Source organism: Phyllobates terribilis, unplaced genomic scaffold (assembly GCF_046119375.1).
Source record: "Phyllobates terribilis strain yellow unplaced genomic scaffold, ASM4611937v1 Scaffold_2__4_contigs__length_985480577, whole genome shotgun sequence".
NCBI classification, from domain to species: domain Eukaryota; kingdom Metazoa; phylum Chordata; class Amphibia; order Anura; family Dendrobatidae; genus Phyllobates; species Phyllobates terribilis.
In genome coordinates this window covers 735,306,365-735,378,453 of record NW_027362762.1, presented here as the reverse complement: position 1 = coordinate 735,378,453, position 72,089 = coordinate 735,306,365, and the positions used below count along the sequence as shown (strand labels likewise).

Genomic DNA, 72,089 nt, shown 5'->3' with positions numbered 1-72,089 from the left:
TCTTGTGCATCCGCGGCCTCTTCATCCTCTGTGACTGGGGGGACAGCAGTCACACCTGTTTTGGGGCGCAGACCTGCCACCTCTTTACCCGCAACAGCCAGCGTGATTGGCAGGTCATCATTTTCTTTGGAGGTGGTAACACCAGCTGGTGTTGAGCGCTGTCCGACATCGATAGCACCACCTTTGGATCAAGGCAACCTAACATGTCCGCCTGCATCTTCCTCACAGACCGGCAGTTTGCCGGGGACACCCTTATCAACCCCGTCTAAGCACAATAGCCAGCCCTCGGTCCCTCAGATGTGGACAAGTAAAAGACCATTTCCTCCTAGCCATGAGAAAGCTAAGAGGTTGAATTTCACCATCTGCAAGCTCTTGGCTACAGAAATGCTGCCTTTCCGCCTGGTGGACACAGAGGATTTTCGAGACCTTATGTCCGTCGCAGTGCCCCAGTACCAGATGCCCAGTCGGCACTACTTCTCAAAGAAAGGTGTGCCTGCGCTCCACCAGCATGTCGCACACAACATCACCGCTTCTTTGAGAAACTCTGTGTGTGACAGGGTGCATTTCACCACAGACACTTGGACGAGTAGGCATGGACAGGGGCGTTACATGTCGCTGACTGGGCACTGGGTAACTATGGTGACAGCAGGAAAAGGGGCTGCTGTCCAAGTCTTGCCGTCCCCACGAGTTGTGCGTCAATCCTCTTTATGTCAAAGTTCCTGCACTGCTTCTGCCTCCTCAACCTCCTCTCGGTCTTCCACCTGCACCCAAAGCCTGTCTGGTCATGCCACAAGCTTTCTAACTGCGCAGAAGGGATCCTGCACACCTCCTTACTATGCTGGCAGTAGGGCTCAACGTCATCAGGCGGTTTTTACTTTGAAATGTCTGGGAAATGTGAGTCACACAGCTGAGGAGTTGTGGTCAGCTCTGGAGAACCAATTTCATGAATGGTTGTCTCCACTGGACCTGAAACCAGGGAAGGCCGTGTGCGACAATGCTGCAAACCTGGGTGCGGCCCTTCGCCGGGGCAATGTCACACACGTGCCTTGTATGGCTCACGTGTTGAACCTGGTTGTCCAGCAATTTTTAGCCCACTATCCCAGACTAGATGGCCTTCTGCAGAGGGCACGGTCGCTGTGTGCTCACTTCCGCCATTCGCATCCCGCAGCTCAGCGACTTACATCTCTACAGAAGTCGTTGGGCCTGCCACTTCACCGGCTAAAGTGCGATGTGCCTACCCGGTGGAATTCAACTCTGCACATGTTGCAGCGACTGTGGCAGCACCGACAAGCCCTGGTGCAATACGTTCTGACGTATAGCCTGGGCCAACGAGATCCGGAGGTGGGGCAAATCACGCTGGAGGAGTGGTCTCAGATCAGGGACCTATGCACCCTTCTGCACAGTTTTGAAATGGCGACGAAGATGTTTAGTGCTGACGATGCCATTATCAGCATGACTATTCCAGTGATTTACATGCTGGAGCACATGTTAAACAGAATTCGGAGTCAGGTGGTGGCACAAGAGGAGGTGGAGGAAGTAGAGGAGGAGGAGTTGTATGCGGAAGGGCTAACATCTGCAAGGTCCAGACGGTCGGCAGCACCAAGGCGGCAGGCATGTGAGGGTGGGGGAGATGGTTTTACCAGGGCGCATGGTAGCAGCCAAACTAGTGAGGAAGGTGCAGGAGCCCAGGAAGAATTGGAGGATGAACTGATGGAAGACTCATCAGATGAGGGAGACCTTGATCACATTTCTGTTGTGCGAGGTTGGGGGGAGAGGACAGAGGAAGGAAGCATGATTGTTACCTCGCCACCAACACAACAGGGACTTGGTGCTCCTGGATGCGCAACACACATGAGTGCCTTCTTGCTGCACTACCTGCAACATGACCCTCGAATTGTGAGAATTAGAAATAATCCTGACTACTGGGTTGCCACACTGTTAGATCCCCGGTACAAAAGTAAATTTGCAGAAATTATTCCTGCCATAGAAAGGGATGCACGCATGCAGGAGTATCAGCAGTGACTGTTGCAGAATCTTACATGTGCTTTTCCACAAAACACCAGTGGTGCACGTAGTGAATCTCACAGTTCCAACTTGCCAACCGTGGGACCGTCAAGTGTTCAGCACTCAAACCGTAACAGAACCACAGTATCTGCTGGTAACATCAATTTTGCGGAATCATTTCACCACTTTTTTAGCCCATCCTTTGCAAGGCCACAGGAGACAAGAAGTCTGACACATAGTCAACGCCTAGAGACGATGGTACAGGAGTATCTCCAAGTAAACATTGAAGCCATGACTGTGTCACTGGACCCTTGCTCTTTTTGGGCTTCCAATCTGGATAAATGGCCGGAGCTAGCCACTTACGCCTTGGAGATCTTGTCATGCCCCGCAGCCAGCGTTCTGTCTGAACGTGTGTTCAGCGCTGCTGGTGGTGTGCTGACAGATAAGCGCACGCGGCTCTCCACTGATAATGTAGACAGACTCACGTTCATAAAGATGAACAAATCATGGCTCCGAAACGACTTTTCTACCCCTGTGTCATCCTGGGGAGAGTAAAAGCTTGATGATTGGTTAAAATCACCCTACCAACCGTTTTAAGCTTTCAAATTACTAATCATGTTTATCTGTATCTTGACTGGAAAATAATTTGGGCTTTGTAGCAGTGTGCAGCACTGATCCTATTAGCCCATCTATACTAAGCTCCACCAGATTTAAAATTAATAATAATTTGTAGCTGCATCTAGCCCGGAAAATAATTTTGGGGCTCCGAGATGCGCAAGACACATAAGTGCCTTCTTGCTGCACTACCTGCAACATGACCCTCATATTGTCAGAATTCGAAGTAATCATGACTACTGGGTTGCCACACTCTTAGATCCCCCAAACTTTTCGATCAACCTTTTCATTTTAATAAAGACCAAAAAAATGGTCATTTTTGAAATTATAAGCATTAGCAGGTTATTAGAAACTGAAATCGAACAGTTTTCAACTCAAAACTTTATTCTAGGTGATGTTACATTTTCACATAGGACCCCTTGTTCGAAAGGAGCTTCTGAACTCTCTCGTCCATTGAATTTGTCAGGTTTTGGATGGTTTCTGCTTCAATTGTTTTGCATGAGGACAGAATACCCTCCCAGAGCTGTTGCTTAGATGTGAACTGCCTCCCGCCATCATAGACACTCCTTTTGATGATGCTCCAGAGGTTCTGAATGGGGTAGAGGTCAGGGGAGCATGGGGGTCACACCATAAGTTTGTCCCCTTTTATGCCCATATCAGCCAGAGATGCAGATGTTTTATGTGCAGCATGAGATGGTGCATTATCATGCAAAAAAATTATCTTGCTGTGAAATACATGGTTCTCCTTCTTGAACCATGGCAGGAAGTGCTGTTTGAGAAAATCCACATACATTATGGAGTTCATCTTTAGCGCCTTCAGGGATCCTAAAGGGGCCGACAATCTCTCTCCCCATGATTCCAGCCCAAAACATTACTCCACCTCCTCCTTGTTGGCGCTGTAGCCGTGTTTGCGTGGGGTGTCCATCAACCAGCCATCCTCCACTCCATCCATCTGGACCATCGAGCGCTGCACGGCACTCATCCGTGAACAAAACAGTTTTGAAATTAGTCTTCATGTAATGTTTGGCCCACTGGAGCCGTTTCTGCTTGTGTGAAGTGGATAGAGGAGGTCGACAGGATGGCATATGCACAGCTGCAAACCTCTGAAGGACCCTGCATCTTGTTGTTCGGGGGACGTTGGAGGCACCAGCAGCTTCAAAAACTTGTCTGCTGCTATGACAAGGCTTTTTTGCCGCTGCTCTTTTAACCTGACGTAATTGCCTGTAGGAAAGAGTCCTCAATTTGCCCTTATCAGCACGCACACGTGTGTACTGTGAATCAGCTACATACTTCTTGATTGCCAAGACACTTCATCCTGATCATCGCACAATGTTGATTGTAGTCATGCCTTGACCTAAACACTCCACAATTTGTTGCTTCTCAGCAGCCGACACATCCTTTTTCTTTCCCATTTTGGCAGAAAATGTAGGCTGCTTAATAATGTGAGACAGCCTTCTTAAGTAGTCTTGCCTTTCATTGGACACACCTGCCAAACTAATTAGCACAGGTGTCTGCAATTGCTTACAGTGATATAAAGAGCCCTGACACACATCACCATCAATGAGTTTAACTGACAAACAAACAAATTCTTCCCTTATCACTCCTAAACACTTTTTGCAGAATAATTTGGAACACAGTGTACATGTGCTTTTCCACAAAACACCAGTGGTTCACGTAGTGAATCTTACAGTTCTAACTTGCCAACCGTGGTCTGTATGGAGTTGTTCAATAAAGGGCCCAAAATTAAGATAACATAGATGGGAGAGGTCTCTATGAATAGGAATTCCTAAGTATTTGATACCCTGTGAGGGCCAGGCAAAGGGAAAGTTGGACTGGATGGAATCCTATATGGATTTGGGGAGGGAGACATCGAGGGCCTCAGACTTCGCTGCATTGATTTTAAAATTTGACCATGTAACAAAGTGATCTATTTCAGCCATAACAGCATGGATGGATATATGTGATTGAGTGATATATACTAGTACATCATCAGCAAATAGAGAGCACTTGTACTCGGTGCCTCCCACCTCAATCCACCTAATATTGGGGTTATGGCGAATCGATGAGAGCATGTGCTCCGTCACTAGGATGTATAAGAGAGGGGACAGAGGACATCCCTGCCTTGTCCCATTGGTGATTGTGAAAGGTGATGAAAATGTTCTGATGCACCCCCTGGGCCTTGGGACACCCGGAGCCGGACCCTTTTTGGTGGATGCTGGTGGTTGTAGTCTTCGTGGCAGCGACCCGGTTCCGTGGCTCAGGGTGGTCAAACCAGTGGCGGAACTATTTATGTGGTTTTGATGTTTAAATGTCTGACTACGCCACCCGTGGATTGCGGTCAGAGTGAACCGCCGCTGCAGGGCAGACCGCTGAGGCTGGTGTTGTGGGTGCAGCAGAGCGTAGTATAACTCCCCACGGGAGGAGTATAGCCTCAGGGCAGTGTATGCGGAGGATGGGGGTGATGGTGCAGGGCAGCAGCAGTAACGACACGGAGTCAGTGATGCAGTCCTGGGCCTTTACTCACAGTTCTTATTATCCAGACCACGTCTGCAGGTAACGTCTGCCCACGTCGTACTGTGCTCACCAGGTGAGGGGCTCAGACAACTCCCAGATAACTTTGGAGCGCTTCACAGGACCCCCTTTGTGTGTCCTTTGTCTGGCCTTTCTTACCAACCCTTCTGTCCAGCTGCCTCGGGCCTCCTCTTGGTAAACTTGGCGCCAGTTTCCCTGACCCTATGTGCTGCCCTCCTAGCGGGTGTAGCGAGGGGCTGCGCCACATAAAATGTCACAGCCTCCGGTTTCTAGCTGAGGGTCGTTTCCTGCCTCCACTAGTTTCGGGGACCGGTCTCCCCCTTTGGCCTGACCCCTCCATGCAGGTGGATTCGGGCGTGCGGTGGAGACTCGCCCGTCCGCACCCCTGGGATCCCTTCGTTCCTCGTTCCTGGAGCCTTCTCCGCTCCTCTTCCTTCCTTCTCCCTCTTCCAGGCCTGGGCCTCTGTTACTAGGCCCGCCTCCGGAGCAGAGCTCATGCAGAGCCCCTGCTCCCTGCCACTTCTGCTCAGACTTCTCTGCACTGAACTAAGATGGTGCCCACCTTTTATACTCCCTTCTCAATGCACCCAGGAACTGCTTCCTCCCTGCTCCTGCACTACAGGGTTCCCCTTCCTCAGTGTTCCCTCCCCCCACTCCAGCCAGGGACAGGGACTGTCGTGCCCATCTCAGGGGCATATTGGTCGCCCTGCCCCACGGCAATGTGGTGTAATGCATGCAGGTGTCGGGTCCTGATCCACACTCCATCCTTACCTGAGAGTGAGATATCACACCTCTGGGTGAGGTGCAATACCTCTGTAGCAACCGAGCCCTCAGGGTGCTACAGTTCCATTTATCTTCAGCCTAGGTGACGTATTGCGATACAGGGCCATGATTTTGGCTATAAAAGGGTCCCCTAGACCCCTACCCCAAGCTTTTTAAGAGAATCATACAGTGCCTACAAGTAGTATTCAACCCCCTGCAGATTTAGCTGGTTTGATAAGATGCAAATAAGTTAGAGCCTTCAAACTGCAAACGAGAGTAGGTTTTATGAACAGAAGCATAAATCTTACAAACCAAAAAGTTATGTTGCTCAGTTGAATTTTATTAAATTTTAAACATAAAAGTGTGGGTCAATTATTATACAACCCCTATGTTTAATATTTTGTGGAATAATCCTTGTTTGCAATTACAGCTAATAATCTTCTTTTATAAGACCTGATCAGGCCGGCTCAGGTCTGTGGAGTTATCTTGGCCCACTCCTCCATGCAGATCTTCTCCAAGTTATCTAGGTTCTTTGGGTGTCTCATGTGGACTTTATTCTTGAGCTCCTTCCACAAGTTTTCAATTGGGTTAAGGTCAGGAGACTGACTAGGCCACTCCAACACCTTGACTTTTTCCCTCTTGAACCAGGCCTTGGTTTTCTTGGCTGTGTGCTTTGGGTCATTGTCTTGTTGGAAGATGAAATTACGACCCATCTTAAGATCCTTGATGGAGGAGCGGAGGTTCTTGGCCAAAATCTCCAGGTAGGCCGTGCTATCCATCTTCCCATGGATGCGGACGAGATGGCCAGGCCCCTTGGCAGAGAAACAGCCCCACAGCATGATGCTGCCACCACCATGCTTGACTGTAGGGATGGTATTCTTGGGGTCGTATGCAGTGCCATCCAGTCTCCAAACGTCATGTGTGTGGTTGGCACCAAAGATCTCAATCTTGGTCTCATCAGACCATAGAACCTTGAATCAGTCTGTCTCAGAGTCCTCCAAGTGATCATGAGCAAACTGTAGACGAGCCTTGACATGACGCTTTGAAAGTAAAGGTACCTTACGGGCTCGTCTGGAACGGAGACCATTGCGGTGGAGTACGTTACTTATGGTATTGACTGAAACCAATGTCCCCACTGCCATGAGATCTTCCCGGAGCTCCTTCCTTGTTAGCCTTGACTCTTCGGACAAGCCTGGCCTCGGCACGGGAGGACACTTTCAAAGGCTGTCCTGGCCGTGGAAGGCTAACAGTAGTTCCATAAGCCTTCCACTTACGGATGATGCTCCCAACAGTGGAGACAGGTAGGCCCAACTCCTTGGAAAGGGTTTTGTACCCCTTGCCAGCCTTGTGACCCTCCACGATCTTGTCTCTGATGGCCTTGGAATGCTCCTTTGTCTTTCCCATGTTGACCATGTCTGAGTGCTGTTCACAAGTTTGGGGAGGGTCTTAAATAGTCAGAAAAGGCTGGCAAAAGAGATATTTAATCCACACATGTGAAGCTCATTATTCTTGGTGCCTGAATTACTTCTTAATACTTTAGGGGGACCAAACAGAATTCTTGTGGTTTGAGGGGTTGAATAATAAATGACACTCTGAATTAACTTTTAACGTTTTAAAAAAAAAAACAAAAAAAAAAACAAAACAAAATTTGCTGCAGTGCATTTCCCACTTCCAGGCTGATCTACAGTAGAAATGTCACAATGCCAAGTTAATTCCGCATGTGTCAACCAGCTAAATCTGCAGGGGGTTGAATACTACTTGTAGGCACTGTATATGGCGTGCCAGGAGACTCTATGGAATGCTTTCTCAGCATCCAACGAGAGTATCTAATTACAAATTTTTAACTGCATCTAGCCCAGGAAATACTTTGTGCCTAGTAGCAGTGTCTGCTAGTCAGCGGATTATCCCAGCTGTTAAGCAAGCTACACCACCTTTAGTTTGGACACTTAATTTTTTCAAAGGAAATGCTTCGGGACCACGGGATACTCAGTGAAGAGCATCAGGAGGCACCCCAAGGCATAGGGGCTGGGACTGGCAGTAGGATGCCTTGCGGTGGACAGCCGAGCTCGATCCTTATAAAAGCTTTTTAACTGCAGCAACTTTAGTGGACGCTACTGGAGCTGGAATTACGCAGCTGCTGGCATGAGACTTGCCCTCCAATAGATCCTTGTAAATGGATTTAAAGTGTATTCATTCAAATTAGAGAGACAATTTAAATTAAAAAGCTTAGAGCTGCCTCCACCACAGGGGGGCTCGCTCGACCCACCAGCGGACAGGCACCAGTATTGGGAGAGGGGGGCTGGCCGTCAGGGTTCACCGCGGCTCTGGCACAAACCCGGCGACACGGAGGTGGCACGGGCAGGAGCGGACTGAACGTGTCGGCTTCTCACTTTTTGGATTTTAGAAGGGCATGACATGCCTATATCTGTGTCTCCCCCTCCTTTTACTCCTCCACCTCTTTTCTTTTCTCATGACTATATGTACTTGTCACTTTTCCATGTGTTAGTTGTGTCTTCTGAGCAGTTTGTCAGCTTTTGGACACCTTTGAAGGTGTTTTCTATGTGTTTCTATGTGTTTTTGTTTGCCTGCCATTGGTTTTAACGGTGTTCGAAGGTGTTCGACGAACAGTTCGACGAACAGTTCGGCGAACACACGGGTGTTCGACAAACCGAACCGAACTCGAACACTACGGGGGTGGCTCAACACTAGGAACTACCGAGGACCAGCTGACGGTACTGGAACCCGGATGGGTAGCAGAAGGTACAAGAGCCAATGGAACTACCGAGGACCAGCTGACGGTACTGGAACTCGGTTACTAAGCAGGAGGTACCTGTGTCAGAAAGCACTACCAAGGACCAGCAGATGTTGGTGGAACTTGGATACCGAGAAGGAGGCACCCAATCCAAAGGCACTGCCGAGAACCAGCTGACGGTACTGGAACCCGGATGGGTAGCAGAAGGTACAAGAGCCAATGGAACTATCGAGGACCAGCTGACGGTACTGGAGCTCGGTTACTAAGCAGGAGGTACCTGTGTCAGAAAGCACTACCAAGGACCAGCAGACGTTGGTGGAACTTGGATACCGAGAAGGAGGCACCTAAGCCAAAGGCACTGCCGAGAACCAGCTGACGGTACTGGAACCCGGATGGGTAGTAGAAGGTACAAGAGCAAATGGAACTACCGAGGACCAGCTGACGGTACTGGAACCAGGATGGGTAGCAGAAGGTACAAGAGCAAATGGAACTACCGAAGACCAGCTGACAGGACTGGAACTCGGTTACTAAGCAGGAGGTACCTGTGCCAGAAAGCACTACCAAGGACCAGCAGACGTTGGTGGAACTTGGATACCGAGAAGGAGGCACCTAAGCCAAAGGCACTGCCGAGAACCAGCTGACGGTACTGGAACCCGGATGGGTAGGAGAAGGTACCCATGTAAAAAAAAGTTTCAAGGCCACGAGCCGGCCGCAGTTACCAAAACCCACAGTCCTACAGGGGGTGCTTGTCCTATTGGCACAATGGAACCAGCCTTCATTGCCAGATCCCGCAGCCCACATAGGAGTCACCTAAACTGCAGGCACCATAGAGTCGGCTAACCCGACCGCAACACGACAGGACAACACATTGGAGGCAAAGTGACGTTGACACTACCCGGAAACAGCTGGCGTGCTGGAACCAGGCTGGGCAGGAGGGAGTACCCGTGCCAAAGACACTGCCGAGAACCAGCTGACGATACTGGAACCCGGATGGGTAGTAGAAGGTACAAGAGCAAATGGAACTACCGAGGACCAGCTGACGGTACTGGAACTCGGTTACTAAGCAGGAGGCACCTGTGCCAGAAAGCACTACCAAGGACCAGCAGACTTGGTAGAACTTGGATACCGAGAAGGAGGCACCTAATCCAAAGGCACTGCTGAGAACCAGCTGACGGTACTGGAACCCGAATGGGTAGCAGAAGGTACCCATGTAAAAAAAAGTTTCAAGGCCGCGAGCCGGCCGCAGTTACCAAAACCCACAGTCCTACAGGGGGTGCTTGTCCTATTGGCACTATGGAACCAGCCTTCATTGCCAGATCCCGCTGCCCACATAGGAGTCACCTAAACTGCAGGCACCATATAGTCGGCTAACCCGACTACAACACGACAGGACAACGCATTGGAGGCAAAGTGACGTTGACACTACCCGGAAACAGCTGGCGTGCTGGAACCAGGCTGGGCAGGAGGGAGTACCCGTGCCAAAGACACTGCTGAGAACCAGCTGACGATACTGGAACCCGGATGGGTAGTAGAAGGTACAAGAGCAAATGGAACTACCGAGGACCAGCTGACGGTACTGGAACTCGGTTACTAAGCAGGAGGTACCTGTGCCAGAAAGCACAACCAAGGACCAGCAGACGTTGGTGGAACTTGGATACCGAGAAGGAGGCACCTAAGTCAAAGGCACTGCCGAGAACCAGCTGACGGTACTGGAACCCAGATGGGTAGTAGAAGGTACAAGAGCAAATGGAACTACCGAGGACCAGTTGACGGTACTGGAACCCGGATGGGTAGCAGAAGGTACAAGAGCCAATGGAACTACCGAAGACCAGCTGACGGTACTGGAACTCGGTTACTAAGCAGGAGGTACCTGTGCCAGAAAGCACTACCAAGGACCAGCAGACGTTGGTGGAACTTGGATACCGAGAAGGAGGCACCTAAGCCAAAGGCACTGCCGAGAACCAGCTGACGGTACTGGAACCCGGATGGGTAGCAGAAGGTACCCCTGTAAAAAAAGTTTCAAGGCCGCGAGCCGGCCGCAGTTACCAAAACCCACAGTCCTACAGGGGGTGCTTGTCCTATTGGCACTATGGAACCAGCCTTCATTGCCAGATCCCGCAGCCTACATAGGAGTCACCTAAACTGTAGGCACCATAGAGTCGGCTAACCCGACCGCAACACGACAGGACAACGCATTGGAGGCAATGTGACGTTGACACTACCCGGAAACAGCTGGCATGCTGGAACCAGGCTGGGCAGGAGGGAGTACCCGTGCCAAAGACACTGCCGAGAACCAGCTGACGGTACTGGAACCCGGATGGGTAGTAGAAGGTACAAGAGCAAATGGAACTACCAAGGACCAGCTGACGGTACTGGAACCCGGATGGGTAGCAGAAGGTACAAGAGCCAATGGAACTACCGAAGACCAGCTGACGGTACTGGAACTCGGTTACTAAGCAGGAGATACCTGTGCCAGAAAGCACTACCAAGGACCAGCAGACGTTGGTGGAACTTGGATACCGAGAAGGAGGCACCTAAGCCAAAGGCACTGCCGAGAACCAGCAGATGGTACTGGAACCCAGATGGGTAGTAGAAGATACAAGAGCAAATGGAACTCTAGGAGGTAACCTACAATGTAGGAAGGTAACCTACAATGCAATAGATGAGGCTACAAAAAATAGGCTAATACTAATCTGGCTGGGGCTGCAGGGCACAATGCTGCAGAAAGGCTCCTCTATCTACTCCTATATAGTGTGTTGGAACCAATGTAGCTGAATACGGATGGAACCACCACACTAATAGGAGATATCAGGAAAAATTATGAATTGGCAAAAAAGGACAATGTATGAGGCAGTGACACACACTGAGTGCACTACAACCAGACGTGGCTGAAGCACACACTACAGGGTGAGCTGCACTCACACACACAGACCTTGCAGACAGCGGTGAACAGCACAGAGAACTGTGCAATAGCGCTGCAAGGCACAGCAATTTATAAAGTAGCTTGGGTAAAGCAGAATAGACCAAATAGGTAGCTAAAACTGTCCCTCAGAACAACAGCGTCCTATCCCTAACTGAATTCACAGCAGAGTGAGCTCAAAATGGCGGCGGCGGCTTTTATAGTGCATCATGACATCATTTCAGCAGCCAATCACAGCCATGCCATTAGTTAAGATGCCTACATGCCTAACAGGATGTGCCCACACTTCTTAGGATCCTCATTGGCTGAATAAAATGAAACTGGCTCATTGCATTATGGGAACTTCCGATTCCGGTATACGATATTGCAAAAGTATCGGAATTAAGTATCGGAATTCCGATACCGCGAATATCGGCCGATACCTGATATTTCAGTATTGGAATGCTCAACACTAGTGATGAGTGAACATGCTCGGTTAAGGGGTTAACCAAGCACGCTCGGATGCTTACTGAGTATCTTCGGCATGCTCAAAAACTATGTTCAAGTCACCAGGGCTGCATGTATTGCGGCTTTTAGACAGCCGCGACACATGCAGGGATTGCTTGCTTGTTAAACAGCTGCGACACATGCAGGGATTACCTAACAGCCGCAAGACATGCAGCTGTGGCAACTCAAACATAGTTTTCGAGCACATCGAAGATACTCGGTAAGCACCTGTTAACACCTTAACCGAGCACGTTAGCTCATCACTACTAAAAATACCAGCCCTCAACTGCCCCAGAAATGGCACTTCATATTTGAAGAGCCAGTTCTGGCACCTAACCCAGACTCTTTCTGATGACCTGGTGCAGTTGCATAGGGGTAATGGGATTAGGTGTCGCTGACACCAAGCCCTAGGTTTAGTAATGAAGAGGTGTCAGCCAGACACCCTCATTACTAAACCTATAAGTAAAGAGTTAAATAAACACACACACCGAGAACAAAACACTTTATTTGAAATAAAACAGACACATTCTTTTCAATTAACCCAATATACTCACCCCAGGTCCGACGATAATCCAAGGGTTTAAGAGATGTCCCACGTTTCTTTCTTCAAATATCTTTATTAGCAAGCATTCATTTCTGTACAAAAACGCATAAAAAATGCATGCAAAAACACTGCAAAAACATGCGTTTTTTTGGCAGCGTTTTTGCTGCCAAGAGATGCAGAAACCTTGCAGAAATTTCTCAATTAAATACTCAACATGCGCACGTACCCTTAAAGTGGCTTAACCCCTTTCTGGCCCAGGGCGTATTAATACGTATCTGTGCCCTGGGCCTTATGGGCCTGATACGTATTAATACGCCCTGGCGATTTCGCCCGCACACAAACGGTGCGGGCGAGATCGCCGCCGGGTGTCAGCTGATTGTAACAGCTGACACCCGGTACCTTGCGGGGATTGCCTGCCATGCACGAGCAATCCCCGCATGGTTTTTGTGGGGTGTTTAGTAACCGTGAAACATGCGGGCAGGGACTCCAGCATGCCACTCGAGCACCCGCGATACTTGGTGCATACCTGAGCACCCGATGCAAACTCAAACAAATAGCGAGCACTTGCACTCAAGACTAATGACAACTTATTCAATATGATGACCTAATGTTATCAAATTCTGTGTCGTACCTCTGGGTTCAAAATGTTCACTATACTCCTTGATAAAATCCTTGAGGGGTGTAGTTTCCAAAATTGGGTCACTTGTGGGGGGTTTCCACTATTTAGGCACATCAGGGGCTCTCCAAAGGTGACATGGCATCCGCTCTTGATTCCAGCCAATTTTGCATTCAAAAAGTCACACAGTGCTCCTTCCCTTCTGAACTCTGCCGTGGGCCCAAACACTGTATTTTCCCCACATATGGGGTATTGGCGTACTCAGGAAAAATTGCTCAACAGTTTTTGGGGTCCATTTTCTCCTCTTACCCTTGTGAAAATAAAAAAATTGGGGCTAAAAGATAATTTTTGTGGAAAAAGTTTGATTTTTTTATTTTCACGGCTCCATGTTATAAACTTCTGTAAAACACTTGGGGGTTCAGGGTGCTCACCACACATCTAGATAAGTTCCCTGAGGGGTCTAGTTTCCAAAATGGTGACACTTGTGGGGGGTTTCTACTGTTTAGGCACATCAGGGGCACATCCACTAATTATTCAAGCAAATTTTACATTCAAAAAGTCTAATGGTGCTCCTTCCCTTCCGAACCCTGCCGTATGCCCAAGCAGTAGTTTTCCCCCACATATAGGGTATCTGCCTACTCAGGAGAAATTGCACAACAAACTGCATGGTGCAATTTCTCCTGTTACCCTTATGAAAATGCAAAATTGGGGGCTGAAAAACATTTTTGTGGGAAAAATTTAAAAATTTTATTTTTATGGCTCAATGTTATAAACTTCTGTGAAGCACCTGGGGGTTCAGGGTGCTCACCACACATCTAGATAAGTTCCCTAAGGGGTCTAGTTTCCAAAATGGGGTCACTTGTGGGGGTTTTCCACTGTTTAGGCACATCAGGGGCTCTCCAAATGCAACATGGCGTCCGCTAATTATTCAAGCAAATTTTACATTCAAAAAGTCAAATAGCACTCCTTCCCTTCCGAACCCTGCCGTGCGCCCAAACAGTGGTTTTCCCACACATATGGGGTATCGGCTTACTCAGGAGAAATTGCACAACAAGCTCCATGGTGCAATTTCTCCTGTTACCCTTATGAAAATGCAAAATTGGGGGCTGAAAAACATTTTTGTGGGAAAAATGTGAAAATTTTATTTTTACGGCTCAATGTTATAAACTTCTGTGAAGCACCTGGGGGTTCAGAGTGCTCACCACACATCTAGATAAGTTCCCTAAGGGGTCTAGTTTCCAAAATGGGGTCACTTGTGGGGGGTTTCCACTGTTTAGGCACATCAGGGGCTCCCCAAACGCAACATGGGGTCCGCTAATTATTCAAGAAAATTTTACATTCAAAAAGTCAAATGGCGCTCCTTCCCTTCCGAACCCTGCTGTGCGCCCAGTGTTTTTTCCTCACAACAAATTTTGGGGTCCATTTTTTCCTGTTACCCCTGCGAAAATAAAAAAAATTGGGTCTAAAGTAACATTTTTGCGAAAAAAGTTAAATGTTAATTTTTTTCTTCCACATTCCAAAAATTCTTGTGAAGAACCTGAAGGGTTAATAAACTTCTTGAATGTGGTTTTGAGCACCTTGAGGGGTGCAGTTTTTAGAATGGTGTCACTTTTGGGTATTTTCTGTCATAAAGGCCCTTCAAAGTCACTTCAAATGTGATGTGGTCACTAAAAAAAATGGTTTTGTAAATTTTGTTGTAAAAATTAGAAATCGCTGGTCAACTTTTAACCCTTATAGCTCCCTACTAAAAAAAAATGTTGGTTCCAAAATTGTGCTGATGTAAAGTAGACATGTGGGAAATGTTATTTATTAACTATTTTGTGTGACATATCTCTCTGATTTAAGGGCATAAAAATTAAAACTTTGAAAATTGCGAAATTTTCAAAATTTTTGCCAAATTTCCAATTTTTTCACAAATAAACGCAAGTGATATCGAAGAAATTTTACCACAATCATGAAGTACAGTATGTCACGAAAAAACAGTCTCAGAATCAGGGGGATCCGTTGAAGCGTTCCAGAGTAATTACCTCATAAAGTGAAGGTGGTCAGAATTGTAAAAATTGGCCTGGTCATTAACGTGCAAACCACCCTCGGGGGTAAAGGGGTTAAAAGAAGGACACACAGAGAACAGCTAGAAAAAGATTCAAGTTCCTTTTGAAGAATAGAAGAGTTTTACTGTAGATGGTTTCTTCTTCGGGTCTTCATGAATCACCTAATCCATGGACAATCTAACAGCTTCCAATCTAAAAAGGCACCAGGAGCTGCTACTTGGACCTTTACAATACTGGTCTTTAAATCCCTTTTCCAAGCCTGCTGAAAGTAATGAACTAGGGTATTTGTGAAGAGGGAGACTACCCATCTTACTCATGTTCAATGTGACATACCTTATACCAGGAATCTTACGCCAGTCCCTGACAAAGCATATGGAGGTGCATGGCACTTGTAAAATGTGCCTGATTCATGAAGTTGTGTTTGCCTCTTAATGAATCAGGTGCCTCTTACTTCACCATGTCCCTTCTTGAGATTGGCACAGTCATGTATCTGATGAGCTGTGGTGCCCTGAACCAGTTTTGCCCACTTTGGCGGAGCAGGGAGAAACTGATGTGAAATGCCATAAGTTCAAAATGATGGTGCATGTAACGGGTCTGGTAGGCGGAACCTCTGAGCTACTATACAAGGGGGCGGTCCTTGTAAGGGAGCGGGTGGCGACCAGGGAAGACGGACAGGCAGTCACAGCAGGTGACCGGGACAGTCTCTGGGTGAACGGGCAGGAGGTCACGGCAAGTGACCGGGGCAGTCTCTGGGTAAAGAGTAGGTACGACCTGTGATGGCTGAACCTCCAGGTAGGCTAGCAGGCAGATGGAAGATGTGTGCTCCCAGGTGAGCAAGTGAGAGTCTCTGGAATATCAGGTGGTCACAGCACGTGACGGCAGAGCCTCCAGGTAGGCAAGCAGGCAGGTAGCGGAGGAGCGCTCCCAGGTGAGCGGGCAAGAGTCTCTGGAATAGCAGGTGGTCACAGCACGTTACGGCGGAGCCTCCAGGTAGGCAAGCAGGCAGGTAGCGGAGGCGCGCTCCTAGGTGAGCGGGCAAGAGTCTCTGGAATAGCAGGTGGTCACAGCACGTGACGGCGGAGCCTCCAGGTAGGCTAGCAGGCAGGTAGCAGAGGAGTGCTCCCAGGTGAGCGGGCAAGCTGGTCCATAGACAGACTGACAGGAGTAGGAAGGCAGACCGTCGGACCTCAGGCTAGCAAGCAGGTAGCAGGAATATCAGGCAGGAAACAGACAGCAAACTGGCAGGACTCTGGCAGGAATCAGGCAGGTAACTGGCAGGTAACTGGCAACGGGACCTGAGGGCTGAAGCAGAGTAGTGAACAGTGCAACAACATTGCTCGGGCACCTCCATTTTGGAGGAGGTGCCTTATATATGGTGAAGTCCTCCTTAGGACGGCGCGCGCGGCCCCTTTAAGAGGGAGGGAGCGCGCGCCCTAAGCACAGTGGCCGGGAAGGAGCGCGCGCTGCCAGCAGAGCGGGAGGAGGACGCCGGGCTCGGAGCAGAGAGGTGAGGGGAACAGCGTCCCTGCCTAGCAGAGGGCAGGGACGCCGACGCTACAGTACCCCCCCCCCATTTAGGCCCCCCCTTTTTTAGGCCAGACAGAAATTTAGCAAGGATGAGAGGGCCATGGATGTTCTCCCGGGGCTCCCACGTTCTCTCTTCAGGACCAAACCCCTTCCAATCTACTAGAAAAAAGGTCTTCCCTCTTACCCTTTTGGTGGCCAGAATGTTCTCTACCTCAAATTCGTTTTCAGCGGAAACCGGAGCAGGAGGCGTACCTGTAGACTTGGAAAAAGAGTTAAGTACCACGGGTTTGAGGAGAGATACATGGAAGGAGTTAGGGATCCGCAAGTTGGCCGGGAGTTTCAATTTATAGGCCACCGGGTTGATCTGACTGATGACCTCCAGAGGACCGATGAACCGAGGCCCTAACTTATAGGAAGGAATCTTGAGCCGGACATACTTGGACGAGAGCCAGACCTTATCCCCTGGACGGAATTGAGGAGGATCCAGACGTTTTTTGTCAGCATGTCTTTTCATACGCTCGGATGACAGAAGGAGTGCGGACCGGGTACTCTCCCATATGGAGGAAAATTTGTTAACAAGAGATTCCGCAGCCGGATTGTCCACCGAGGTGGAGACGGGAAACGGGATCCGAGGATGCTGACCGAAGACTACAAAAAACGGGGATTTGGAGGAGGATTCGCTCTCGTGATTGTTGTACGAGAATTCGGCCCATGGCAGGAGATCCACCCAGTCAGAATGGTGGGCATTAACGAAGTGCCGGAGGTAACTGGTCAGGATCTGATTGATCCGCTCCACTTGACCATTAGACTGTGGGTGGTAAGCGGAGGAGAAGTCCAGGGTGACGTCTAGCAATTTACAAGTGGCTCTCCAGAAACGAGAAGTGAACTGTACCCCACGATCCGACACGATGTGACGGGGCAGGCCATGAAGACGGAAGATGTGGCGGATAAAGTCTTTAGCCAGCTCGGGTGCAGACGGGAGGCCTGACAGGGGAATGAAGTGAGCCATCTTGGAAAAGCGGTCAGCTACCACCCAAATGACCGTACAACCGGCAGAGACGGGAAGATCAGTTATGAAGTCCATCGCTATATGCTGCCAGGGGGCAGCAGGTACTGGCAGAGGAAGGAGGCGACCGGCTGGCAGGTGTCTCGGAACTTTGTTGCGGGCGCAGGACACACAGGCAGAAACAAAGTCTATTACATCCTTGTGCAGGTTAGGCCACCAGTAGTGCCGGGTAATAAGCTGGAGGGTCTTTTTCTGACTGGCGTGGCCAGCTAGATTAGATGAATGACCCCAGTGTAAGATCTTCTCCCGATCAGGTACCGATACGAACGTCTTACCGGGAGGGAGACGATTTAGACTCACGGGAGCCACCTGCATTACTCTGGCGGGATCGATGATATGTTTAGGTTCCTCCTCGAGGTCAGATACCAGAAAGGATCGGGACAAGGCGTCCGCTTTGATGTTCTTGTCAGCCGGGCGAAAATGTAGAACAAAATCAAAGCGAGCAAAAAACAAGGACCACCGGGCTTGGCGCAGGTTAAGTCTCTGGGCATGCTGGAGATAAGCCAAGTTCTTGTGGTCAGTGTAAATTATTACCGGATGAAGAGCCCCCTCGAGTAGGTAACGCCACTCCTCCAATGCCAGCTTGATGGCCAATAACTCTCGGTCTCCTATGGAATAATTGCGCTCAGAAGAGGAGAAGAGTTTGGAGAAAAAGCCGCAAGTTACCATCCTCCCGGAAGATGATTTTTGAGTAAGTACAGCTCCGGCTCCAGAGGAGGAGGCGTCAACCTCCAGGAAGAACTGCTTGTTACCGTCCGGACGATGCAGCACCGGGGCGGAAGAGAAGGCCTGTTTTAAGGAAAGAAAGGCCTCCTCTGCTTCGGACGGCCACTCCTTGGGATTAGTACCCTTACGGGTGAGCGCGGAAATTGGGGCAGTCCGGGAAGAGAAGTGTGGTATGAAGAGGCGGTAGTAGTTGGCGAAGCCCAGGAACCGCTGAATGGCCTTCAACCCCTCCGGTCGGGGCCATTTCTCGATGGCAGACAGTTTCTCTGGATCCATTCGTAGGCCGGTCTGAGAAATAATGTAGCCCAAAAACGGAAGCGAGGTCTGCTCAAAGAGGCACTTCTCATATTTAGCGAAGAGGTGATTCTGCCTGAGCCTGAGCAGGACCTGACGAACGTCCCTCCGGTGAGTCTGGAGATCCGGAGAGAAGACCAAAATGTCGTCCAGGTACACCACAACGCAGGAGTAGAGAAGGTCCCGGAAGATGTCATTGACCAACTCTTGAAAGACGGCAGGAGCGTTACAGAGACCAAAGGGCATTACCAGATATTCATAGTGGCCGTCCCGGGTGTTGAATGCAGTCTTCCATTCATCCCCTTGACGGATACGGACCAGGTTGTACGCCCCACGGAGGTCCAGTTTGGTGAAGACTCTAGCCACCCTCAGGCGATCAAATAATTCTGGAATGAGCGGAAGGGGGTACTTATTCTTCACCGTGATCTGGTTAAGGCCTCTATAGTCTATACAGGGACGGAGAGAGCCGTCCTTCTTTTTTACGAAGAAGAAGCCTGCTCCTGCCGGGGAGGTAGATTTCCGGATGAATCCCCTGGCCAAATTCTCCTCAATATATTCGGACATCGACCGGGTCTCAGCAGCGGACAACGGGTAAATACGTCCACGGGGAGGAGTAGTACCGGGTAACAGGTCGATAGGACAGTCGTATGGTCTATGAGGGGGTAATGTCTCTGCCTCCTTTTTATTAAAGACATCAGCAAATGACCAATAGGGAATCAGAAGTCCAGGTAGATTAGTTGGGGTAGGAGAAGGACGGACGGGATGAACAGGAACCAAACAAGTCTTATGACAGTCCTGTCCCCAGCGAAGGACTTCTCCGGTCTGCCAGTCAAGCACGGGTGCATGTCTCTGGAGCCAAGGTAGACCTAGTAAGAGGGCGTGAGAGAGTCCAGGTAGAACATGAAGAGAGATGCTCTCAGAATGCAGCATTCCCACCTGCAGAGTTATGGATTCGGTGATGAGTTGGATGGGACGTGGTAAGAGGTCCCCATCCACAGCAGCGACAGATAATGGTACAGCCAGAGGTTTGGTGGGAATGCGGTATTTTTCTACCAGGGACTGTGAAATAAGATTCCCGGCCGCTCCAGAGTCAAGTTGGGCTAGTTCGAAATAACGATTCTCCCCGCAGATAATAGAGACTGACAGTAGCAGAGATGGAGAGGATTTATTCTTGTCTAGGTGGACCTCTCTGAGCGAACCTAGACACAGGCGTTTCCCGACCTCTCCAGGCAGGTACGGATCCGGTGCTCCTTACTGCCACAGTAGAAGCAGCTCCCTTCGGCACGGCGTAAGTCCTGACGGGTTTTGACCATCTTGGTCTGGTCGACCTGCATAGGCTCAGGAGAGTGCACCTGGGGAGAAACGGAGGGAGTGACGGGTTTCTGAAAAGTAGGAGCTAGACGTGGAAACCTCCTCTCACGGGTAACCTCTTTGGCACGCTCCTGGAACCGTAGGTCAATCCGGGCGGCAATGGTTATTAAGTCATCGAGAGTGGTTGGAATGTCCCGACCGGCGAGTTCATGTTTAATACGGCCGGACAGACCCTCCCAGAAGACAGATACCAGAGCGTCGTTATCCCAAGCCAGCTCCGAGGCAAGGGTACGGAACCGTATGGCATATTGGCCCACGGTGAGATTTCCCTGGTGGAGGCGTAGCAGAGATGATGCGGATGAGGTCTTCCGTCCGGGTTCGTCGAAGACTTTCCGGAAAGCCGTGAGAAAGGCAGGCAAATCGGACACCAGGGGGTCTCCTCTCTCCCATAGAGGATTTAGCCAGGCCAGGGCCTCCCCGGTGAGATGGGACATGATGAAGGCAATTTTGGCCCGGTCGGAGTTAAACTGGTGGGACAGGAGTTCAAAGTGCAGGGTGCACTGATTTATGAAGCCCCGAGCCTGAGCGGAGTCGCCTCCGAAGCGAGGAGGTGCAGAAAGCCGGGGTCCGGGGTAGGATACCATGGTATTGGTGGGCAGCGGAGCTGCCGGGTTGCGAGTCATGGCACTGGCGGTGGTTGCTGGTGGAGCAGTCAGAGTGTCCAGGCGAGAATTGACATTCCGCAGGTGACCCAGGATGGACTCCTGTTGGGACCTCTGACGGGACAGTTCATGACAGAGGTCCGAGAGCGAGGGAGCTTGGGTGCCACCGGGTTCCATGGCCCGAGCAAACTGTAACGGGTCTGGTAGGCGGAACCTCTGAGCTACTATACAAGGGGGCGGTCCTTGTAAGGGAGCGGGTGGCGACCAGGGAAGACGGGCAGGCAGTCACAGCAGGTGACCGGGACCGTCTCTGGGTGAGCGGGCAGGAGGTCACGGCAAGTGACCGGGGCAGTCTCTGGGTAAAGGGTAGGTACGACCTGTGATGGCTGAACCTCCAGGTAGGCTAGCAGGCAGATGGAAGATGTGTGCTCCCAGGTGAGCAAGCGAGAGTCTCTGGAATAGCAGGTGGTCACAGCACGTGACGGCAGAGCCTCCAGGTAGGCAAGCAGGCAGGTAGCGGAGGAGCGCTCCCAGGTGAGCGGGCAAGAGTCTCTGGAATAGCAGGTGGTCACAGCACGTGACGGCGGAGCCTCCAGGTAGGCAAGCAGGCAGGTAGCGGAGGCGCGCTCCCAGGTGAGCGGGCAAGAGTCTCTGGAATAGCAGGTGGTCACAGCACGTGACGGCGGAGCCTCCAGGTAGGCTAGCAGGCAGGTAGCAGAGGAGCGCTCCCAGGTGAGCGGGCAAGCTGGTCCATAGACAGACTGACAGGAGTAGGAAGGCAGACCGTCGGACCTCAGGCTAGCAAGCAGGTAGCAGGAATATCAGGCAGGAAACAGACAGCAAACTGGCAGGACTCTGGCAGGAATCAGGCAGGTAACTGGCAATGGGACCTGGCAACGGGACCTGAGGGCTGAAGCAGAGTAGTGAACAGTGCAACAACATTGCTCGGGCACCTCCATTTTGGAGGAGGTGCCTTATATATGGTGAAGTCCTCCGGCCATTGGCCGGGGACTCCTTAGGACGGCGCGCGCGGCCCCTTTAAGAAGGAGGGAGCGCGCGCGCGCGCGCCCTAAGCACAGTGGCCGGGAAGGAGCGCGCGCTGCCAGCAGAGCGGGAGGAGGACGCCGGGCTCGGAGCAGAGAGGTGAGGGGAACAGCGTCCCTGCCTAGCAGAGGGCAGGGACGCCGACGCTACAGTGCAACTCTAAGTTACGCCAACATTTTGCGACTTTCCAAACCTTCTACGACAAAAAGCTTTGATGCGCTTAGGCTGTGTGCCCACGATGCATTTTTAATGCGTTTTTGCAACTGCGGAAATGCTGCGGAAACGCATTAAAAACACATGGTAGAAGGGCAGCAACATTCCCCAATGATAATCCGCATGTGCTGTGCACATGCTGTGGAAATTTCCACTGCGGATTATCATTGCGGAGAAAAAAGCAGCACTACCAATTATTTTGCGGAAGCGCTGCGTTTTCGCCGCCATTGACTTGCATTAGAACACGCCAATTCCGCAAGACTGCATCTGTACTTGCGTAATTGGCGCATTCTAATGTGCGGATGGTACCCCGGTGTAGAGGAGAGGAGAGTCTCCTCCACACCCAGGTACCATTAAAAAATCAGTAAAATAGAATAAAATAAAAAATAAATGTATACTTACCTTCTGGCGGCCCACGCTGCTTTCCTCCTTGCTTCCCGGCACTTCGCGATGGAATGAAGGACCTGCGCTGACGTCAGAGTCATGTGACGGGTCACGCGACGCTAACGTCGGCAGGTCCTTCACTCTACCGCTGCCAGCAGCCGGGACCGAGCGAAGCAAGCCAGCGTGGGCCATCGGAGGGTAAGTATATATTTATTTTTTTATTTTTTACCATTCTCTCGGGTCACACTATATAAATCCATGCCGTTTGCATGGATTTATATAGTGTGACCAAGTTGTCAAGCACTTTCCAAATGATGCTAAAATCGCTTTGAAAGCGCTTGTCAATCCGCATGCGGAAACGCATGTGAATCCGCATGTATTTCGCAGGAAAAACGCATGTACAATCCGCATGCGTTTTTTCTGCCAGGGAGATGCAGAAATGCTGCAGAAATTTTCTGCTTCATTTCTGCATTGTGGGCACATAGCCTTAGCGCTCTGCATTACTGCTAGCAAACAGATTTTACACCAGATCATCCAATGGAATACATATCGGAACTATTTATTAAAAAAGCATTCTATTGAAGTAACCTACAATTATCAGAGGTTGCCAATAATAATTGGTGGATTTCTATATTAGAATATAACTGCAGTGGAGGCTTTACTGTGACTATTGTCTTTATATAACAAACAAATAAAGCTGCACTCTGCAATGCTACAATATATGAAAATATATGAAATTTTAAGTTCATTACTGCTCTAGATAATAAGAAAAAATTAAATTTCTTGGCACATAATTTGACCAATTGATGCATGCACAGCAGCCGACGACAAAGCGATCTCCTGTTGCTGGGAACGTATCTAATGTGAATCCTCTCCTAGGCTGAAGCTTGCATTTATGGGTAGGTAGGATCCTGCTGCAATTAAAACCACCACAGGCTGGTGGGTGGAGTACTAGGTCAAAGAGCCAATATATAAATAACAAAAGACTGACTGGCACTTCCAAACAGAAAACTGGTGTGTACAGGTGCAAACTAAGAGTAGCCGTATCTATACATAACTAACAAATAAAGTTGCACTCTGTAATGCTATAGCATGTAAACATGAAATTTGAATTGCATTACTGCTCTAGATAATAAGTCATAAGTCATTATCTAAAGCAGTAATGCAATTCCAATTTCATATATCGATGCATCTGTATGTTGCCAGGTCCCTCTTCCCATGTAATTGAGAGGTAGCCTGAACCCCTGGACCTTGTGTGGCCAGGGCCTGATCCTGAACCCCTGGTCCTTGCGTGGCCAGGGCCTGGATCCAAAACTGCCCCTGGCAGTCCCTGTTGCCTGAAGCCGCAACGGCGGTACCTGAACCCTGAGAAGTCTCTCCGGGGTACCTGAACCCTGAGAGGCCACACCGGCAGTATCTGAACCCTGAAACCGTTCCGTCAGTACTTGAATCTGCACCTGTGTTAGTCTTGGTTAGCGTTCCTGAGTCTGTACTGTCAGAGACTGTTCCAGTATCCATTCTGTCAGAGCACTCAGAAACTGAATAGTCTGAATACTCCCTGTCCATAATGCAGAGTCCTTATCCATATTGATGAACCTGAACTCTGTGGTCAGCAGCTGCAGTACCAGGGGCTGCCTAGTAGGGGTACCTGGCGGCTATCTGCTGCTCAAGCCTGACTCCACCATCAGGAGCTCCAGTGAAAACCAGGTACTGCTTAGCCACGCTCCTCCTAGGTAAGCCCAGCCCCGTGGCACAGTGAGTCCACAAACCACATGTGCCACCAGCGGGCATGACATACTCTACTTCCGAGCTTTATTTATTTTACTCACTTATATAGCGCCATTAATTCCACAGTGCTTCACAGACATTATATCCACTGGCTCACAATCTAGATTCCCTATGAGTATGTCTTTGGAGTGTGGGAGGAAACCCATGCAAACATGGGGAGAACATACAAACTCCTTGCAGATGTTGTCCTTGTTGGATTTGAACCCAGAACCCTAGAGCTACAAGGCCGCAGTGCTAACAACTGAGCCACCGTACTGCCCTAGCTTAAAAAAATATGTGCATTGTGACAGTAAATCAAACTATATAGCTATAAAATACAGCTGAATTGTTTGGTATGAGATGAAGCTCTTACATCCAGACCCTTTAAGCTGTAGCTGTGCAGGTTGCTACAGTGCTATGCCATAAAATTGTAAAGGTAGGGTCACACAATCATTTTCTCCTGATGAGAAAAACAGTCCAGTTATTCGGATCAAAGTGGCATCAGTTTCTCTCGTACGTGAAGAGAAAAAAAAGGGTTCTCCATCTTCTCTATTCTGGCAGTCCATGAAAATCGGAGGCACTCGGATCTCACAGACCCATAGACTTGCATTGCTGATATTGATCAGACACTCGGATCAAAATCGGACATGTCTGATTTTTTTCAGCAGACTACTTGGTTCTAAAAATAAAAATCAGACATGCGCACAACCCTACAGAATATCATAGGTACGAGTGTTATCCGTGAAAACCATAGATAGCACTCATACGAGAAAATCGGTCATATGTATGAGCCCGTAAACTCATAAGATCTCTTGAATAGAGCTTTCTTGTCCGTTGGTCTTTTAAAAGTCCCATTCCTTCAAATATCTTTATATAGGAAAGGGGATTTTTAGACATACTTATAGAGGGGGCAGCCATTCTTGGATCTTTTTCCCAATGGATGGAATCATGCTTTCAGAAGAGGTACTTTCTTTTGGGTTACATTTACTTGTGAATTATATTACATTTTTGCATTTGTGAGATCAAACACTGATTCTATAAAAGAGGGCCTGGCTCACAATCTCTGTTCCTAGTTGAACTTAAGGTCTTCAATGTGGGATGAGACCGGGGCTCTGTGTGTTCTTCCATACCCATGTCTTTATTAACCTTATTTTGTGCAAAGGGGCAGACATGCCAGAACAGCAAAATGTCTTGGTTTGCTAAAGCATAAAAATTTCACTTCACTGGAACTAAGGGTCCTAGGCCAACCTGTGAACTATAATCCCATAGACTATGGCTAAGTAACCACGAAGCAGAAATGCTCCGGATTTTTTCTGCATCTCCCTGGCAGGAAAACTGCATGACTGATTTTACATGCGTTTTTCCTGCCAGGTAGAAGCGTTTGTCAAACATTTTTGCATGCATTTCCACATGCGGGTTTTCCAAGCAATTTTAGCATCACTTGGAAAAGTGCTTGATAACTTGGTCACACTATATAAATCCATGTAACTGACATGGATTTATACAGTGTGACCAAGTTAAGAGTTAAAAAAAGAATTAAAATGGTAAAAAATAAAAAAAAACATTATACTTACCTTCCGACGGCCCCCGATCTCCTTCTCCGGTGGGTCCGGTGTCTTGGGTGGCTCGCGGTGGTGTAAAAGCACCTTCCATGATGTCACGACTAAATGACATCATGGAAGGTCCTTTAACACCACCGCTAGCCACCAAAGACACCGGACGCACCGTACAGGAGACCGGGGGCCATCAGAAGGTGAGTATAGTGTTTTTTTTTTTTATTTTAATTATTTTTTAACTACAGGTACAATGGTACCCGGGTCTGGAGGAGTCTCCTCTTCTCCAGACCCGGGTACCATCCGCGCATTGAATCGCTTAATATCCGCATGTGTGCATGTACTCATGCGGATATTATGTGATTCAATGCAAGTCAATGGCGGCGATTACGCCGCGTTTCCGCAAAATTAATGGACATGCTGCGGATTTTCCCGCAATGATAATCCACAGCACATGCGGATTATCATTGGAGACCATGTGGCACGTATAACCAAGCGTTTTTTAAAGTTTTCGCTGTGGAAATTCCACGGCAAAAACGCTTGAAAAACGCATAGTGGGCACGCAGACTGTCAGTCAGGCAGGTAATGTGATTCTGGCATTCACCAAACTCAGGTTTCATCAGAAAGCCAAGTAAAGAATTGTGATTCATCAGTACACATACCATGTGTCACGCCAGGAGTGGGGAAAGACTTAGTGCAACACAGAGGGAAAAGGAAAAGAGAGCCCAGACACTAGGGAAAGTGGAGACATCCTAGTCTGATCTGGCGTCACCCTGTCTCAACTATCATCCCTATATTGCCTCTTCAGCAATCGCCGCACGTGTGCCTTGCCCTACTCTCCCTGGCATATGGCTACGGCTAGGGATGGGAGGAGATGAGCACTAGTCAACCTCCGCTAAACTCTATAGACAACAAGGGTGGACAAAACAGGGGAAATGGCTTAACTTTAGATGAACTCCAAATAAGCACACAGCCTCAAGCTCCAGAGAGGACGAAGTACTGCTCCTGCTAAGCTTCACAAGCAGAAATGAGTATAACCGGCGACTCACTCTCAGACACACCAGGTATATATACACCCAGGCCAGAGAGCTAATTAGCAAGATAGAGGTAGCTGCTTGTTCCTAAAGACAGCCTCTTGTCTAAGGAACTGTCTGCAATGCCAAACGTAGAGATCTCCTGCAACCCACTGCAGGGCGACTGTCTGTCACCTCTGACACACCCGTGACAGTACCCCCCCCTCCTCTACGAGTGGCCTCCGGACACTCAGGACCGGGTTTCTCAGGAAAAGAGGTGTGGAATGAGCGAACCAATCTGGGAGCGTTCACCTTTGAAGCTGAAACCCACATCCTCTCCTCTGGACCACAGCCATTCCAGTGCACCAAGTATTGTAGAGAACGACGTTGGAGACGAGAACCTAGAATCCTTGAAATCTGGAACTCCAGATTATCATCAACCATTACTGGAGGCGGTAGTGCAGGTGAGGGCTCAAGAGGTTCCACATAACTTTTGAGTAAGGACCTGTGGAACACATTGTGGACCTTAAGGGCCTGAGGAAGTTCAAGACGAAACGCTGTTGAGTTAATGACGGCGGTTATTTTATAGGGACCAATAAACCTAGGTCCCAGCTTCCAAGAAGGAACTTTCAATATTATATTCCGGGTAGACAACCACACAAAGTCATTCACATTCAGGTCTGGACCTGGCAAGCGTTTTCTGTCAGCCATATGTTTATACCTGTCTCCCATGGTCTTTAAATTACACAGAACACCCTGCCATACCGAGGAGAGCGACGAAGCAAACAGTTCCTCCTCAGGAACTCCTGAAGCTCATCCCCCACTGAAGGTACCACACTGTGGATGATAACCGTATGCACCGAAGAACGGTGACCTGCCAGTGGATTTTTGACGATGATTATTGATGGCAAATTCTGCCAGCAGCAAGTAGGATGCCCAATCCTCCTGATTTTCAGAGACGAAACACCTGATATATGTTTCCAAGTTCTGATTGACACGCTCGGTCTGACCATTCGACTGAGGGTGGAAGGCAGAGGAAAAGGACAGCTACATCCCCAGTCGAGAACAGAATGCCTTCCAGAACTTGGAAACAAACTGGGTTCCCCGATCAGACACCACATCGGAGGGAACCCCGTGAAGCTTCACAATCTCATTTATGAACACCTGAGCAAGTGTCTTGGCATTGGGAAGTGCAGGTAATGTGACAAAGTGAACCATTTTACTGAACCTATCTCCTAGCACCAAAACCACCATTTTGCCTGGAGAAACCGGTAGGTCAGTAATAAAATCCATGGACAAGTGTGTCCATGACCTACTAAGGATAGGTAGAAGAAGAGTACCAGACGGACGGGTATGCAAAACCTTAGTACGCGAGCAAATACTACAAGCAGCTACATGTTCAATTACATCCCGATGCAACCCCGGCCACCAAAAATGAGAGAGGAGGTCCACGGTTGCCTTACCACCTGGATGCTCAGCAAGCACAGAGTTATGATGTTCCTTGATTACGGCGCAGATCAGATGGTACAAATAACTTTCCTGAAGGGCAGGAGGCAGGGGCATCCCCCTGAGCCTCCAACACCTCACCCTCAAGTTCAGGATGAAGAGCCGAAATGACTACCCCTTTCTGTAATATCGGGGCAGAGTTCTCATGGTCACCACCACCAGGGAAGCTTCGGGACAAAGCATCAGCCTTGACATTTTTGACCCCTGGACGAAAAGTAACAACAAAATTTAACCTAGTAAAAAAACAGGGACCTTCTGGCTTGCCTAGGGTTGAGATGTTTAGCTGACTGGAGATATTACTGACCATAAGAACCTGTCATAAACAGTAATAGGATGGACAGCCCCCTGCAACCAATGTCGCCATTCCTCTAACGCCAATTTGATCGTCAAAAGTTCCCTATTACCCACGTCATAAATTTCTCTCAGCCGAAGAAATTTTTTTTAGAAAAGAAGGCGCATGGGCGCCATTTACCAGGGGACGAACCCTGAGACAACACAGCCCCAACCCCAACATCCGAAGCATCAACCTCCACAATAAAGGGTTGAGAAATATTGGGTTGACTGAGTAGTGCAGTGGCAAAATGATTCTTTAAGGAAGAAAAAGCCTGGATGGAAGCATCCGACCATTTGGAAAAATCAGACCCCTTCTTAGTCATGTCAGTAAGGGGTTTCACTAGAACATAGCAATTTTGGATGAATTTCCTGTAAAAATTAGTAAAGCCCAGAAAACGTTGTAGTGCATTCGGCTTCTCGGGACGTTTCCAGTCAAGAACTGCACGGATCTTCTCCGAATCCATCCGAAAACCCGAAGATGACAAGTACCCCAAAAAATGCACCTCCTGAACAACGAAAACACATTTTTCTAGTTTGGCATAAAGTTTGTTATCCCTTAATATCTGGAGCACCTGCTTAACTTGCCCCCAATGAGTCTCAAAATCAGGTGAATAAACCAAAATACCGTCCAGATAGACCACCAACCTCCCCACCAAATGATGGAAAATATCATTTATGAAATGCTGGAATACCACAGTTGCATTGGTCAAACCAAAAGGCATAACCAGACTCAAAATGTTCTTCCGGGGTATTGAACGTTGTCTTCCATTCGTCCCCTTCTCTGATTCTAACCAGATTGTAGGCTCCCCTTAAATCCAACTTGGAGAATACCTTAGCTCCCACAACCTGGCTGATCAAATCAGGAATCAGAGGAAGAAGGTATGGATCACGGATGGTAATTTGATTTAATTCCTGGAAATCTAAACAGGGATGTAGACCGCAATCTTTTTTCTTCACAAAGAAGAACCCTGCCGCCACGAGTGAAGATCAGGGTCTGATATGTCCTTTCTCCAGACTTGTCTCTCAGGACCAGAAAGATTATACAGTCTGGACTTCGGTAGTTTAGCTCCGGGGGTCAGGTTAATAGGACAGTCATAAGCACGATGAGAAGGCAAATCCTGATACCCCTTCTCAGAAAAAACGTCCTCAAAACCCAACATAAAAGCAGGTAATATTTCCATAGAGACAGTAGCAATGGAAATATCTAAACAGTTTTCATGGCAGTAATCTCCCCATTCAATAATCTCCCCGGTTTGCCAATCCACCCACGGATTATGTTTAACAAGCCAAGGTATACCCAAGACAAGTGGAGTGGGAAGATTGTCCAGAACATAGCAAGGGATGATTTCACAATGAACTGACTCCACCCTCAGTTTTACATTATGTACAATGTGAATAAATGCTTTCTGTGCAAGTGGCGCCGAGTCAATGGCAAAAATGGAAATAGGTTCAGCTAAAGCACAGCAAGCAATACGATGAGTTTTCACAAACTCAGCATCAACCATGCTGAATTCGGCTCCACTGTCAACAAACACAGAAATTTTTTCGGTTTTGCTCTCTTGCACCACCTCTGCTGTCAGGACAAAGCGGGAACTGCAGTTTGGCCACAAATGCACCCCTTGTTTATCCAACTCCAGACTACGAGAGTTAATCGAGTCTCCTTGTGTTTAGAAATTGAAGGACAGGTCCCAACAAAGTGTCCTTTTCCCACAAAAAAAAAAATGCATTTTTTCTTGTGAATCTCCGGGGAGAGGTATGATGTAGAGACACCCCCCCTAACTGCATGGGTTCCTCCCCCAGTACTGGTTTTACCCCCAGACCGCTCCCCTGGCAGAGGTACAGAACCGCGGCCAGAAGGCCCCGGAGAAAGTGGTCGCACCCGTCTATCCCGAAGTCTTCTATCAAGACGTATGGCCAAAGACATGGCAGCCTCCAAGGACTGAGGAGTTTCATATACAGCCAAGGCATCTTTCAACCTTTCAGTAAGCCCCTCACAAAATTGACTTCTAAGGGCTGAGTGCTGAGTCATTCCACTTGGAATCCGTTGCCCATCTACGGAATTACAAACTGTATGTTTCCACTGACCGAATCCCCTGCTAAAGGCGAAGTAGCCTAGACTCAGCCAAGGCGACTCGGTCAGGGTTATCATAGATGAGGGCCAGAGTCTGAAAAACCCAGAGCTGCTTGCAAGAGACTGTGTGTCGGCACATGGTCTGCAAAAGGTCTTAACCTTTTCATACCTTCATATTCTGCTAACATGTGTTTAGTACCCTACCCAAAATGAATGTATGCCAGGTTTTAGAATGACAACCTGCAAAAATGTTGCATTTTAAACATAACACAAACAAGGATTCATCATCAAAATGTGACTTTACTAGGACATTTGTTTATAAAGCAAATAAAAATATCTATAATACCATATTTACATAAGGCAAGATGACAATAGCCTCACAATGTAGATTACCAATGATTTTCCAAAAACGAAAATGTTCTTGTTCTTGGCAAACATTTCAAAGAAATCGTAAATGTGATCATCAGAGCTACATCTCTCTATATATACAAAATAGCCATGCAAAGCTAAAACATTGAAAAATATATGCAGAAATGCTCACAACTTGTATTTTAACATTACCATGAATTCTGTTGCCACTCAGTGACTTCTTCAGACTCCTAATGTTATCATTTGGCACTTAAAGTGCACCTGTCAGCACGATTGTGCCTAGTAAACTGCATACACTGTAAGGTGGGCGACATTAAACTGATTAAAATGATACCTTTGTTGATGAAATCCGTCCTGTGGTTCTTGTGTAATCTTTATTTTCATAATGTCATAATGTAATGTATTTTCTTGTATGTCATAATGGGCTCATTATTACACATTAGTCAAGTAGTTACTAATGAGAACTTGGCTTACAATGAATTCACAGTAAATATGACATAATATGGATCCCCCAGAAGTGCACCAGTTATTTGCAATGCAAAAAGAATTGTACATTTGACTCATCTGGAATCTCATAGGTAAACAAGCTTTTCATGAGTGACCTAAACTAGGCAATCAATAGTTACACCAGCAGCCAGATCTCTATGGATATTGCATTTTCCACTAATACAGTACTCAACATGAAAATGTCAAAGATTATGCCTTTCCTGTTCATAGAGAAAATGCTGAAAGACAAGAGTCAAGATCAGATTTTAAGAATGTTTAAAGACACAAATTTCGTTGTGCAAAACATACTTTTCAGATTAAATGAATAGAAATGAGTGCAATGCTCCTACTACCATATCAGTTACATATACTGATATACTTCTATAAGCTTAGGTGGAATGATGCACCGCCCTGAACCAGATTTACAGTGCGTGATAGGCAACACCGTCACAATACAGCTCAATGCAGGGCAATATTTAGCAACAAACATGGGATTGAATGAGTCATGTAAAAAATATTGTGAAAGGCCTTCTGGTTATCACATGAAGGGATATGATCATGATTTTGGTAACAAACACACGGCTCCACTATGGCGGTATGAATTCTCCAACCCAATGTACGATACAAATATATGCAACAGAAAACCCCCTTAAAAAAACTAAAAATAAAAAAACAAACCCATATATATATAAAAAAGAAGAAAACACTGACACTTGGAAGCATTCATAAATGCAAACAGCGGTTAAAGTGAAGCAGTCAGCCATTTAGCTGTAGTGGTGGGAAACACATTGAAGTGTTGCAGTGTGATACCAGCATTGTGAAGCTGCCAGTCAGGAAGCCTACTGCTATAAAGATTGAACTGCAAGTATCCCAAAACTACAGCACACACTACTGCCATAACTTTATGCTGACAGGTTCTCCAAGTTTTCTGGTTGAGATTCACAGCTTCAAAAATGGCTTTATGACTTGGGTTGTTAAGGATTCATGGGGCGGGGATGGGGGGGGGGATAGGGAGTAATTTTTGTCCCCTCTAGAAACAGTGCCACTATATTAGATGGGCTGTGTCTAGTATTGTTGTCAGACTCCATCCAAGTGCATAGGGTCGAGGCAATACAAAGTCCAGTTTATGGACAAGAGTGGTGTGGCATTGTAACAAGAGAATCTGCTCAGAGCTATTAAAAAGACAGTTTAATCAGAGCTCCTGGCACCTCCAACAAAACATCTCATTATCTTTACAGAGTAGTCTTTTTTGTTATTTAAATCATCCTGCAGACATTGCAAAGTTGTGATTTTTGTTATGCTAAAATAACTTATGTTGTAGTGCTTATCAATGTCCAGTTCATGCTCCTTTAGCAGTTCCTTAGCTACATCTGTACCTATATTCAAATAGTCTGTGTACAGTATGGGACCTTCCCTACCCGAGCCTCCGTGCTGCCCTCGCTCCTGCTCAGACAGGGAAATTCCCATTCTTTGTTTGACGATTCTCCAGTCTAGTCGGAGAATTGACAAGGCTAACGTCCCAAATTTGCCAAAATTGTATTGATTCAATCAGTTCCAATGGCTGGTGAACCATAAACAGCAAAAATCAACTCTACTAATAATGAACGTGTCTGTGTGTTCTGAAACGCTTCCCCCTACACAGAAATATATACAAAGTAATTACGAAACAAACCGTAACACTTTTTCGGTAGCTGCACAGAAGAATATTCAAGTTTTGATAATAGAAATGTGCACCAGATATTGCACAGAATGGTGTTGGTCCAGTGAACCATTATCTCATTCAGTTCCATGGACTAGAAAATGACCTTTTCCAAAAAGATATCAATTAAAAAAAAAAAAAAAAAAAGTGTCTTGTGTTTCAAGTACAGTCACCCAGACCCATGACATCCATAAAAGACTACACATACAATTCTTGGAGATGTCCAAGCAAATTGTACTTTGTAGCTATCAGATAGTGACCTCTTACAAAAAACCTTGGTGACTTTCAATATCAATCTTATTTCTTCTTTTAACATACAAGAGTGACTCTTTAATGTGAAAATAGGGAATGCATAGTAAAGTGACAATTCCCTAAGTACCCATCTACCCGGTTGCATCAATGCAGTAAACAAGTGCTATTCCACTTTAGTAAAATATAGACATATAAACATTTAGGTTGTGGAGTAAAAGTGCTGGAAAATAAAAATGGGGGCAGAGGCAACTTAAAACGAATCAATTCTTATAGATTCATACAAAACAAAGTTCATTATATCCCAAAGTGAAGGTCAGAACGCAATCCTTGTGTGGTCATTTTTCTTCAAGTCTTGTGGAATGCTGGAATTATGGAGATGATAAGCGGCTGAACTGGGCAAACTCCACAACTGCTTCTCCCACACCAAGGAAGTAGACAACTTGAGCTATACCAAAAAGGGGTGCAATAACTAATGCCCGGCAACCAGATCCTTTCAGAAAGGCAGATGGGCCCTCTTTTATCCAGATTTTCCTGCAAATTAATAAAACAGACAAGATTAGGAGAGTTGTAAGTATAGGTGGCAGGTAAATTATACAGAGGGTCACACAATATCCTTACCGGACACAGTCTATTATTCCATTGTACGCTTCTTCGTTGGCTCCTTTGTTCAATGATTGAAGACGAGTCTTTATCACTGAAAATATAAATTAAACCATTGAGGCTTAACAAGGAACACATTTATGTGTCAAATATGGCTTGGATAAGACACACTATGGTAAAAATAGATAAACATGTGAGATCTTACCATCGCAAGGATTGACAGCCACAGCTGCCGTGGAGCCAGCAACACAGCCGGCAAAGAACGAGTGGAGAAAAGGAGCTCTCCCATCTGGGGAGGGCATTCCCAGCTTATTGATGTTGGAGAACAATGGAAAATAGATGACTGAAAATGGAACGTCCCTGTAAGAAAACAGGAAAACACAAGATTAGCTGCAATTAGATGTAATTCAGGGGCAAAATTATGTGCAGAAAACCACAATATATTCCATAAATACCCCTGTGATCTACACGACAAACCACACAATATACTTTACACAACAAGGAGAATTACAAGAACACACCCAAACTGGTTCTGTCATTTTTGTACATTTTTCCCACAAAAATGGATATATTCTATTCCTGACTATATCCTAAATAAGCCCAACATCTGTCCAATTGTGCATGTAGATGTTACAGTGCTCAACATAATTGAGTACATCACATTTGAAAAGTAAGATTTTAATTACTCTCTCACTTAATACAAGAACAGTTTCCAGAATTTTGAAGACAGTTTCATAGAACATTTGTTTTAACCCACAACATGAAAAGTGAGGCCAACACTATAACTTTCATTACTAAATCTACAGTTTTGCTCAAATTTGTTCATTGATGCAAAAAAGGAATACACCCCGCATCAAAACCGATCTGCTGTTTTGTATGAGCTCCTTGATTTTGCAGGACAGCACCAAGTCTTCTAGGCATGGAATGAACAAGTTGGCAACATATTGCAACATCTATCTTTTTCAGTTCTTCAAGAACGACCTCTTTTAGAGCCTGGATGCTGGATGGAGAGTGATGATCATCTTGTCTCTTCAGAATTCCCCATATGTAGGTGTTTGGTTGGGTTCAGATCAGAAGACATACTTGGCCACACTCAATCCCTTTTACCCCATCTTTATCCCATGCCTACAAGACTTGGTGTTGCCCTTAAAAATGAGCGAGGTCATCCAAAATGCTAGATATGGTAGATAGGAATGTACATTTATCTATCGAACAGTTGTCACTCCTTACTATTACAAACTCTCTCATACCTTGGCATAGAAGTCCACATATAGCTGTCACAATTTCTCCCATAACTCCCCCATTCAATGTCACTCGCTGCCCCGACTGATTAGACCCTACCACATTATAGAAATTTTCAAACTCAACATGAAAGTCCACCTGTCCAGAAAAGCCTACAATTACCCTTCTGCGGCTCACTACACTACCATATAAAATGCTTCCATCCTCACCTACTATCTTCTTCCTCCTTCCCTTGTTAAATATAACTATATTCCTTATTGTAACATCAAGCACGTCAAGCAAAGAAAAATAGCAATAGGATCTTGAAATGCATACCTCAATAACGTTGCCCCCAGACCTTTATAAAGGCCTTTTATACCCTGTGTTCTGAGAAGTTCGGAAGCAATCTGTGTAGCAGACAACTTTTGTGTCACCAGCGTTGGCCCAACATTATAAGCCCTTGAGAGCACAGGAATGGTATTTAAATGCTTTGCACTCTGAGTAAGGCTTTGTATCCCAGTAGCAGTCTTCTGGCAAGATGCTGAAAAAGAAAAGACATGCGAAAATAGCTCAAAAGATTTGGCTAGGGAAAAAAACAAAACAATATATGGGAGGTGGGGCAATGAATAAAACCATTAAAAAGACAACCCTGTCAAATGGATATACACGTGCTAAGCCTGGGGTTGTCTTTAGGGGGCAGCACATAAAACAGGAGCCCTTTCAACCCTTTAGTCATTCACTGCACCTAAGGCCCTCATAAGGCATAACCAAAGGTATTTTTTTAACCTTTCTGAAGTCCTTATACAATACAAACTAATCATATAGTGAGGAGCATAGATACCTAGTCGTCCTGCATCCTGCAGCTGAATCTTAAGCATTTCCATAGGAGTGGTTATAATAACCTGACAGGTCCCAGCACCGCAGCCTGCTAACATTTCTTTGACCAGGGTGAGCTTCTTGCTACAAAATAAAAAAAATAAAATTATTTAAACATGTTGAAAAGACAAGTCCAATGTGTGATTTTATCAGTCCTCTAAGGTGTCAGATAAAGTATTCACGGTGATACCATTTCTATTCTGGGAAGGAAATGTCCAAAGACATTTAACAGATGGAGATAGCGTCCAATTACCCAGAATGGAAAACTCCTAAAAGGTGGGTGTCAGAATATACTTTACAATGTAGGTAATGGCCAGTTTGGTTTTAGACTTAAAGAATAAAAATAAATAAATTAATAAATGAAAGAAAAACCACCACACATACATCCAATTCCTCATTGTGAAATATGCAAATGGTCTCTTCAGAGAGGAAGAGGACTAGAACTCTAGTGCCACCTACAGGAAGTAGCAATCCTAAAGGTCAATATTGACTCGCTAATGAGTCTTGTCACATGACTTAGGATAAAGCCAATACCAGAATCTCAATTTGCATATACTGTGTTTCAGTGCAAATTGTGAGATATGGTTTGGCTGGGTGAGAGGCATCTGACCGGGATCCAAGGGGTAACGTTGCGGAGAGTGACATGTCAAGCCTGTTGTTCCTCTCTGAAGAGACAATTTGCATATTTCCCAGTGGAGCATTGCGGCTTTAAAGTCTCCTCACCTTGGCATGCCAGGCTTGACATGTCACTCTCTGCAAGGAGAAACGTTACCCCTTGGATTCCGATTAAAATAATAAAAAACCCATTACTTACCCATTTAATCTCTTACACTCCAGTGCCGACGTTTTAGTGGTCCCCGCTAGTCCTGCAGTGATGACATCATATCCATCACTTACCTGAACGCTGCAGTTGAATGATTAACTCTGGTCTCAGTGGTCACATGCTGAACATACTACCACTAATGTGGAGGCCATTGATTGGCAGCACCAGTAATGTGCATTATGGATGTGTTGGGACAACCAGATTGGTGGCACCGAAGTAGCAAAGGGAATGAGTAGGCAAGTCATAGTTATTTTATAACTCAGTTTTTGCTATTATATTGTTTTTGAGAAGTTCCAGAGAACCCATTTAAAGATTTCAAGAATTTGCATTTGATGCATTCACAGTAAGCATTTATTGGGATAAATCAGTTTGCCACTCATACCATCAAAATGGAACTTAAAAGCAGGTTTCAAAGAACCCGGCGAGCCCGAATTGGGTAACTCTGCATGAAACAAAAGCCTTTACATCCAAATACTTACCTATCTTGAGTCAAGTGGTGTCTAAAAAAGTCATTGGCAGCCAATTTAATGGCCTTTTCCGGAGTTACTAGAGTCAAATTCACTGCAGCACCTATAAAGAAAACAGCCTTGTTACAAAGAGTAATGTGGAGCAGATTTATAGGCAGAAGAATTTACTGCAATAACAGACACTACAACTGAAACACTGTGGATGTGGAGGACAAAATGTAGTGATACATAAAAGCTTTAGTGCTTCAGGTTAGGAGTCTCGTGTAGCTATCGCTTTACTTTACAACTAAATGAATAGTCAACTATTTTATATAACATATGTTTACATATATATTTATTATGCTCACATATAATATGTCTGTGTTACTGTGTAATAGACTAAGGCTATGTTTACACATCATGGTTTTTCAGCATTTTTGCTTTTTTTATGCAAATTTTCTGCAGCCTTTTGTAGTACCAGAAAAGTCTGAGATTCCAGAATTCTTAGTTCACACATCATGGTTTCTTTTTGTTCAGGATTTTGTGCCTTGCATGTTTTTTTGGAAAATAGAGCATGTCACTTTTTTCAGCGTTTTCACCCATAGGAAGTAAACGCACCAAAAACAAAACTTGCTTCAGAGTTTTTGATGTCAAAATAGAATGGGGAACTTTTTTTTTAACAGAACTTTATATACATGCATAAAAAGAGACAGGAGGACAGTGAAAAAAAAAAAAAAACGCTGAAAAAATGCATAAAAAAAAAGCACCAAAACTGCAAGAAAAATCTGCAGCAAACCTCCCTTGAGAGATCAGGTTGTATCTGCAGATTTGAGATGCAAAAGAAACCATGATGTGTGAACATAGCCTAATGCAGAAATTGTAATGGTATGAATTATAATCTACTTTGTACAGATTATTATGTGCTGTAAATTAGGACACCTCGAGTGTTCCCAAAACTATAGGGCTCAGTCCATTAAGCGGACCTAAAAAGTCTATCCTCATAATGAATGCTGTTCAAAGTGGCTGTCTACTATCCAGTAAGGTTAACACGTGAGGGGGGTAACAGTTATTACTTTGGCAAGCTACCTAGGTGAAAAAGAATGGAGCAGGTAACGACATGCTATTGAGAAAGCTGATGGCGAAACGCGCATCAAGGTGATCTGATTATTGTAGTTTGTTATGTCTCAGCTTGGTGGGTAACTTATTGCAGTTGCCTTGTTGTGACTTTACTATTTAACACTTTACTGCCACCTTCTGGTTGTAATCTAACATTTTCTATATACAATTGTTGCACTTTAGCTCGTCAGTTTTTGCACTCACACTTTAATCATGTAACAATAGCTGCCGTGATCACCGCTCTTGTTGTTTTTAATCATGTCCAGTTGTATTTGTTTTGTTACATTTATTTATAACTTGTGTATTTATTGTCTGCTCATATTTTACGGGCATGTAGACTTTTTGGGGGGGCACTTTTCTTTCCCTGTGTATAAGTCATATGGTCCTTTTTAACAAGTAGTGAAATGTAGGGGTGATAGAAGAAGAAAAAGTAAAGTAAGACAATAGACAGCATTAACGAAAATCCATGAAACAGGACAGAATAGAACAGAGAAAGCAGAATGGAGCATGCAGACTTACAGATTTTAGAGGACTTCTATCAAGACAGTTCATGAATTCGACTTCAATACTAATGACCGTAGTTCAGCTTTAGGGGGGGAAGGGTCACCAAATTGGAAAAAAAGTGTGTTTTATAAAAAGAGCAAAGATCTACAAGGTGGAAGACAAATAAAACCCCAACATCAATGACTCCCTATGATGCTACATCCCCTATAAAAAGGTTCTGACGTGTACAGCAGCACTCTAAATGTCAAAAGCCTTGTGAACCAAAGCGTGTAATGAAAGCATTTATTGCCCCTTATATTCTACCACTTATGAGTAGTATCAGTAAAGGATAATTATTAAAGACACACACACTTAAAGCGCTGTAGTGGTGCTTACCCGCCGCCGCCTTCACCTTCTATCAGCGCCACTCTGATCCAGTGACCTGCTGGATCGCTCCAGAGTTTACTGGAGCGAGCCAGAGGTCACTTTCAATGTAAGTCTATGAGAGCCTCGTTCTGGCTCTCAGACTTAAATTGAGCACTTGTGACCGTTACTTCTGACCTCCAATCAGGCAGACGTTGCGGTCACAAGATGGCGGCGTGGGACCGCTGCGGCGGCGCAAAAAAGGTGAAGTATGAAAAAGGTGAAGAATGGTGGCGGGTAAGTATAAAAGACTACAGTCAGGGACCTTACATTAGAAGCACCACTTCAGCGCTGCAATAAAAAAATAAAATGCTGGAGTGGTGCTTTAATATGTATCTAAATTACTCATCTATGTGAAATTTAGTCACGCCTAAAATTCAATGAACTGTCTTGAAGAAGAGAGACATAAGTTAATATACAAAGGGATGAAGCAAAAGAGAAAAAAAAACAAAGAAGGCCTAACCGATAAAAAAAATGGCCTTTAGAATAAAATATATATATATAAAAAGTAAAAACAAAAATAAATAAACAAAAGGTATTTTCCTAATTACAACTGGAGTACATTTAATGATCCATCGTGGCTTCGCCACATCGGCTAGCCCTCAAAATCCATGGCGATAGCTCTGCAATATGAAAAGCACAGATGCAACAAACAACATTCTACATACAACAGTCCGGCATATTAAAACGGGGCGACAGAAATACCCATGGAGCCCAATAAAGGCTAAACAGGATAAGCCACTTTATAGTAACTGCTATTATTACCAGTAGCTCTACAATATAATAATACAAAAATATGAAGAATATATACTTCAGCAACAAATAAGCAGGATCGTTTTATTATGCGGCACATTTATTTCCATCTTAATATCAGCGGGCATGTCTTAAGTCAACATACATTAATAGGAAACAGGATGCACTAGTAATTGCTCTATAGCAGGCTTATGTTCAGTAGATAATGAATTACTATAAGGGCTCGCTCATACTGGAGAGTAACCAGGGTATAACTTGGATGAGTGCTATCTGATGTTTCATCGGCTAGCACTCAATCCAATGTTATAATATGTAGCAGTGCCGACGAGTGTCTATTTTCTCATGCTGAGTTGGCATAAAAGAAACAAAGCAAAAACGCTGCATGCTGAGACTGGTAGCATATATCGGACAGCGCGCACCCATACAAGTCTATGGGTGTGTTCAAAACATCGGACTGCACTCAGATGTCATCTCAGTGCAGTCTGGTATATGCCGACTCACAGGATGGAGAAATTAAGTTCTCTGTCTTCTTCGCACCCGTGATCCGATTTTCGCATGCAAGAGAAACGGATCACAGTAAAATGACACTTGGCTTACACTCACAGCAGAGTCTGAGCCGAGGGTCATTTGCATATAACATCCGATACTCCGATGAGAGACTCATCGGATGTTACTCGCCAGCGAGCCCTAAAGAGTAACATGGTCTCCAGCACCAAATATTAAGTCTATATTTTCAACACTGTTCGTTATGTACAGTAGTAAGTTTATTACTTATTCTATCTACTTTGACTAATTGAGTCTATGAGATTATACAGATCTATGACATACCTCTATACATCCCAAAGTATCCTTCTGACCGTATAGTCTTTCCCAAACAGTCCCATCTGAAATATACATACAAAAAGGTTTGTGGATATATCAAATTACACCTTTTGTTTGATTTCATGTTTACATCCTTTTTACTCACATGCTTTTGTATATTTGTTGACCATTCCTCTGGTTTTGGAGCCGCGTCTTGGTCAAGTCAATTGGAAAAACGCAAGTTACACCAATAATTCCGGCAATACCACCGTTGATGAGCTTAGCAGGCAAGCTAAGAGTAAAATAGTTGATAGAAATTAGATGCATTACTAGGCTATCACCCAAAGCTTTGTAGACATCTGACTGTGTTGTATACCACTGGCACGTTACATACCATCAAGAAACGTTACAGTTAGCTTAAATTGGCTCAACCACAGATTGCATAACAAGTGCAGAAGTCAAAATTAAAAAATTTAACCAACCCAGGGTTGGATGTGCACAGTGTCAGAGGTATATTACAGCTGCCTTATAGAGATCTACTTTCGCCTCTTTACATCAGGTGAGGTTTCAATGACCTCTTTAGATACCATACTTATAGGAACCTGACCTTTATTAGAAATTATTCTATTGAAATGTTGGTATCATGGCCAACTTTATGACACACTTGCTTCCAAAAATCAACATAGGACATTAATTTTAACAGACAAGCAGCTTTTCAACAACTGATAAAAACCAGGTTTGAGAGAACTTACCTAATTTGCTTCTCTGCCATTTTCAAGTATTAGCGTCTGGAAGATCGGTTTGGTCACAGGAGTACAGAAGCCCAACTGAGCTCTGCAAAGAGACGGCACAGATTAAAATACATCAGCTGTCGGTCTATAAATACGCCACTGGCCTCCTCTCTTGTAGGAAGATCAATGAACGCAAGTGACTCATTTCCAGCTCACCACAAAGACCACTCAACTGCATGCGACATGATGAATAAAGAACTTGAAACCCGCAGCTTAACACATAAAGGGGTCACATGCTTTCCGTTAAAGCGCGTGAAACACAAATGTGCTAGACTTGGAGTTTACCATGAACAGGAGTGGGAAGGGGATTGCTGGCACGATCACAGATTCATAGAAAGATTTAAAGGATATGGCCATAAGTTGTTTTTAATTAAACGTATGTATTTTTGACTAAAGTCGAATGTCTGCCAAATGCTCAGTTACCTAATGGACCATTTATAAAGGCCAATAATGCATTTCTATAAATGCTTGTCCCCAACTATTGGTCTATATAAACAGGCCAGCAATCACCAACTAAACAAGCAAAACACTTATTCATAGGGTGCAAAGATTTCCAAGCAATCTTAAAGGGAACCGGTCACATCCTATGTACTATCTACACTGCCCCCATTGCTTTGTTAGTGATGCAATGTGCATCACCAACAAGCTTTTTTCATTAAAATCGGTGGTTGTATAATGATTTTATAACATTATATACACTTTGTCCTACCTGCTGTATTCAGTCATAGGGGTGTGATCCTGCTATTCAGTCATGGGCAGCACGGCATTCACTCACTGCTGGTGCCGGCAAGGTTGCAACTAGATTTGAGTTGATTTTTTGAGGCCCTCACTCCAGCAACTACGATCTAGTCTCCTCAGCAGTGAAGCGCCTAGATCAGAGTGGCTAAAGTGAGGACCACAAAAGATCACCTCCGATCTAGAGGCTTCACTGCTGAAGAGACTAGATCGTAGTTGCTGGAATGAGGGCCTCAAAAAAAATCACCTCCGATCTAGACGCAACCTTGACTGAATACAGCAGGTAGGACAAAGTGTATATAATGTTATAAAATCATTATACTACCACCGATTTTAATGAAAAAAGCTTGTTAGTGATGCACATTGCATCAATAACAAAGCAATGGGGGCAGTGTACATAGCAGCTAGGTTCCCTTTAAGTATCAATCATCATTATCACCAGTACACTGCCCCTTGTCAACAGGTAATACACGTCCGATAACATGTAATTCAATGGGTCCAAGACTATTATATTCATAAGCCGGTAAATGACCTCCAATCAACTTGCATATGGCTGATCGGCGGGCATTTAACAACTTTAATTGGCATGGCCCTTCCTGGCCATAACATGTACACGGTGTTCAGAATTATTAGGTGAGTATTTTGACCACATCATCATTTTTACCCATATTTTCCAACTCCAAGCTCTATAAACTTGAATGCTTATTGGATGAAGCAGATCAGGTGATGTGTATTTGTGTAATGAGGGAGGGTGAGGCCTAAGGATATCAACAGCCTTTATTAAAGGTGTGCACAATTATTAGGCAGGTTGTTTTCTTTAGACAAAAGGGGTAAAAAAAAAAAAAAAAAAAAAAATTAACTGACGGAAAAAGTCAAAAATTGTTAAAAGTCTTAGGCTATGTGCCCACGATGCAGAAATGCTCCGGATTTTTTCTTGAGCGTTTCTGCATCTCCCTGGCAGAAAAAACGCATGCGGATTGTACATGTGTTTTCCTGCCAGGGACAAGCGGATGTGAAGCGTTCTTCACATGCATTTCCGCCTGTGGGTTGACAAGCGCTTTCCAAGCGATTTTAGCATCACTTGGAAAGTGCTTGTCAACTTGGTCACACTATATAAATCCATGCTACCGGCATAGATTTATATAGTGTGACCGTAAAGAATGTTTAAAAATAAATCTATACTTACCTTCCGATGGCCCCCGGAGTCTTGCTTCGCTCCATCCTGGCTGCCGGCAGCTCGTGGTACACTACAATGAAGGACCTGCCGTCACATGCCTATGACATCAGCGCAGGTCCTTCAGTCCACCACGATCTGCCGGCAAGCGAAGACAAGCGCACCGCGGGCCATCAGAAGGTAAATATATTATTTTTTATTTTATTCTTTTTTTTTTTACAGATTCTATGGTACCCGGGTCCGGAGGAGAGTCTCCTCTCCTCCAGACCCAGGTACCATCCGCACATTGAAACGCTTGGATTCCGCATGTGACGCGCCCCCTGGGCCGTGGGGTACCTGTTGCCGGGCCGGTAGATGTTGGGGGTTGTAGTCACAGTGGCGGTGACCCGGTTCGTGACCCAGGGCGGTCAATCCAAGGGTAATTTGTATATATGGGTTTTATAATGTCCGACTAGCCACCTGTGGAGTGCGGCTAATGGAGTTCGCCGCTGCGGAACAGTCCTCTAAAGCTGATGGTTTGGCAGCAAAGGTGGTATAACTCCCCACAGGAAGAGCTAGCTTCAGGGCAGTGTGTGGATGATGGTGGTTGTGCAGGGTATCAGTAATAACCACAGAGTCAGTATAGCGCAGTCCCAGGGTCTTTACTCACAGTTGTCAATTAGGCAAGCATGGACTGGAGTACTGGCTAGAAGAGTCCGGTCAGCCTGGAAGCAAACAGAGTCTCCTTGCCAGGTGGAGTTGTAGGCCTGCCCTTCTCACTGTACTCTTTGGCTTTACTGCTTGTAGCTGTGTTGTAGCCCACGTCCCTGAGTGTAACGTGCTGTGCTCACCCGTATGGCTGGCAGCTCGGCCTTGTGGATGCTTCGCTCCCTCGTGGCGGTGCTGGTCCCTCTGTGCTGCTGAGCCTCCGGGCGTCTGGTGGGGGCCAGGGGACCTGCAATCTCCTGCCCTGCAGTATCTGCTGCTGGACCTGAAGTGTCCCACAGCCTCGGACTCCGGTTCTTTGTGTACTCCAGCTAGGACGAGCTTCCTCAGCTCCAGTCCCTAGCTCCTCTCTCCTCAATGTCCTAAACTCAACTCCTCTCACACTAAGACTAACTAACCCCGCCCCCAAATACCAGTTGCCAAGGGGAGGAGCTTCCCTTGCTGGTCTGGAGCCAGGAAAGTGTTGCATATGTAGTGTACCTGACTAAAAGGACCCCTGCTTGCTTCCAGGGATGGCATTACCTCTTTTTAGGGAGGCAAAGCCACTGAGGCAACCGGACCCATGGGGTGCCACACATGTACAGATGTAGTGATGTGGAATCCAAGCGTTCCAATGCAAGTCAATGGCGGCAATTACGCAGCGCTTCTGCAAAATAATTGGCAGTGCTGCATATTTTTCCACAATGATAACCCGCAGCGGAAATTTCCGCAGCATGTGCACAGCACATGCGGATTATCATTGGGGAACATGGCTACCATGCGTTTTTTAAGCGTTTCTGCAGCGTTTTTGCCGCTGCGGAAACGCTTAAAAAACGCATCGTGGGCACACAGCCTTAGAGGGATGTAACACTCTTGAAACTGCCAAGATATTGGGGAGTGATCACAGAACCAAAGGTTTTGTTGAAAGTAGTCACCAGGGCCACAAAATCTGTGTTAAGGGAAAAAAAAAAGACGCATGTGAACGGCCAAGGATTTGAGAAGAATAAAACGTGAAGCGACCAGTAACATATTATCCTCCAGTGCCGTCATATTCCAGAACTACAACCTCCCTGGAGCTCATAGACTGAGTAGATGAGAGTGACTCTTGACGGACCAGATGGATGGACCAGTGGACCAGGCTGACGGGCCGGGTAATCATATACAGGACAGAGAAGGCAATACTGGAAGCTAAATAGGAAAGGATTCTTTACAGTTAGAGCAGTCAGACTGTGGAATGCCAGAGCACAAGAGGCAGACACTAAACAGCTTTTAAAAAAGGGCTGAATGATTTCCTCAGCAAAAATGACATTGTGGGATATAATTTACTGACGAAGAATGTATTATTAGTGGACGAAAGTTGAACTTGATGGACTTGAGGAAGGACGCACCAAAACACGCGTCGGGGTGAGCATTACACATGCAGCAGGAACATTCAGTCCGGAGCCACCACTATATGTACACGCTTCAACCCGCAGGTATGAGGACACTTAACCACATATATGTATACAACGTTGAATACTTACTATAATCCAGCAAAAATTAGTGGTTAATGATATGAAATGATATGTGATGTCCATACACTGCTGGTTATACATGGGATGGTGCTCTACTTGTGTATAAGTTGCATAGTAATTGACACTGACATCCTGCCATTGTAGCAGGTTAGATTTAAGTAGTGATAGTCACATTATACTGAAATGAAGTTGTGTCATTACTCTGGCATCCTGTGTGCATACAAATAATTAATATTTTAATAAGGTATCTTTCTAATGTGAATGCTCATTTTCTTTGTCACCATATACCCTAATTTGTGACAATAAAGGTCTTTTTAATCGAATATATATGGCCTCTTTGTCGGATATTCATTTATAGGTTTTTTCATTCATTTCCGATTGGTCAATCCAATCTAGTCAGCAGAGATACATAATTTTACGATGTGGATGCTTTGGGCCATTAATATTATACATAAATCTAGATGTGTATCATCTGCTTGCCCTTTGCAATTTCTTAACTGCACTGCCCCATAGTATAACACTGGGCGGAGTGCTATCCGATAAAACAGCAGATAGCACTTGGCCGTGTTATACGCTAGTGTGAGAGCCCTTATACATTGGCTTTTCTAGTAAATTTTTTGTTTGGCCCAAGTGAGCCAAGGAAAAAAAAATCCAAGCTAAATGTTACAACACAAAATAATAATAATAATAATAAACTTTAACCCCTTGCCACAGCACGTCATTTTCCCTTTTGCACATTTGAGTCCCCCTTTACCCCCCCCCTTTTTTTGGTATTAAAAAAAAAATGTAAAAAATTTGGAAAAAAAAAATGGGGTTTGTGCGTTACCATTTTCTAATATCCGTAACTTTTTAAATTTTCTATTACTGGAGCTGTGTGATGACTCATTTATTTTTTGCGTGGTAAGATGACATTTTCATTGATACAATTATGGGGTGGCTATGAGGTTTTCATTGCCTCTTATTGCATTTGCATGCTTAAGGCTGCAAAACTGAACAACTGTAATTCTGGTGTTTCAATTTATTTTCTCTTAATCACTTTTTCCAGTTGGCTTAACTAATTTAAAAATTTGACAAATTGGACACAGCAATACCAAATATGAATATATTTTTACTTTTTTTTCTCTTTTTAATAGTGAAAAATTATGGCATTTCAAACTTTTATATTAGAGATTTTTTTAAAAATATATATTTGTAGACCCCTTCATGGGACCTATAGAGAACCTGTCTGCACAATTTTGTAATGGAAAGTAAAGGCATGTCAATAAATAGATTTCATACTGATTACATTGATACCTTTGGTGAAGAAATCCACTTTGATGTTCTTCTTTAATCACCATTTGATTTTTTCTAATTAGATTTCGGTGCACAGGGGCCGGACTTGCAGAGTCTTCTCCTCACTGTCGGTGATTCCCCGGCCCCTCCGCCTGCCTCCGGCCTTTGGCACGTGCAGGGGTTGGGGAATCACAGACAGGCAGAGGAAGACTCAGATCCTGTGCACCAAAGTCTAATTAGCAGAAAATTTTAACTAATTAAAGAAGAACCACAAAGCGGATTTCTTCATCAAATGTATTAACATTTAGTACAGCTCCATTACAGCCATGTCTTTACCTTACAATACAAAATTGTGCTCACAGGTTATTTTTAAACCTGTGACTGTCTGATTACTTCTCCTATATACGGTAATACCATTATAACTTATATCTTAACTCACACTGTAATCATCAATATGTCCAATGTCAGGAATGGGTTAAGGATGTTCTCACAGATTTTTTTTTAATTATTCAAAAACCATGAGTTTTTTCCAGTAGAAGCCATTTAAATAAGTTCTCCTTCTTTGGGCTATGAGCACATGGAGTCTTTTTGCTGAGTTTTTGGAGGGGAAACCGAGCCGAACCTCCAATTTATTGAGTTTTGGGGGGGAGGGGGGGGGGTTTGAGGATTTGGAGTTTCCGCTCAGTTTCTGATCCAAAAAAAGTGTGTGTGAACATAGCCTAAGCATAAAAAGTTCATAAACCTGCATGTTTTATGGCATGGTGGATGCACCATTCATCTATTTTCCCAAATTCCTTAGGTACCAAATCACCGCTGCAAAGGAAGAACAACTGCTGTTGCAATGGTACAGTTGTCAAATATGTCTGCACCTCACCCATTGCAGAGCTCTGACTTCATGACTGCCCTTACTCTCACATTATACATCGTTGGGGTCTCAAAATAACTAAAAATGAGGAAAAAACATGAATTCACCAAAAGCACAATTCATAGCAATAAAGGATTTTTTCACAATCGAGTAATTAGCTTCCATATATATCTGTACTCCAGAAGAACGCAGGCGGGTTTTGCCATGTGAGTGGAGTTGTGTTCACGTACTCTTCAGAATTTAATCTATTCATTCACAGCTGAAGTTCTTGGAAAAGTTACATCTTTCTGTGAAGGAACCATTGCCAACCAAGTGACGGCACACATCCAAACCGTGACTCAGCAACTGCCAATTCATGCTCTAGTCAGCGACATTAGATGTTGTAGGAAATACAGATCTGAGAGGAAGAAGCCTTAGAGAACGTAGGGCCTAATTCATCAATTTCATTTTTTTTTTGTTTGGTGATATTGATTGATGTTTTTTTCAAAATGCTATGTGTTTCATAAATTTTGCACAAAATAAAAAAAATGCTCTTCATTTTTGCCTTTAACCTATTTTGCAACTTTTTAGTGCAAAAAGTTACATGTTATGCTAAATAGATGCAAAATTTGCGGGAAAATTATAGGTTTACATAAAGTCACTCTGGGGTGGTGAGTGAAGTACATTTGCACAAAAATGTTGCAATTTTTTAAAAACTTTTTGTTAATGGATGAATCATCTGAAAACCCCAAATCCCGGTCACAATGACACACACAAAAGTGAAGAGATAAAAACAGAATTTTAAAAAGGTGCAAATTAAAATGTTAAGATGCAAACACCAAAAGCTAGATAAAAAAATGCACATGCAATAATGAATCAGGCCTGTAGTTTTCTCACTTTGTATGCCAATATATTAATTCAAGTTGTGCATTCTTTATTGCTTATAAATTAATTGCCTACAATTTCATCCACTGGATATTAGCGAGTTTTTGTCATGGTGTTCACTACATTACAGGATAAAATACATTACATTATTTTTCCTGATGATTTTGATAGGCAGAGATTCCATCAAATATGTGAGTATTGTAATAAACTATGCAATGTAACACATTAGACAACTGCCGGCCTGTCAACACCTCACTCCTCACGTCTCCATAGACATGCACGTTGGGCTCAGAGAAGCACAGGTTTGCAGGAAAGGGGAATAAGTTGGCAGTGGACTCCTCTAGCGGCAGAGTATCTCCCCAAGCACAAAAAGATCAGAAATCAAACATCTGTAGTCAAAGGAGAGTCGGGCGGCCTCTATATACATTGACAAACCATCTAATCTGGTCAATCATGGCAGTTTCTACTTCTCATATGTATCAGCAGCTAAAGGAATTGTATCACTGAACTATGTGTGACCGATACCTGCGAAGTAATGCAGATGTCCAATCATTTATGGAAACAGGGTGCAAAAAAAAAAAAAAAAAAAAAAGGACACAAGACTGTAGAACAGACACTTCTAATAGAAAACTGCAACCACATTCCAGATATTGTATTATTTCTTACCAGTAGTTGTTTAGGTGTCAATTAGTCTTCCACACAGCCCTAATAGAAAGATGATTATTTTTTATATTTTGTATGTACTTGTTAAGTATTGAAACATTATTGTCAGGCTCTGCTTTCATTTATGTTATCGTCTCCATTACAAAATTGAAATCATGACATGGTGCCTGATCTGTCACACCATGAGCCATTAGACTGTGGCAATGCAAGGAGTCTAAAGTGATAGGAGACTGTATATTCTGACAAGACATTCGACTACTTAAAGCGCACCTGTCAGCAGGATTGTGCTCAGTAAACCACATACACTGTCAGGCCTCCCCGGAGCACGAGCATATCATTATCTCCAAATTGAAAGTAAAGCTTACACAAGAACCACAGGATGGATTTCATCAACCAAGGTATCATATTAATCAGTGTAATGTCACCCTCCTGACACTGTATGTGGTTTACTGAGCACAATCCTGCTGACAGGTGCGCTTTAAGCACTCCAAAAGCCGTGCAAGTACATAAAAATCCACAGCAGGGTAAAACACAGTAGTAAAAGAATTATACAGGCGGATTTTTTGCAAATTCTGCATGCAAATTTCCTGCTAATAAACGCAGATTTACCTCAGGCTTCAACCAGCTCTGCGGAGTGTTACCTACAGTCTAAACCAAAGGGTATTTTCATAACGAGTTCTTTTGTGAAGCTTTTGGAGCAGAAACTGTGTGCCAACTCTCTAAAACTTAAAAACTTGGAGTAATTGCTGACTAGCTATGTCAACATGGTTTTCAAGACGTTTTTGGAGCAGAAACTCTCCAAATCTCAAAACGCCTCAAAAACTCAGGAACTGTGTGCACATGGAGTCTTCTTGTACAGTTTTTAAAGAAGAAACAAGTTTGAGGAGTTTTGAATTATTGTGGAGAATTTAGAAGAGTTTCCACTCAGTTTCTTCTCAAAAAACTCCTCAAAAAATCTGTGCACATAGCCACTTTCTTCGCTGTAAACTCAAAGAGACAGTTTTGAGGTGGAAAAATTCAATATGACTGTCAAGAAATCAATGTTAGGAATCTGTGTGTCTTCCTTTTTTTTTTGGAGATTGTCAGATCTAAAATACTTTTTGAAGGGTTTTTACTGCAAATATTTTTTCAACACTTAAAAAAAAAAAAAAAAAAAAAAAAAAAAACACTTGCTGAACAGCAAAAAGTTGTGTGAACATACCCTTCGAGTACTTGGCTTTTTACATTACAACCCGTGTTTAAATAATTTTGTAATCCGATTTGTGTGATGCATCTCCACTTAAATTGGTGAAGTGAAGTTAGAAAAATATAGGCAAAAATTTAAAACATGGGATAAAATAAATAAAAGTTGGCATGTGCATATGTATTCACCCGTTTTGCTATGAAGCACCTAAAAATTTCTGATGCAAGCAACTACCTTCATAAGTCACATGTTTAGCGAAAGGAAGTCCACTTGTGTGCAATCTAAGTGTCACATGGTCTGTCAGTATACAGTTTTTTTGAAAGGCCATAGAAGCCGCAACACCATTAAGCAAGAGGTACCACTAACCAAACAACACCATGAAGACCAAGGAGATCTCCAAACAAGTCAGGGACAACGTTGATGAGAAGTACAAGTCAGGGTTGGATTATAAAAAAATATCCCAATCTCTGATGTTCCACAGGGGCACCATCAAATCCATTATCAAATGAAAAGAACATGGTACAACAACAAACCTGCCAAGAGAGGGCCACCCACCAAAACTCTCAGCCCAGGAAAGGGGGGCACTAATCAGAGAGGCAGCACAGAGACCAAAAGGTAATCATGAAGGAGCTGCAGAGTTCCCAAGCAGAGACTGGAGTATCGGACCATACGAACACAATAAGCCGTACACTCCATAGAGGTGGCCTTTATGGAAGCGTGGGCAGAAAAAAGCCTTTACTTACACAAAAATTGTAAGGCTCGTTTTGAGCTTGCCAAAAGACATGTGGGAAATTCCCCAAATGTATGGAGGAAGGTGATGTGGTCAGATGAGACCACAATTTAAACTTTTTGGCCACAAAGGTAAACACTGTCTGGCACCAAATGAACACAGCTCCTCACCCCAAGAACACCATCTTTACAGTGAAACATGGTGGTGGCAGCATCATGCTGTGGGGATGTTTTTCGGCAGCAGGGACAGGGAAAATGGTCCGAGTCGAAGGGAAGATGGATGGGGCGAAATACAGGGATATTCTTGAGCAAAACCTGTTTCGGTCAGTCATTTGAGACTGGGGTGGAGGTTCACCTTCCAACAAGACAATGACCCAAGGCACACTGCTAAAGCAACACTCGAGTGGTTTTAGAGCAAATGTGTAAATGTGTTGGAGTAGCCTAGTCAAAGCCCAGACATTAATCCAATTGAAAATCTGTGATCAGACTTGAAGATTGCTGTTTACCAGAGGAAACCATCTAACTTGAAGGAGCTGGAGCAGTTTTGCCTTGAGGAATGGGCAAAAATCCCAGTGGCAAGATGTGGAAAGCTCAGAGACGTATCCAAAGTGACTTGCAGCTGTAATAGCAGCAAGATGAAGCTCTACAAAGTATTGACTTTAGGGGTTGAATAGTTATGCACACTGAAGTTTTCAGTTATTTTGCCCTGTCTGCTTCACAAAAAAAAAAAAAAAAAAAAGGAAAACCAAATGTTCACAGTTGTAGGCACGTTGTTTACATGAACTGATGCAAACCCAGGGCCGGCCCGAGAGATTACGGCGCCCTAGGCGAAACTATTTTGTTGCGCCCCTACTATTCTTGGCAGTAGATGAAAACTTGGGATATAAATTTAGGAGCAAAATAAACCACAACAACAATGATTAATTAACTCTCTCCTAACTCTTTAATCTTCTGAGAAGTTGTATAGGACAAATATATACAAAGTAATCAGTAACACAAAACAAAAACGACCATAGGTAATTAAAATTTTTGTTTCCTTGCCTTTTTTTTTTTTAAAAGGATGACACTAAGTCACTGAGATTTTGTTTAGCAACTTCAGATTCTATCGAAATTGTTGCCAACCCAACCAACCTCTCTTGCGTCATATTTGCCCTTAAATATGTTTTAATTAGCTTTAGTTTTGAGAAGCTTCTCTCTCCTGAGGCCACGGACACAGGCAGAGTCAAAAGAATTCTTAGAGCCACCACCAGGTTGGGGACACTTTCTTTCAAGTCAGATTTAAGCAAAAGTTCAAGAACGTCTTTTGGTGATGAATCTTCTGGAACACGTCTTGACATTGCCTGCAGTTCACCACATAGCTCTATGGCATCGATGTCTTTTACTTCGTTGTGTTTAAGAGACTTTTCCAGAGCTTTACACTTATCCAGAACAAATTTACTTGGTTTTCCCTCAAGTGAACGGATGTGGTACAAAAATCCAAATTTCAATTCCATTTCTTTCAGCTGAGTGAACCGCTCATCAACTGAATTTATAGCAGTATCTAAGATCGCAAAGTAAAAGTTAATTTTGAAACTCTGTTTCTCATCTCTTATGGGCTCATATTTCCCTTCATAAGAGAACTGTCTGGTTTTTTTCTTTAAACGTTTTGGCGCAGAACTTGACTCAAAATTAGCTGGTATGCCAAGCTCTTCTGCGATTTCCCTCGCATCAACTAACAGCTTCTCAAACTCTTCATCGCTTCTTAAGGATTGCAGATATTTCTTTGTTTTGTCAAGGTGTTGAGAAGCAGCAGCTAAATCGAATTCTTGTGACTGAAGTAACTTACTTGTCAAATTGTTGATTTCGTACAAAATGTTGAACCATACTAGAACAGATGTAACAAAAGAAAAGGTTCCAACTTGTTTAGCAAGACCTTGAGCTTCTAGCCGGGAGACATTTCCAGAGCTTCCTGTGAGACTAATATTTTCTGCTATGTCCATTAGGGCATCATGGACTTCGCTCAATTGGTAAAGGAGGGGGGCCAGAGAATCAATTCTACTTTCCCACCTTGTTTCGCATAGAGGTTTTAGAGTCAGAGATGGCAAATGACGCACGAGTACTTCCCAACGCTGAGTTGACGAAGAGAAAAATCCGTAGAGATTTTGAACTAACAGGAAAAAAGTTGTCGCTCCAAAACAACATTTAGCGGCATCGTTGACGACTAAGTTTAGAGAATGGGAGCTGCAAGGCACAAAGAATGCACGTGGGTTTATGTCCAAAATTCATCTTTGTAATCCAATGTTTTTTCCCTTCATGTTGCTCCCATTGTCGTAGCCTTGCCCTCGTAAGTTGTCCACAGAGAGCGACAGTTCTTCAAATTTGTTCAAGACAGCGGCTGTCAAACCACCTCCAGTTGTATCAGAAACAGGAATGAATCCCAAGAAGTGCTCTTTAATTTCAAACTTTTTGTCTTCTGATGTGGAAACAAACCGAACAATGATAGTCATTTGTTCAACATGAGACACGTCAGAAGTACAATCCAGCACTATAGAAAAGTATTTTGCAGTTTTGACATCGTCAAGAATCTTTACCTGAATACCATTACTTAGCAGTTGAATCATCTCATTCTGTATTGTTTTTCCCAAATAATGTGCATGAATCTCCTTGTCCCGGATTTTCCGAATGTGCTCACACATGACGGGATCGAACACAGCCAAATACTCCACAAATTTCAAAAAGTTCCCATTATTAGATCCACGGAACGCTAAGTTTTGCGTACCTAGTACCCTCACTAGAGCTATCAACCTTTCTAAAATTTGATGCCAGTATTTTTCTTGCTCTTCAATTTTGCGTAAGTGTTCTTCGTCAATGGTCTTGTTCATCTTAGGTCTATTTTCGAGTTCCTTCCATTTTTGAAAGCTAATCATGTGATCTTTGCTTTTTTCGTGGCTGGCTAAAATAGCAGATATGTTTTTCCAGTCATTTACACCATCAGTACCTAAGGCTGAGCGTTTGATGATTCCTAGTTGAAGTGATGAGTCTGGAAACAACGTGCAGCAAAAACAAAAAACTGAATTTTTGTGAATAGAATACGTTAGCCAATTGCGTTCAAGACTTTCACCATTGACAAGACGACGTTTATAGTGAACACAAGAAAATTTTCTACGATTAGTGTCCAAAGGAAAATCTAAATCTTTAACTTGTGTGGGGCCGAGTTTTACTACATCTAGGCGTAAGTCATCATTGATTACGGTCCACGTAGAGGGATCGTCCGAATAGTCTTTGCGTAGTATTTCTATAGATGTACCAGCCTCCATGTCAGTACTGGTACTTTGATCAGATCTACCACCAGATATTGATGGTTGTAGTTCACTATTTTCAGCATGAGAAACAAATTCTATTTCCACATTCGATATTTCCGAGGCAACAGAAGCCTGTTGTTCCAAAGTTTGGAATTCCGCGTCTTCATTTCTATTGCTTAGATATTTTAAAAATGACCCTTTGATTTTTTAAAGTGATTTCTCCTCCTCAGCTTTTCTTTTACGGTTCTGAAACCCCGAAAGTTTTTTCTTCTCATCAGCCATGACTCGTTACAACACACAGCATTTACCTAAAAGTTAACGCGCCGAAAAATTGTTATCTGAACATTATATAATACGATTTTACTTTTAAGACAAAAAACACAAATTTCTTTAACAATTTCCAATGTTTCCAATATTTTTGAAAATCAAAACAATATCCCTACCTCGCAGTGCCTAACACTTTAGAACCTAGGCCAAAAATTTACTAAAAACCTCCTATTTTCTATTTGCATTCATGAAACCTCATGGAACAATGAATCTAATGAATATACAAAATAACAGCAATGGCTCACATGATAAAGCAAGTAAAAAGTAGAGACATACCTCGAAAATATTATAATCGCGCACGCCGATATGCAAAAAACGTAGATACTATCTCCCTTGCCTTAGCTGGCCTGACTGGCAGTCCAGGCAGTCTACGCCAATGCGTCAAAACAGACTCCTCCCACTAGCCGCATCGACTGCTGATGACATCTATCAATATAATCGCCAACTAGTACCTAGTACCTAAAGTCCAAACTACGTATAAATAGGCCATATGGTACACCTACCTTTTAAGTATAAGTATTTTTTTCTCTCGGGCGCCCCCTTAGTGTAGTGTGTGCATTTTTGGTTGTTTGCTTTGCTTTGCCAACATTTGAAAACTTAGGAGCAAAATAAACGCACGGGATCAAACACCTGTCAGCAGACGATGCAAACTACTCACGTCCGTAGTTTAGCGCCTCCTTTCCGTGCGTAAATTGAAGCTCAACGGTTTTTCTTTTAAATTTATGGTAAAAAAATTTATGTACACTTTTCTTTCCATCCCTAAAACTTTTTGCCTTTTGAAAAGATTTTTTATAATTTTTTCTTAATTTTTCTCTGGCGCCCCCTTAGGGTTGGCGCCCGCCTAGTTCGCCTATACGTTCGGGCCGGCCCTGTGCAAACCCTAAAAAAAAAACTGAAATTCCAGGTTGTGAGGTAGCAAAACATGAAAAATGTCAAGGGGGTTAATACTTTCGCAAGCCACTGTATATTGATACAGTTTGTATTAAGGATTCTGAACTAGATCACTACAAAATCCACATTATAAAATGCTTTAAAGCACATATGTCAAACTCTAGCCTGGTAGCCAAATCTGGTCGTCAGAGTGAGTATATTTGGCCCGTAATGTCGGAAGGGTCCCCAGAGGATATTTGGCCTGCGTCCTGGGGCGGGTCCTACGCCCAGCATTGCACTTTCACAGGGCATCGAACTTTCAACTATATCGGCATCATAGGTGAATGATACAGTAGAAAACAATGGAGGGCGCTTCAGCAGACGATCCCTCTCCCAGCATTTCCCCTCTGCGTCTGAGGTCTCAGTACAGTGGACGCGATGACGTCTTTAAAACGCGCCCGCTGTACCGAGGATCTGAAGACACCATGAAGAGACCGGAGCAGCAGGGGTCAGGCAGAGGGGTTTTTTTTTTTTTTTATGTGGGGTCTATTATACTGTATATAGTACTATGTGGGGCCCATTATTCTGTATGGTGCACTATGTGGGGCCATTATACTGTATGGAGTACTATGTGGGGCCATTATACTGTATGGAGGACTGTGTGGGGCCCATTATACTGTTTGGAAAGCTATGTGGGGCCATTATACTATATAGTGCACTATATAGGGGACCATTATACTGCATGGAGCACTATGTGAGGTCCCTTATACTGTATGCATGTAGAGGAATTCACTGTGGGGGTATTATACTGTGCTTAAGGGCACTTTTGTTTGCATCTCACTTTATTATCTATTATTATAGATACTCTATATCTATTTATTATTAAATTAGGCCATATGCTTTTACTGCTCTTACATAACATACTATATTATTCCAATAGTCTAAGATCTATTAATTAAAATTTACTTTGTGGGACAACTCCTTTAAGTTTGTTTCCAAATTAAAAAGTTAATCTTTATATTTGATTAGGAAAATCGTCCTCAATTGTAGACTTTAAATATCAAGGTTTGCCCGCGACTTTGTCCAAGCTCTTAAAGCGCACCTGTTAGCAGGATTGTGCTTAGTAAACTACATACACTGTCAGGAGGGTGACATTACACTGATTAATATGATACCTTGGTTGATGAAATCCGCCCTGTGGTTCTAGTGTAAGCTTTAATTTCAGTTTGGAGATGATATGCTCGTGCTTCGGGGCGCCCTGTGGGGGGCGCTCTATCTGGTGCTCTGCTTACATATTCATCTGTATGCTCTTATGACAGGTCACTGATCGTTCACTGACCTGCCTATTTTACCTACTAGATGCATTATGTAAAATAGGAGGCAGGTCAGTGAAGGCATAGTGAGCTGTCATAAAAGCATACAGATGAATACGTAAGCACAGCACCAGATAGAGCAGCCCCCACACACACCTTGGAGCACGAGCATATCATTATCTCCAAACTGAAAGTAAAGATTACACAACAACCACAGGATGGATTTAATCAACCAAGGTATCATTTTAATCAGTGTAATGTCACCCGACAGTGTATGTAGTTTACTGAGCACAATCCTGCTGACAGGTGTGCTTTAATTGTGGCCCTCTGTATATTTAAGTTTGACATCCCTGTATTAAAAGCGAGTCTGTCCGCCCAAACTGACAGTATATTCACACATCAGTGTGAGGTTAGTCATCTGAGAGAAACAAACTTATTTACCGTATATCTCAGGTATCATCCTAGTTGTTGTATTTCATCTATTGCCTCATAGCAATGGATCATTTAAAAACAGATTAAACTAATATGGAAAACTAAAGTACAAATTGCCCGGTCATGAAAGGGTAAATGCTCGATATAAGCTTTCTGTTGATTTCACTGGGAAAACACTCCTTTGGGACACAGGGTGGTGTTCTTGACCTGGTGTCTTCTTCAGAATGCAAAAAAGTAGCAACCTGTCAATTAAGGCGTTTCTGCCCAAAAAAAAATACACCAAATACACAAAAAAGAACCAAAAACTTGTTTTATGAAGATTTTTTTATTTGGATTTTTTCATTTAGAAAAGCTAAAATGAGAAGAAAAAAAAAACTCAAGTGTGAACATACCCCAAAATTAACGCCTTCCATATGGCCACTTGGACCTCCAAGAGGCTTGAGAAAGTACACACTAAAGTTTTACAGGTTGCAGTAAATTTTAAAGACATTCATCATTACTGGTTTACATCTTTGCAGTGAGAATGGTTAGGGTTTCCTGATTCTTCCAGAGCCTCCAATGTAATCTAACCCTGCTGTATCGTGGTTGTCTGTTTGGTTATTGTATCCCAAACTGCTTACTAACTATATATACTCCTCGGGAAGTTACATGGCACATTGCCAACAGCGTATACGTCAGGCCCCTGTCACATTTATGTATATACATGTTCCCACGTGCAATATTTGCAGAGCCTATCCGTAGCAATGTGACAGGCACATGGAGACTACTCTGCCTGTGGTGTATACCGTAGTAATTGTGTCTGGAGGATAAGCCGGCCTTAGGACGTCATCATGAGCAATTTATTGTAGAAAAATGTTAAGTGAATTTCATATATTTCAATGTAATTGGTAAACTATATGTTATCACAGCAAAAAATGCAACATATCCAGACAGTGTGAACAAGCCCCAAAGCATAACGCTAGATAAAAAGCAGCCGATATCTGGGTATTGGAGGCTCGCCAAACCTTGAGGTAGAGAACGAGAGAAAAGCAGAAGTAATTATTTTTTAGGTCATGTTCCCACCTAGCAGAAACATTGACAGCTTTCTGACGTAAAGCTTCTTGAAATGTCACAAACAAAATTCCGCAACTTTCATGATATAGAACTGAAGGTAGACCCAAAAATCTACAATTAGAGCCTACAAATTATGGACTAAAAAGATTCTCTAATATATATTTTATGTTCTTCTAAAGGGTAAGAAGATCTTCAGGCACTTTTTTTATACTTAAAAAGAAGCTGGGTGTTTGGTGGAGGAGCTCCTTAACATCAACTACACTTTTTGCTGACTCTTATTACTCCTGGGCTTTCTGAGCGGGATTAAGGTCACTTGTGTTCCCAATCTCCATTATTACATCTTAACCAATGATATATTTCTTTTCTATTTTTAACTATTTATCTGATCTATACTTTATTTATGACGGGGTCTTTTACTATAGGGGTCCCAGCAGTGGCTCACTCACCAATTTGTCTTTGTGTCTCTATGCTGGATTTTTTGTACATCATTTTTTACATTTTGTATTTCATAAAGTTTTAAAAATCCATTTAATAATGTATTATTTTTGCCACATATCTTGCATTGGTTTTCTTTAAAAGGAACCTGTCACTATGAAAATGCAGCGCAATCTGCAGGCACCATGTTATAGACCCGGGGAAACTGAGCAGATTGATATTCCGTACATTTTTGTGGAAAAAGATTCAGTATAACTTGTGTTATTCATTTAAACCTCTGCTCTTTCTGGGATTGTTGGTCCATTGAGCAGTCCTATCAGTGACTGACAGCTTTCTTTGTATTAGTGTGCATACAGAGACAACTGTCAATCACTGATAGGAGCAGAGGATTAGATGATTAAATCACGTGTCATACTGATTCTTTTCCTACAAAACTATCCAGCAATCTGCTTGGCTTCCCTGGCTATATAACATGGCGCATGCATATTGGACTGCATTTTCAAGGTGATGGTTCCCTTTAAATACAGTTTTTTGGCTTAAAAAAATTGAACAACATTTCATCACAAATGTTGCATTGTTAGTCTTTGATAGTTTGTGCGCTGACTGAAGAATGAGTTAAAGGGAATCTGTCACTTCTTGGGACTTATCTGACTTATTAATATAGGCCCTGTGACGTGCAGTTGCGGCGGCCAAATCCCGCGCCTGCGCACTTCACTTTTTACACAAGGCGCACTTCTTCCTCCCGTCTCAGTTCATTGTACTGCAGGGATCTTGTGCGCAGGCGCCAGGAAGTCAGAGTGACTCGCCGGCACCTGCGCACAAGATCCCTGCAGTACTGTGACCAAAGATGGGAGGAAGAAGTGCGCATTGTGTAAAAAGTGAAGTGCGCAGGAGTGGGATTTGGCCGCCGCAACTGCACGTTACAGGGCACTGTGACATGCAGGGGAGGGGGGGAAACATTATAATTACCAAAGGAGGCTGGGATTTCTTCCGGGCCCCTGGACTGGAACGCATCAGAAACTTGTAGGAATAAAAAGACATTTCACGGCAACACGACGTCTAATATGAGGTATGAAGAAATGTACATTTCTATCACCTGTATGCTCATATTAATAGGTCAGATAAGTCCCAGGGGGTGACAGATTCCCTTTAAGTGAGCTGGTTCTGATAGGAAAGATTATAATTGTTACTTTTCTTCCCCTGAGCCAATGGTTGGTGGTTTATAACCACATGAAAGCAGAGGTGAATATTGTGGTCCTAAGTCAGCTAAAATTAGTTCCAAAGAAGGAAAATAAGAATTATAAACTCTCCCATCAGAAGGAGCTCACTGACATTCTCAGTTAACTCATTCTGCAGAAAACAATACACAGATACCATAGAAGGAAATAGTGAAAAAAATGTGATCCTTCTTCATCCGCATAGTACAACAAAACCACGCACCTGCACACTAGCACCGCCAGCCAGAGGACGGCCATTAGGAGCAAAGAGGAGACACAGACACCGCAGCGATAATGCCAATCCAATTTACATACAGTGCGAGAGCAATTCAAAAGGTATTTTTGGAGGTATACAGGGGGAGTCAGGAGACAACAGGCAACTTTGTGGAATGCAGCACAGGAGCTGTAAAAGGTGGTGGCATTTGTTCAGACACTAAAAAACTGGTGACATATTCCCTTTTACATAATTTTTGGAGATTCCCAGGGAGATCAGTGTCCGGCCCATAGCCCTGAACAGCTCATTTACATATAAAAATGTGGATCTTTCTGGAATAAGACATCAGATCACATATCAGTTTATTCAGCTTCCTATGACCCACATGCCCATATAGACGGCTTAGCAGGGTTGATCCTACTGATAGATTCCCTTTTAAAGCCACCGGGGACCGAACAGCATGGGAGACTAGTTGGACAGGCGCGTCCCTGGCAGTTTCTCCCCTCCTGCTTCCCTGGAGTAAGAGTGTGTGCCTACGATCAGGAAATGCTGAGGGTTTGAAGCTGCGTGTTTATGCAGCGTCAAACCCGCAGCGTCCAGATGTTACAGCATAGTGGATGGATTTCTAGAAATCCCATGTCCACTGTGCATCTATGTCCACCTGCGGATCACCCGCAGAAACTGTCATGCGGCGCGTCTTGCAGGACCGCAGCATGTCAATTTCTCTTGAGGATCCGCATGTGGACTTTCCCTATAGACTTGCATCAATGAGGAAAATCCGCATGTGTAAAAAAAAAAAAGCAGACACTCATTTGCATAATGAGGGTAGAAGTGGTGCTGCTATTCTGCAGTGTTGGGGCCACAGTGGGTCCTGATCGTGGACACATACAGGTCTCTCCCTGTGTGTGTATAGAAAGGCCTATCACTCAAGGGGAGTGGATGGGGAGCAGCTACCGGGGACCCGCCTGCCTCAAGTTCTCCTGTGCGGCTGTGTGCCCACTATGCGTATTTAAGCGTTTCCGCAGCGGCAATTCCGCTGCAGAAACGCTTAAAAAACGCTTGGTAGAAAGTCTGCCATGTTCCCCAATGATAATCCGCATGTGCTGTGCACATGCTGTGGAAATTTCCGCTGCGGATTATCATTGTGGAAAAATACTTAGCACTACCAATTATTTTGCGGAATCGCGGCGTTTTCGCTGCCATTGACTTGCATTGGAACGCATGGAATCCACATCACTGCATCTGTACATGTAGAATCCATGCGTTTCAATGTGCGGATGGTGCCCGGGTTTGGAGAAGAGGAGACTCTCCTCCGGACCCGGGTACCATAGAACCTGTAAAAAAAAAAAGAATAAAATAAAAATAAATATTATACTTGCCTTCTGATGGCCCCCGGAGTCCTTGTCTATGCTTGCCGGCAGCTCGCGGTAGACTAAAGGACCTGCGCTGACGTCATTTAGTCATGTGACGGGTCACGCGACCGCTGACATCGGCAGGTCCTTAAATCTACCGCGAGCTGCCGGCAAGCATAGACAAGGACTCCGGGGGCCATCAGAAGGCAAGTATAATATATATTTTTTAACATTCTTTCGGTCACACTATATAAATCCATGACGGTTGCATGGATTTATATAGTGTGACCAAAATGTCAAGTACTTTCCAAGTGATGCTAAAATCGCTTGGAAAGCGCTTGTCAACCCGCATGCGGAAATGCATGTGAAGAACGCTTCACATCCGCTTGTCCCTGGCAGGAAAAACGCATGTACAATCCGCATGCGTTTTTTTCTGCCAGGGAGATGCAGAAACGCTCAGGAAAAAATCCGGAGCATTTCTGCATCGTGGGCACATAGTCTGCCGCACAGTTTCTAATGGCTTTTCAATTATGGTTTCTTTCTAAAACGTCACAGAGTTTCAGAGTTACACATACCTGGCAGAAATCATGCTGACCATGAATCGAGCAGCATATATCAGCTGTTAGGTTCCCTGTGAAGGATAGTACAAGGTCACATCATAGCCTATCCTATGGGTGCGTCCAGCAGATCACAGCTTGGTCTGCAGCGATAATGTCATGTCGATAGCGCTGCAGCCAATCAGTGAGCTCTGCGGCTCAGGGCATCAACTCTGGCACCATTAATAGTGGCTGCAGCGCTGATGACGCAATGTCAGCACTGCAGACAATGACATACAGTGGGAGCAGCAGCAGAGCCTCAATATTGGACCTGGGGACAGTAAGTAAGGCCCCAGGTTTGTTGTTTTTTTGTAGGGAGGTCAGGAGTTTCAATAAATTGCAGCACAAGGACGGAAGTTTTCCAAAATTGGAACACCCCTTTAAACTTTATGCTTATTCTTAACAAGAGACGAACATCCACTCTGAAAATTACAGAAAAATGTCTTCTGGATAAATAAATGTCTAGAGCCATCAAAAGAGGAGTCTGAATTAAGTCATAACCTTCTGGCTACTGTGACAGAATTAACCCCTGGCGTGCCTAGGATGCACTGCAGGGAGAGAAGCCGTCATGTAATATAACCTGAAAGGTAATGAGAGGCTTATAGAAGAGTTTGCATCACGAGAGCCTACTACTCACCGACAATAACGCGCAGTGACAGCGGATATACGGGGGGCAGCGCTCAGGAGGACGACGTCCTTGTATCTGATGTACGGAGCTCAGCGCTGCTCAGTGACCTAAAGCAAAAAGAAGGAGTACTGCGGATTCCAGAACTCCTCACTGCTGAGGGCGGGACTAAGAACCGCAGGACCAATCCGCTGCTTCATAACCTGGAAGCCGATGCGTCAGCGTCCAATCAACAAAGCAGTAATACCTGCTAAGACACGCCCCTTTATGTACGGAATTCAAATATTGTCACACAGGCCTGTCAGCGCCCCTGGGGGAGGGGAGGAGAGGGGGGCTGCACCTCTGTCAGCGCTGTCTAGTCACGGCCGCTCATCGAATTTTCCACTAAGTAAAACACGAGATACGAGAAGACATTTTTTGGGGGATTGAGCTTCAGCACAAACCTGAGTGGCCCTGAAGTGAATAGTTACAGTAACGTGACAACTGCAGGTGCACAAATAAGGCTATGTGCCCACGATGCAGAAATGCTGCCTATTTTTTACGCTTCTCCCTGGCAGGAAAAACTCATGCGGATTGTACATGCATTTTTCCTGCCAGGTAGAAGCATTTGTCAAGCGTTTTTGCATGCATTTCTGAATGCGGGTTATCAAGTGCTTTTCTAAGCGATTTTAGCATCACTTGGAAGGGTATGTGCACAGGATGCAGAAATGAAGCAGAAAATTTCTGCATCATTTCTGCATCTCCCTGGCAGAAAAAACGCATGTGTATATACTTACCTCCGATGGCCCGCGCTGTCCTGCTTTACACTCCGTTCTCCCGGCTGCCGGCAACTTTGAATTGAAAGACCTGCCGACGTCAGCGTCACGTGACCCGTCACATGACTCTGACGTCAGCGCAGGTCCTTCAACTCACTGCAAGTGCCGGGAACCAAGCAGGAGCGCTGCGCGGGCCGACAGATGGTAAGTATATATATATTTTTTATTTTATTCTTGTTTTACAGCTTTTTTAATGGTACCTGGGTGTGGAGGAGACTCTCCTCTTCTCCACACTCAGGTACCATCCGCACATTAGAACGTGCCAATAACGCAAGTACAGATGCAGTCTTGCGGAATTGGCGCGTTCTAATGCAAGTCAATGGCGGCGAAAACGCCGCGTTTCCGCAAAATTAATTGACATGCTGCGGATTTTTGAGCGCAGCGTTTACGCTGCGGAAAAATCCGCAGCATGAGCACAGCACATGCGGATTTCAATTGGGGAACATTGCTGCCCTTCTACCATGCGTTTTTAATGCGTTTCCGCGGCATTTACGCAACTGCAAAAACGCCGCGGAAACGCATTAAATACGCATCGTGTGAACTCAGCCGAAAAGTGCTTGACAACTTGTTCATACTATATAAATCCATGCAACCGGCGTGGATTTATAGTAGTGTGACCAAGTTAGTTAAAAAAAAAAAGAATAAGAATGGTAAAAAATAAAGCTTATACTCACCTTCCGGTGTCCTCCCGGTGTTTTGTCCGCTCCGTCCGGTGTCTTGCATTGCTCGCGCTGTTGTGAAGGACCTGCCATGACGTCATTGAGTCGTGTGACCTGACACATAACTGAATGATGTCACCGCAGGTCCTTCACAACAGCGCGAGCAGTGCAAGACACCGGACGGAGCAGACAAAACACCGGGAGGACACCGGAAGGTGAGTATAAGCTTTATTTTTTACCATTCTTATTCTTTTTTTTTTTAACTAACTTGGTCACACTACTATAAATCCACCCCGGCTGCATGGATTTATATAGTATGAACAAAATGTCAAGCACTTTTCCAAGTGATGCTAAAATCGCTTGGAAAAGCGCTTGATAACCCGCATGCAGAAATGCATGCAAAAACGCTTGACAAATGCTTCTACCTGGCGGGAAAAACGCATGTAAAATCCGCATGCGTTTTTCCTGCCAGGGAGAAGCGTAAAAAATATGCAGCATTTCTGCATCGTGGGCACATAGCCTTAGCATCAATTGGAAAGTGCTTGACTACTTGGTCAAACTATATAAATCCATGCAAACAGCATGGATTTATATAGTGTGACCCGAGAGAATGTCAAAAAATAAATCTATACTTACTTTCCGATGGCCCCCGGTGTCTTGCTTCACCGTCCCGGCTGCCGGCAGATCGCGTTACACTGAAGGACCTGCCGACGTCAGCGTCGCGTGACACGTCAATTGACTATGACGTCAACGCAGGTCCTTCAGTCCATCGCGAACTGCCGGCATGAGAGGAGGAGAGCATCGGGGGCCGCCAGAAGGTAAGTATATATTCATTTTTTATTTTATCCTTTTTTTTTTTTTACAGTTTTCTATGGTACCCGGGTCCGGAGGAGAGTCTCCTCTTCTCTAGACCTGGGTACCATCCGCACATTAGAATGCATGGAATGCGCAACTACATATACAGTGATGCAGAATCCAAGCGTTCCAATGCAAGTCAATGGCGGCGAAAACGCAGCGCTTCCGCTGCGTTTTTTTCCACAATGATAGTCCGCAGCGGAAATTTCCGTAGCATGTGCACAGCACATGTGGATTATCATTGGGGAACATGGCAGGCCTTCTACCATGCGTTTTTTAAGCGTTTCTGCAGCGTTTTTGCCGCTGCGGAAACGCTTAAAAAACGCATCGTGGGCACACAGCCTTACACATTTTCATATTTGATAAATCAATTTTTCTAAAATTCTTGGGTTTTGTTTTAGTGCTGTCAATCAGTTACCTTAGCGTACGGCCTTGGACAGTGCTGTCCGTCAGTTACCTCAGCGTACGGCCTTGGACAGTGCTGTCCGTCAGTTACCTCAGCGTACGGCCTTAGACAGTGCTGTCCGTCAGTTACATCAGTGTACGGCCTTGGACAGTGCTATCAGGCAGTTACCTCAGCGTACGGCCTTGGACAGTGCTGTCAGTCAGTTACCTTAGCGTACGGCCTTGGACAGTGCTGTCCGTCAGTTACCTCAGCGTACGGCCTTGGACAGTGCTGTCCGTCAGTTACCTCAGCGTACGGCCTTAGACAGTGCTGTCCGTCAGTTACATCAGTGTACGGCCTTGGACAGTGCTATCAGGCAGTTACCTCAGCGTACGGCCTTGGACAGTGCTGTCCGTCAGTTACCTCAGCGTACGGCCTTGGACAGTGCTGTCCGTCAGTTACCTCAGCGTACGGCCTTGGACAGTGCTGTCCGTCAGTTACCTCAGCGTACGGCCTTGGACAGTGCTGTCGGTCACTTACCTCAGCGTACGGCCTTGGACAGTGCTGTCCGTCAGTTACATCAGTGTACGGCCTTGGACAGTGCTGTCCGTCAGTTACCTCAGCGTACGGCCTTGGACAGTGCTGTCCGTCAGTTACCTCAGCGTACAGCCTTGGACAGTGCTATCAGGCAGTAATCTCAACGTACGGCCTTGGACAGTGCTGTCGGTCAGTTACCTCAGCGTACGGCCTTGGACAGTGCTGTCCGTCAGTTACCTCAGCGTACGGCCTTGGACAGTGCTATCGGACCGTTACCTCAGTGTACGGCCTTGGACAGTGCTGTCTGTCAGTTACCTCAGCGTACGGCCTTGGACAGTGCTGTCCGTCAGTTACCTCAGCGTACGGCCTTGGACAGTGCTGTCCGTCAGTTACCTCAGTGTACGGCCTTGGACAGTGCTGTCCATCAGTTACCTCAGCGTACGGCCTTGGACAGTGCTGTCGGTCAGTTACCTTAGCGTACGGCCTTGGACAGAGCTGTCGGTCAGTTACCTCAGCGTACGGCCTTGGACAGTGCTGTCCGTCAGTTACCTCAGCGTACGGCCTTGGACAGTGCTGTCCGTAAGTTACCTCAGCGTACGGCCTTGGACAGTGCTGTCCGTCAGTTACCTCAGCGTACGGCCTTGGACAGTGCTGTCCGTCAGTTACCTCAGCGTTAGGCCTTGGACAGAGCTGTCGGTCAGTTACCTCAGCGTACGGCCTTGGACAGTGCTGTCCGTCAGTTACATCAGCGTACGGCCTTGGACAGTGCTGTCCGTCAGTTACCTCAGCGTATGGCCTTGGACATTGCTATCAGGCAGTTACCTCAGCGTACGGCCTTGGACAGTGCTGTCCGTCAGTTACATCAGTGTATGGCCTTGGACAGTGCTGTCCGTCAGTTACCTCAGCGTACGGCCTTGGACAGTGCTGTCCGTCAGTTACCTCAGCGTACGGCCTTGGACAGTGCTATCAGGCAGTTACCTCAGCGTACGGCCTTGGACAGTGCTGTCCGTCAGTTACCTCAGCGTACGGCCTTGGACAGTGCTGTCCGTCAGTTACATCAGTGTACGGCCTTGGACAGTGCTGTCCGTCAGTTACCTCAGCGTGCGGCCTTGGACAGTGCTGTCGGTCAGTTACCTCAGCGTACAGCCTTGGACAGTGCTATCAGGCTGTTAACTCAGCGTACGGCCTTGGACAGTGCTGTCGGTCAGTTACCTCAGCGTAGGGCCTTGGACAGTGCTGTCCGTCAGTTACCTCAGCGTGCGGCCTTGGACAGTGCTGTCCGTCAGTTACCTCAGCGTACGGCCTTGGACAGTGCTGTCGGTCAATTACATCAGCGTACGGCCTTGGACAGTGCTGTCCGTCCGTTACCTCAGCGTACGGCCTTGGACAGTGCTGTCCGTCAGTTACCTCAGCGTACGGCCTTGGACAGTGCTGTCCGTCAGTTACCTCAGCGTACGGCCTTGGACAGTGCTATCAGGCAGTTACCTCAGCGTACGGCCTTGGACAGTGCTCTCCGTCAGTTACATCAGTGTATGGCCTTGGACAGTGCTGTCCGTCAGTTACCTCAGCGTACGGCCTTGGACAGTGCTGTCCGTCACTTAACTCAGCGTACGGCCTTGGACAGTGCTATCAGGCAGTTACCTCAGCGTACGGCCTTGGACAGTGCTGTCCGTCAGTTACCTCAGCGTACGGCCTTGGACAGTGCTGTCCGTCAGTTACCTCAGTGTACGGCCTTGGACAGTGCTGTCCGTCAGTTACCTCAGCGTACGGCCTTGGACAGTGCTGTCGGTCAGTTACCTTAGCGTACGGCCTTGGACAGAGCTGTCGGTCAGTTACCTCAGCGTACGGCCTTGGACAGTGCTGTCCGTCAGTTACCTCAGCGTACGGCCTTGGACAGTGCTGTCCGTAAGTTACCTCAGCGTACGGCCTTGGACAGTGCTGTCCGTCAGTTACCTCAGCGTACGGCCTTGGACAGTGCTGTCCGTCAGTTACCTCAGCGTTAGGCCTTGGACAGAGCTGTCGGTCAGTTACCTCAGCGTACGGCCTTGGACAGTGCTGTCCGTCAGTTACCTCAGCGTACGGCCTTGGACAGTGCTGTCCGTCAGTTACCTCAGCGTACGGCCTTGGACAGTGCTGTCCGTCAGTTACATCAGCGTACGGCCTTGGACAGTGCTGTCCGTCAGTTACCTCAGCGTATGGCCTTGGACAGTGCTATCAGGCAGTTACCTCAGCGTACGGCCTTGGACAGTGCTGTCCGTCAGTTACATCAGTGTATGGCCTTGGACAGTGCTGTCCGTCAGTTACCTCAGCGTACGGCCTTGGACAGTGCTGTCCGTCAGTTACCTCAGCGTACGGCCTTGGACAGTGCTATCAGGCAGTTACCTCAGCGTACGGCCTTGGACAGTGCTGTCCGTCAGTTACCTCAGCGTACGGCCTTGGACAGTGCTGTCCGTCAGTTACATCAGTGTACGGCCTTGGACAGTGCTGTCCGTCAGTTACCTCAGCGTGCGGCCTTGGACAGTGCTGTCGGTCAGTTACCTCAGCGTACAGCCTTGGACAGTGCTATCAGGCTGTTAACTCAGCGTACGGCCTTGGATAGTGCTGTCGGTCAGTTACCTCAGCGTACGGCCTTGGACAGTGCTGTCCGTCAGTTACCTCAGCGTGCGGCCTTGGACAGTGCTGTCCGTCAGTTACCTCAGCGTACGGCCTTGGACAGTGCTGTCGGTCAATTACATCAGCGTACGGCCTTGGACAGTGCTGTCCGTCCGTTACCTCAGCGTACGGCCTTGGACAGTGCTGTCCGTCAGTTACCTCAGCGTACGGCCTTGGACAGTGATGTCCGTCAGTTACCTCAGCGTACGGCCTTGGACAGTGCTATCAGGCAGTTACCTCAGCGTACGGCCTTGGACAGTGCTCTCCGTCAGTTACATCAGTGTATGGCCTTGGACAGTGCTGTCCGTCAGTTACCTCAGCGTACGGCCTTGGACAGTGCTGTCCGTCAGTTACATCAGTGTATGGCCTTGGACAGTGCTGTCCGTCAGTTACCTCAGCGTACGGCCTTGGACAGTGCTGTCCGTCAGTTACCTCAGCGTACGGCCTTGGACAGTGCTATCAGGCAGTTACCTCAGCGTACGGCCTTGGACAGTGCTGTCCGTCAGTTACCTCAGCGTACGGCCTTGGACAGTGCTGTCCGTCAGTTACATCAGTGTACGGCCTTGGACAGTGCTGTCCGTCAGTTACCTCAGCGTGCGGCCTTGGACAGTGCTGTCGGTCAGTTACCTCAGCGTACAGCCTTGGACAGTGCTATCAGGCTGTTAACTCAGCGTACGGCCTTGGACAGTGCTGTCGGTCAGTTACCTCAGCGTAGGGCCTTGGACAGTGCTGTCCGTCAGTTACCTCAGCGTGCGGCCTTGGACAGTGCTGTCCGTCAGTTACCTCAGCGTACGGCCTTGGACAGTGCTGTCGGTCAATTACATCAGCGTACGGCCTTGGACAGTGCTGTCCGTCCGTTACCTCAGCGTACGGCCTTGGACAGTGCTGTCCGTCAGTTACCTCAGCGTACGGCCTTGGACAGTGCTGTCCGTCAGTTACCTCAGCGTACGGCCTTGGACAGTGCTATCAGGCAGTTACCTCAGCGTACGGCCTTGGACAGTGCTCTCCGTCAGTTACATCAGTGTATGGCCTTGGACAGTGCTGTCCGTCAGTTACCTCAGCGTACGGCCTTGGACAGTGCTGTCCGTCACTTAACTCAGCGTACGGCCTTGGACAGTGCTATCAGGCAGTTACCTCAGCGTACGGCCTTGGACAGTGCTGTCCGTCAGTTACCTCAGCGTACGGCCTTGGACAGTGCTGTCCGTCAGTTACCTCAGTGTACGGCCTTGGACAGTGCTGTCCGTCAGTTACCTCAGCGTACGGCCTTGGACAGTGCTGTCGGTCAGTTACCTTAGCGTACGGCCTTGGACAGAGCTGTCGGTCAGTTACCTCAGCGTACGGCCTTGGACAGTGCTGTCCGTCAGTTACCTCAGCGTACGGCCTTGGACAGTGCTGTCCGTAAGTTACCTCAGCGTACGGCCTTGGACAGTGCTGTCCGTCAGTTACCTCAGCGTACGGCCTTGGACAGTGCTGTCCGTCAGTTACCTCAGCGTTAGGCCTTGGACAGAGCTGTCCGTCAGTTACCTCAGCGTACGGCCTTGGACAGTGCTGTCCGTCAGTTACCTCAGCGTACGGCCTTGGACAGTGCTGTCCGTCAGTTACCTCAGCGTACGGCCTTGGACAGTGCTGTCCGTCAGTTACATCAGCGTACGGCCTTGGACAGTGCTGTCCGTCAGTTACCTCAGCGTATGGCCTTGGACAGTGCTATCAGGCAGTTACCTCAGCGTACGGCCTTGGACAGTGCTGTCCGTCAGTTACATCAGTGTATGGCCTTGGACAGTGCTGTCCGTCAGTTACCTCAGCGTACGGCCTTGGACAGTGCTGTCCGTCAGTTACCTCAGCGTACGGCCTTGGACAGTGCTATCAGGCAGTTACCTCAGCGTACGGCCTTGGACAGTGCTGTCCGTCAGTTACCTCAGCGTACGGCCTTGGACAGTGCTGTCCGTCAGTTACATCAGTGTACGGCCTTGGACAGTGCTGTCCGTCAGTTACCTCAGCGTGCGGCCTTGGACAGTGCTGTCGGTGAGTTACCTCAGCGTACAGCCTTGGACAGTGCTATCAGGCTGTTAACTCAGCGTACGGCCTTGGATAGTGCTGTCGGTCAGTTACCTCAGCGTACGGCCTTGGACAGTGCTGTCCGTCAGTTACCTCAGCGTGCGGCCTTGGACAGTGCTGTCCGTCAGTTACCTCAGCGTACGGCCTTGGACAGTGCTGTCGGTCAATTACATCAGCGTACGGCCTTGGACAGTGCTGTCCGTCCGTTACCTCAGCGTACGGCCTTGGACAGTGCTGTCCGTCAGTTACCTCAGCGTACGGCCTTGGACAGTGATGTCCGTCAGTTACCTCAGCGTACGGCCTTGGACAGTGCTATCAGGCAGTTACCTCAGCGTACGGCCTTGGACAGTGCTCTCCGTCAGTTACATCAGTGTATGGCCTTGGACAGTGCTGTCCGTCAGTTACCTCAGCGTACGGCCTTGGACAGTGCTGTCCGTCACTTACCTCAGCGTACGGCCTTGGACAGTGCTATCAGGCAGTTACCTCAGCGTACGGCCTTGGACAGTGCTGTCCGTCAGTTACCTCAGCGTATGGCCTTGGACAGTGCTATCGGGCAGTTACCTCAGCGTACGGCCTTGGACAGTGCTGTCCGTCAGTTACCTCAGCGTACGGCCTTGGACAGTGCTGTCCATCAGTTACTTCAGCGTACGGCCTTGGAAAGTGCTGTCCGTCAGTTACCTCAGCGTACGGCCTTGGACAGTGCTGTCCGTCAGTTACCTCAGCGTATGGCCTTGGACAGTGCTGTCGGTCAGTTACCTTAGCGTACGGCCTTGGACAGTGCTGTCCGTCAGTTACCTCAGCGTACGGCCTTGGACAGAGCTGTCGGTCAGTTACATCAGCAT

General features: G+C 45.7%; 2 protein-coding genes across 4 annotated transcripts; both read right to left on the bottom strand.

Moving 5' to 3' along the window:
• Positions 1-31,048: 31,048 nt before the first annotated feature.
• On the bottom strand, positions 31,049-63,453 carry LOC141227081 (mitochondrial glutamate carrier 1-like). Of its 3 annotated transcripts, XM_073667201.1 has the most exons (10): positions 63,302-63,451; positions 41,853-41,934; positions 41,267-41,392; positions 41,128-41,183; positions 37,558-37,648; positions 36,221-36,339; positions 35,716-35,920; positions 34,364-34,518; positions 34,177-34,252; positions 31,050-34,089 (listed from the first exon to the last, which is right to left on the bottom strand). In XM_073667201.1, exons 2-10 carry the CDS (start codon positions 41,870-41,872, stop codon positions 33,927-33,929), a joined length of 1,011 nt encoding a protein of 336 aa, XP_073523302.1. In that variant the 5' UTR covers positions 41,873-41,934; positions 63,302-63,451; the 3' UTR covers positions 31,050-33,926. The 3 variants fall into 3 exon arrangements, with proteins under 3 accessions (XP_073523303.1, XP_073523302.1, XP_073523301.1); XM_073667202.1 differs by lacking the exons at positions 41,853-41,934; positions 63,302-63,451 and adding an exon at positions 40,098-40,169 and having other exon boundaries at positions 31,049-34,089; positions 41,267-41,342; XM_073667200.1 differs by lacking the exons at positions 31,050-34,089; positions 34,177-34,252; positions 34,364-34,518; ... (4 more) ...; positions 41,267-41,392; positions 41,853-41,934 and adding an exon at positions 53,720-55,163 and having other exon boundaries at positions 63,302-63,453.
• Positions 52,531-53,683, bottom strand: LOC141227118 (zinc finger MYM-type protein 1-like). Its single transcript, XM_073667203.1, has one exon. It carries the CDS (start codon positions 53,551-53,553, stop codon positions 52,627-52,629), a length of 927 nt encoding a protein of 308 aa, XP_073523304.1. The 5' UTR covers positions 53,554-53,683; the 3' UTR covers positions 52,531-52,626.
• Positions 63,454-72,089: the final 8,636 nt, after the last annotated feature.

What these genes read in the sequence shown, in the direction of transcription:
- LOC141227118 (XM_073667203.1), bottom strand. Translation starts at nt 53,553, where the DNA reads ATGGACATAGCAGAAAATATTAGTCTCACAGGAAGCTCTGGAAATGTC.
- LOC141227081 (XM_073667200.1), bottom strand. Translation starts at nt 54,870, where the DNA reads ATGGAGGCTGGTACATCTATAGAAATACTACGCAAAGACTATTCGGAC.